General features: G+C 44.0%; 1 protein-coding gene across 4 annotated transcripts; it reads left to right on the top strand.

The window, feature by feature from the left end:
- Positions 1-19,680: 19,680 nt before the first annotated feature.
- On the top strand, positions 19,681-68,937 carry LOC144707464 (vacuolar protein sorting-associated protein, putative (DUF1162)). Of its 4 annotated transcripts, XM_078580574.1 has the most exons (36): positions 19,687-20,098; positions 20,206-20,293; positions 20,382-22,567; positions 25,380-25,497; positions 25,977-26,720; positions 28,102-28,375; positions 28,456-28,892; positions 28,978-29,104; positions 29,636-29,760; positions 34,484-35,124; positions 35,208-35,325; positions 35,399-35,512; positions 50,416-50,510; positions 52,590-52,741; positions 52,986-53,038; positions 53,122-53,326; positions 54,084-54,506; positions 54,601-54,869; positions 55,174-55,259; positions 55,327-55,413; positions 55,504-55,765; positions 55,978-56,406; positions 56,488-56,584; positions 59,013-59,332; positions 60,100-60,207; positions 60,307-60,474; positions 60,562-60,690; positions 61,066-61,155; positions 61,226-61,332; positions 61,410-61,558; positions 62,130-62,212; positions 62,289-62,384; positions 62,489-62,611; positions 66,501-66,584; positions 67,124-67,267; positions 68,482-68,937. In XM_078580574.1, the coding sequence occupies exons 1-36, from the start codon at positions 19,815-19,817 to the stop codon at positions 68,800-68,802; spliced, it is 9,336 nt and encodes a 3,111-aa protein (XP_078436700.1). In that variant the 5' UTR covers positions 19,687-19,814; the 3' UTR covers positions 68,803-68,937. The 4 variants fall into 4 exon arrangements, with proteins under 4 accessions (XP_078436701.1, XP_078436702.1, XP_078436703.1 ...); XM_078580575.1 differs by lacking the exons at positions 60,562-60,690; positions 61,066-61,155; positions 61,226-61,332; ... (5 more) ...; positions 67,124-67,267; positions 68,482-68,937 and having other exon boundaries at positions 19,681-20,098; positions 60,104-60,207; positions 60,307-60,445; XM_078580576.1 differs by lacking the exons at positions 60,307-60,474; positions 60,562-60,690; positions 61,066-61,155; ... (6 more) ...; positions 67,124-67,267; positions 68,482-68,937 and adding an exon at positions 59,407-59,520 and having other exon boundaries at positions 19,681-20,098.
- The last annotated feature ends 3,152 nt before the right edge of the window (positions 68,938-72,089 follow it).

Here is a 72,089-nt window from a genome sequence, read left to right as displayed (position 1 = left end):
TACAATGGGCGCATCTCTCTAATTCATTCGTCGTTTTAGAAAAAGCGCGTCTCTCGAAATGTCATTCTTGAATAACCGCATCTCTTTAATTTATTTGACATTCTAGCATAAGCGCAGCTCTCAAAGTTATTCGTCATTCTAGAATAATCGCATCTATCTAATCTTTTTGTCATTCTAGAACAAGCGTATATCTCACCCTATCACTGAAGAACACGCGGTAGATGAGAACGTTTGAAATTTCGCGTGACGTGTTAATGTCGTCTGACGTTCGCCGTCTCTCTCACTCTTTTCTCTCTGGATGATTCTCCGAAGCTCTCGCTCTCTCTTTAGCTCTCTCCGTCTCTCTTTCCATTTTCTCTCGCACTCTCTTTAGCTCTCTTTCTAGCTCCGGTTTCTCTCGGTCTCTCTTTCTCTGTCCTCTCCTCTCTCTCTTTAGCTCTCTCTTTCTTATAGCGCTCTCCCACCCTCTCCCTCTCCCTCTCTAGCGCCCTCTCTCTCTTTATCTCTCTGTCTTGGTGCTCTCTCTCTCTATCCCTTTGGCTCTGTCTCTCTCCCTTTTTCTCTGTAGCTCTACCTTTCTCTATATTTCTCTCTCTAGCTCTCGCTCTCTTTCGCTCTCTTTCGCTCTCTCCCTCTACCTCCACCTCTTTCGCTTCTCAACTCTATCTCCAAAGAGTAACAGTAAATCACATGTCAATAAACGTGTGAGGTTCTTATCTTCGCATGTGAGAAACTTATCTCGAATACCATGACGCCACTAGATCACAGCTCTCCACGTCGGATTCAGATAAGATTGGATTCGACCCATAATTCGAAAAACAACGCTCGAATTCCCTCACGCGAAACAATTTCAAATGCTCGAATATTTATCCTGAATTTCCAAAAAATCACGATAACTATTATATTATCCACAGAATCCAGAAAAAAACGTAGAAGCGGTATCCTCTTCCCGGGGGCGAGAACACAGTTTTCACCTTCATGAGTCTGCGCTATCTCTCCATCTCTCTCTCTAGATAAGCAAGGGAGCAGCATCAAAGAGAGACTGCGAGGAAGATAGAGAGAGAAAGAAAGAAGAGAAGGAGAGAGGGATAGGAGATATGTCGGCGGTGGTGGACATATGGATGGAGCAGATGATGAAGTTGAAGGCGAAGTGCCAGGAGCAAGAGAGTGAACGCGCCAAAGCTGAGAAGGAGATGAAAGAAGCGAGCGGCTCGCGGCTGCCAGAACAACAACAGCAGCAGACGACGGTCCGGCGGTCAACTCTCTCGGAAACCACCATTTGCATGCTCATGGACCGCTTCGTCCCCAACTGATGAACCAAACCCACCTCTTATTTGTTATTTTGAGATGAAAGGTGGGGAGTTTGGCTGACATATTGAGGGAAACGCTTGATCCGTGTAAATTATTTGTTTTGAATCTTGTATAGTTCCTCCGAACAACATTTTTTTTATTTTCTTGAAACGACTCTTTGAGAAGGGATTTTGTTTAGAAATGCAATTTCAGAGCTATATTTACACGAAGGTTGAGTTTTGATCTATTATAGTGTTTGGCTAGATCTTCTGTTTGTTGTATGGGCAGTTATGTAGACGCCTCTAAATTTGTACTTCATTCTATGAAGGCAAGCCGAGTGCAATTGGTACTCTCTCAAGTGGGATCTTTCTCGATTTCTTTCCTCTCTATTCTATGTTCTGAGTTAAACAGCAGGGACACCACTTGATCGTTCTCTGTGTGAGTCATGAATGGAGGGATAACTATTCCAACTCTGAAGTCTTTCTCATCGCATGAGGAGGTGACTTTGGGAAAAGGATCAAATAATCAGGTAAGCTTTGGCAGATGTGGTACCAGAGAGACCTTGTCTCTCTACGGTTGACTAACCAATCAGAGAAAGCCGTCCAATTCAGATCTGAAGAGCAACAGAGTTGAATGATCAGAAATGCGAGGACTAGGAGGATCTGTAATAGAATGGCGACTCTATGAAATACATAAGTAAAAAACTCATTGAAAATATTGGAAGACGCCTATGTGTAAGTACATCGGCTTTATAATAGCCTGACTAAATGTCTCAATGTTCCAAACTCTAATGCCACCCATAGAAATATAAGGTAACTGCTTCAAGAACTCGCGCCATATACATTCATTGCTGACACTTTAGAGCATGGATCACTTTAAGAAGAAGAGCTAATAATTATCATATGAATGATTAATAGGTTGCTCTGAAATGTATGTCCCAGAGTTGGTACTTGGTATGATCGTGAGAAGTTTGATGACTCATTCCACCACCTTGTCCCATACATCTTTTCACAGACTCCCCATAGGTAATATTAAATGATTGTAAGGATTTTACTAAAATATGTACCAGACAATACCACAACAAAAAGGAACATTGTTGGGTTCTGCCACGATCAACAATCCTGCATCTGATTCATGCACCAAATGAAATATCAATAAATCCAGAATCAAATCTGCAACCGGTTGGCTATCTACATGAATGTAATTTTATCCCATTTATACCTATGAAATTGCAATAGTGAATACCTATACCATTAAAGAGGCAAAATTTTAATAAGATGATATAGCTGCTTAACTCATGATGTTCATTGTTTACAAAAGATTTCCAAGAACTTATGTGCTAAGAATCTGGTATCTTATTTTCTTTATTTGAGCAACAGATATCTTCATGAGATTTTAGGTAGTCAAAGAATTCAGGAGGTTTCATGACCAAAATCAAACACATTTTGGTGCGCATGGCATGGCCAGAAAAGTTCCACATTTTGTGAATAAAGGCAAATTTAAGTATGGTACATAAATTTTCTATAACATGATCTAGAAAGGATGAGGGAGTGATGATCAATGAATTTATTCTGACCCTTAGATTCAAGGTTACCAAATCAAACAAGATATGGAGACTACATTTTAACTATCCAATTTGTATGAGATGTTTTTCGATTCTGACCCTAGTTGTGGTTAGCCAAGTGAAATAGTGAGTAGTAGGACTTACTCTTGCACATGTTTTTACAATAAGTGAAGTGGGAAAGAAGATTTGAGTTTCTTTGTAGCTAAGAAGCTTTGGCACGAACCTGTCAATGATTGGTGGTTATCGAGATCTATACACACTTGCTCAAAAAGTCAAAGGCTTAACCTATGCATTAGTTGTTTAGAAGTATCCTTCCCCCTAAAAAATACCTTTTAGTACCATCTTTTTGGTATACAGGCATCGATCCATCTCCACCAATGCCTGCCATCACCCACCTCACTCCATTGATGCCTATGGTATGCCCATATCTTGTATGATATGAGCAAATCTTAAAATATATCATGCCTGGGTCCAATGTGAACAGGAATTCAGATATAGATCTGTTATCATCCTGGTCTGACTATAATCTTTAGTTAGTATAACCTAAACTTTCAGCTCCACTGCTCCATAAATTAGAAATAAATATTTAGTCATCAAGTACTTGAGGATACATTTCACTACTGCCCAATGTTCCTCTCTTATTTCCGCCTGAAATCGGCAAATAACACTTAGAGAAAATGCAACATCTGGTCTATTATACAACATTTCATCCATGATGGAACTAGTGACCGAAGCATATGAAACTTTCTCTATCATCACTCTATATTTTGGAGTCTTAAATGAGTGCTCTTTAGATACTTGAAATCCATGTCTCATTGGTATGAGACTTCTCTTGGAGTTCTCCATGCCAAAACTAATGACAATAGAGTAAGATAATCCTAGCAACCTTCTTGATCTATTTGTATGGACACTTATTCCCAATATGTAGGTTTCTTCTCCTAAATTCTTTATGGAGAAGTTCTTGAAAAATTGTTCCTTTACTTATGAAAACATTGATACATTTTCCCCAATGAGCAGAATGCCATCCTCATATAAAATCAAGAAAGTGATTGTGCTCCCCCTAGTCTTGTTGTACACAAGTTGTTCATCTTCATTTTGAACGATGTCATTGTTGGGTTCTAGAGGCCTCGATGAGGATGAAGAAATCAAAACGATACGCAATGGAAGACTTTTGGGAAATTGAAATACATCAAAAATATCATTGAAATGAAGTACGTTTGTATGGATCGCATCCGTGATTTCTTGAGTACGGGAGAGAGACAAGTCAAGCTGCTCAAGTGTGCAGCCTCTAGATGTATCCACGCGGTCCTCGGCACTTTGGATCTTCTCCGTCTCTTGACGAGCCCCATTCTACCTCCATTGTCGGTGTTACATCACCCCAATCGCATTGGGAGCGAAGAAGGGAATGCAGGGAGAAGGGAGAAGAAGGGGAATGCCCCTTAACAGTTCTGGCTTGGGTAATTTTTGTTCAAGACCCTCCCATATTTTTACTAAGTGGGTATTTTTCATAAACCCTCAAAACTTAAGTATATCTTATGATGTCCAAAATACCATTTGCGTGTGACCCTCTAGGCCAATGTATGAGTCTAGTTAATGACTCTAACGCCCCAATAACTTTTATTGGCCTTACAAATTAATTAACTATATCATCATATAAATTTATTAATATCGCATCTATTTAACCCAATCGATAGGTAGAGTCTCCAACATGTGGGGCGCCAAGCTATACCTCGTACTCTAGAAGATACAAAGGAGTGTGTATTGACTCACTCTTGGAACTTGATTTATCGGTTATGGTGTACATGTAGTTCCTTATCCACTTGACGCTCCTTGGACACCTTTGGGTATAGTCAACCGTCAAACCGTAATCAGTTATCCGAGCTAGTACTAATGCGCTCAGAAATCATCGGAGAACTCTTCTGATATTTCAGTGCATTGGCCGATGACTTCATCACATCATTTTCCTTGAGCTATCACCTCTTATACCAAGGATAGACGAGCCCATCTTGACCACTCAATTGTCTTCGTAAACTTCTTGATGTACCCAAACTAAGATTATTTAAAATCCCAAGAGGTAGTGACATGTTGGCCATAGTTTAAGTACAAATGTCTGTCCACAAGACGTCTTTGGTGTCTCAGGTCTAAGGACTACTTATATAACCGTGACATGAATCAATCTGACTGACAGTTTGGTATAATATCATTCAGGGATCCATACGGATCAATTCAGCAAACTTTTTCCACTAAAGAGCACCCACTATCTATCCCTAGTGTCTCCACACTGATGGCGATGAGACCGGCCATCCTAATCATATGAGTGAGGCTAGATAGTGTTATTCTATCCAGATACTTCGATGTCCTTATTGTGTATCCTTCGAATAGGAATATTTAGAACACATGCTTAAAGACTAATGATGCCCCTATTACGATCTCATCATAATTCACTAAGTCTGATCATGTATTCATGAACTTCTTTGTATTAATGAACATGGAACGAGACATAGAATGTGTGATTGGCTTGTCGGCCACATATCTTTCCATCAATCTCCCACTTGACCAAAGCCAATCACTCTTAATGAACAAACGTTTCATTTTCGAGTGATACTCAAAATACATTAAGCTAATGGCTTTGTATATGGATATGTTATTATGTCGGTCAATGGAACACTTATATTATGTAATCACCTACTAAAGATGATCTCACTAATCTAAGTGAAGTGTCTTAAGAAGTTGTCTAACTTCCGATGAGACCTAGACTCTTTCACTTGTGCAATAGCACCATTGGTGTCACACAACAGTGGAATAGCGTTTCATGATCAAATATTAATCCTTGTTTGGTGATGAACACTTAAATCACTCTTTCTCCTTTGGAGACTTCAACTACACTAACGTACTCATTTTTGTGCTGTCAAGTTTCAAGTCGACGTACTTTGAAACTTTCCAAGAGGTTACACTTCCATACTGTAGAAGCAAACTTCAAATGTAGACTTTCTATCATTTAAACATCATTGAAAACTCAATTATATGTAACCCTAGAATTAAAATGTTTCCTTTTTTCTTCTCAGGACATCAAGAACATATCTAATATTGTTTTAATGCTCATAACAATTAGAGCTTTGGCCACTTTAGGCCTCACACATAGAATGATGTACATGATTAATCTAATTATCATGGCACAATGAACCTCTCTCAGAGTTCACAATACCAAAACTCCTTTTGGTGATGATATCTATGTTTATGGATTTGGAGAACAGTGATAACCTTCTTGACCTATCTGTATAGATCTATAGTCTCAATATGTATGTTACTTCTCCGAAATCCCTTCATGGATAAGATATTTAACAATCATTCTTTTATTGAGTATAACATTCCTACATCATTCTCACTGTTTAGAATGTAGTCAATATAAAGAATATGATAATTATGATAGTATTTGTGCTCCCACTAGACTTCATGTATACTCGCATGGCTCATTCTTCATTCTCAATGAAGACATGAGATTTGATCACTCTATCAAAACTCATATTGTAACTTAGGAATGCCTGTTTTAATCCATAATTGGATTCTGGAAGCTTACACACTTGGATGTATAGTTTTAGGTTGTATCAAATACACCTTCATCCATTTCTAGATTCCATAATCATAGGGTGCTTCTATGACAAGAACGATTCTGGTGAACTGTATCATGGTAGCTAGTGCGAACCCTTCCTCCATGAACTTTTCCTTTGAAGAATTTCAATTTGTCCATTAGCACCTAATCTTTATCAAAAGATTTACTTACTCATAATAGGTACCATACTCGAGTTTATCATCTCGCGTTGCAAGTCAAAGTTTTGATACATGGATTTTATGAGGTCTGATTGACGAAGCATGCACCATGTAAATATCTCCTATTTACATAGCTTTCAAGATTATGTAGTGGGAAAGTGTGTAGGTTGGCTTTCTTGGTCAACCCAGCGACTCAATCTATCATCTAAACTGAGGAGTATGTATGGTAGGTACATACGTACATGACATTCATGCTTTAAAATTCAAGAAATAATTATTTAAATAATTTCAAATGGTTTTTGGAATTTTATTGATGCCCAAAATAATCTAACTCATAATTTATTCCATTGACTAAATCAAAAAAAAAATTAACAATCTTATAAACCTCAAATATTTTTTATATTGCTCTGTGTGTTAATAAAACTATTGTAAACTTTCACAACTTTTTTACAAACCATTTTTCCCATAAAAAAATTTATTGGTAATTTTTTTATTTAATAAATTGTCTAAAGAAGTATTTGAGAGCAGTATATCTATATATACTTTATAAATAACAAGGGGTGACACACTAGTAGCCCCCTAATATGCAGACTATGGGGTACAAGCTCAAATTATGGCTCCATCATTTCAAATAAGAGATACCTTTTGTGGGTTCAATCGAATACAACCGGATCAGACTCGCTTGACCTGGGCTCAAACAGATAGGCCTTATCAATTGTAGATGTAGATGGACCTAAGTTGGACCTGATCGTATCGGGTCCACCAAGTTGTAGATGCCCCCACCCAATGTGGATCGAATTGGAGCTGATCTGGTGAGTGCCACTTAGTGGCAGCCAAATTGGATCGGTCTGACCAGGTCCGAGTGCACACACGTCCACCCTAAAGGCAGCCTCTCAGAGCTGCTGGAAATACCCAGAGGTTGTGAGTGGTCATCGCGGCAGCTAGGGGCTGTTATACTCTGAGCTGTCAATGGACACGCACTAGTGCACACGGCTCCATGAAGTCACTCCCAGCATTGATAGGATTTTGATTTAGATGATCATCTTAATTTAATTTAATTATTTTATTTTTTCATTTGGAAATAAAAAATTAAGATTAAAGTAGCTTTAGGCCTTAAAAATTGGGGACAAAATGATGCCTGGAATAAAATGATGCAATACAAATAAATAACAGATTTTTCATATATTGAATTGATCCCCCAAAAAAATTACCAAACTATCAATACAGTCCATTTAAACATACTTATGGCTTTGACATTTTTTGGCATGCTAAGTGTCTTCCAAATCTGTATTCACTATGACACAATAAAAATACATATGATTCTGATAATTACTAACGAAATTCTACTGATGCCTTCGCAATTGAGACCTCCTTTGTCATTAGACTTTCAAAATATGCTATTTTATTTTAAGTGTATAAAAATCTAGTATTGGATACACAAATTCACCATCTAAGAAACGATAATTTACTATCTTACATAAATATGTTCATAGTATAAAAATATAACTATCTTTAGCAATATAACTAAAATTAAGATCCACACATGAGTTATTCTACTTGTCTTTTTGACAGTATGTAACTACTAACAAAGCAAATTGAAGTTTACTTAGTGGACCCCAATACATTCCTATTAACATATTCATTTCGTAATTGTGCCTTCAATCATTTTTATTCTTTATGTAAGTACTCGCCATCGGGCCTCGCCGACAAGCCATTTCAAACCCATGACATTTAAGAAAGGAGTGTCGTCTTAGACAGATTTTATTGTGGTTTGCCTTTTATTATTTTTTTGATATCCATAAAACGTAAGACAACTTCAGATTATATGATTGAATGTCGGACATTTTTGGATATTTACCTAATACCGGAAATTGGGATGGATGCGGAAGGGGTCAGAATGATGATGGACGATGGTACTTGATCTAGATAATGAATCTCGACTATCGATTCCCAGGTCTTGGATATCACTATCGAATGACATATTTCAATATATAGATAGTGGAAACTGTCATCCCATATGGAAAAAGTTGAATTAAAATCTTGTCAGGAATGCACAATGAAATCTTGCACATAGACATGCTCTCCACTATTGTCATGGATAGTCAAAGTTGTCCCCTTTTGCATGTCCTCAGTCAATGGACTATATTGATAAATTAATACTATTGCTACATAGGCCATTTTAATTACACTAAGGTAACATTAGAAAAACTATTTGATGCAGGACGGACGTCGTCGACGTCTTTTGGGGGGAACGTGGTCCGTTCGTCCTTCTCTGAGGACAGTGATCTTGGACGGCACGTCCCGCTTTCACTGGGGGGGCGTCCCGGAATGGTCCTGCGTGGGTCCTCATTCCTTGGGGCCGAAGGGTGTCTCTATCTTCTTGTGGTCGACGCTCCACAGACAGTCGTCGAGGCGCTGGTGGGCCCGACTACCGGTGGGTGGGGCGGTCAACCGGCCGGATGGCGAGAACGGCGGCGAACAGAGTAGTGACGACGGCAACGGCGTCGGGAGCGTCGGCGGTGGTGGTGGCGGCGGCGGCGGCGGCAGCGGCAGCGGCAGCGGCAGCGGCAACGGCGACGGCGTTGGCGGTGGCGGCGGTGGCGACGGCGATGAGCGGCAGCGGCGGCGGCGGTAGCGGCGGCGGCGGCGGTACGGCAGCGGCAAGCGGGCGACGGCAGCGGTGGTGGCGACGACGACGAGCAGCGACAGCGGCGGCGGCGGGGCTGTAGTGGGCCACGGCTGGCCGTGACTGGAGCGGTGGTCTAGGCCGCGTGCTGGGCCGCGATATGGGCCGTAGGCTGGGCCGCGGCTTGGCTGTGGCTTGGGTGACCCGATCTGGGCCGCGGTCCTTTAGGAGCAGGCCTAGAGGCCTAGTGGGCTTTGTAAGGCCCATTGACCCAGCCCACTTAAGGGCTTAGGGCTGACGTGGCCACCTCGGGTTGCGTGCATGGGTGGATAGGGTAACCGGAGCCTCAGGGCGCGAATGTGCGGCGCCTCGGGCGCAAGGAACCAGGCTGGCGGGCCTGATGGGCCTGGCCGGCTGGAGCCGCCCCATTAGGCCGACTGGCCGATTGGGCCGATCGGCTAAGTGATAACATGCATTTTTAGTGCCTTATTTTATTATATTTATGCGTCTTTATGCATTAAATTACTCATATTTGCATGTTATCAAGCTTAAAATGATTAAATCTATTTTTAGAACAAATTTCTGAATTTTCTATATTTTTAGGATTTTACTAATAGTATATTCTAAAAGAATATAATTTTTTGAGAAAGAATATGATTTTTTTGGAATTTTTGGATATTAAATTTGGAAAGATATGATTTTTCTGATTAAAAATATATATTTATACGTATTTTTTGGGCTTTTATTTGATTTAATATGAAATTTTAAGTATTTTGGTTTTTTTATGGCATAGTGTGACGTGGCGTGCGGATGCGCCGCCACGTCAGCGTTGAGAAAGAGATTTTTTCTTTATTTTTTGTCCTTTTGACATGTACATGTGGCACGGAATATGAAAAGTCACGGAATGCGAAAAGCCACGGAATACGAAAAGCCATGGAATACGAAAAGCCACAGAATACGAAAAGCCACGGAATATGAAAAGCCACGGAATATGAAAAGCCACGGAATACGAAAAGCCATGGAATACGAAAAGCCATAGAATACCAAGTGCTTTGAGTTCTTAACTTCCAACAGCCATAACTTTTGATATTCCCTTCTTCTTTCTATCCATACCCTCTTATCTATAAATAGAGGCCTGGATCATTGGAAAAATCATCTTGAACTTGCTTCCCACTTTTGTGGGCTGATTGAAAGAGAGTGAGTTTTGAGATCCATCAAGAGTGTTCTTGGTGTCTTGGGTGTGTGGAAAGAGACAAAAGAGAAGAGGGGGAGCTTACCAGCACTTGCAAATCGCCGTGATCCTAGCGGAATGTATGGATCTAAGGTAAGTGTCTTCGCCTTACTTTGTTTTTCTCCCAACATCATCGTTATCATAGTTATAGTTTTTTTTTATCAACGTTTCATTTATCACTTCACTTACTTACGTCCCCACTCTCTCATCTCTCCATCCTTGCCATCATATCACTCCATATCCCACCACTATCCTCGTCTACTCCATCGCTCATCCTCATATCCATCACAATTACTTACTCTTTACTTTAAGTTAAATTAACTTATAATTACGTTTCTTTTATCTATATCACTAGCTCACGTCCTCAAATCTTGCTTTTGTCGATCCTCTCGTCCATCAGCACTAGTATAAGAAAGTAAATCCTTAATCATCGTTCCCTGTGGAGATGATTTGTACTCATCACTAACTAAGTATTTTTAAGTACGGTTAAATATATTTTTATTGAATAATCTCAATCACCAACGACAAATTTTAACCCTAAAATTGAGATTATCACTGAGCTGGGGCGCGCGGTGGCGCGGCCTGGCTCAGCTGGCGTAGCGGCGAGCGAGCGCGCAAGCCAACGCGCGGCGCGACGGCGCGCGCGCATGCGGCGCTGGTCGGCTGCGCGGGTGGCGTCAGCGCGGAAGGTGGCGGCGGCGTGGGGCGAGCGGGGCTGCGTGAGGCGGCGGAGCTGCGCGGGAAGCAGGCGGCGCGCGCGCGAGGCGGAGCGGCGCGAAGGGCGAGGCAGCGCGCCGCGCAGGGTGGCGCAGGTGTGCAGCGTGGCGGCGCGGGTGCGGCGTGGCAGCGCGGGTGCGGCGAGGCGGCGCGCGGCGCAGCGGCGAGGCGGAGCCAGCGAGGCGCGCGAGCCCGGCGAGGCGCGCGAGCCAGCGGCGCGAGCCAGCGGCGGCGCGAGCCCGGCGGCGCGGAGCCAGCGGCGAGGCGCGAGGCACGACCAGATGGCGCGAGGCACGGCGAGGCAGCGTGGGCGCGCGGCGGCGTGGGCGGCGCGAGGCGGCGTGGGCCGCGGCGAGGCGGCGTGGGCCACGGCCAGGCGGACGGGGGCACGCGGGCAGCCGAACGGTGCCGGCAGCGACGGAGCCGCCTTCTTCTAGGTCACTCGGACCTCTCTCTTTCTTTCCAAAAATTGGTTTCTCTCAAAGGGAAAATCTCTGTCTTTCTAGTTGTCACGCGGTCAAATCCTGAGCTAGGACTCTTCGCTCGAAATTGACGTGTGCCGGCCTCAGTGCTTGGGCAGAACACTGAGCAGCCTTGATCTCTTGCAGCGGAAGCTCTTGGGATTGCTTAAGATCGCATAGAAGGGGTTAGAGGAGTGGTTGGTGCTAGGCACCATCAGCGAATAGGGTCATTTCATTAATATCGTCAAGAATACATCATGGATTACATGGGGGAAGACGAGGGGCGTCACAAGGAACGAGACGGGGTACCTTGCGCCGAGGTAATGTCGCCGCACCGCCTCAAGGCCGCCACTCCGCGCGCGCGCCCGCTCTGCCATCCATCCGTGCGCCGGGCCAGGCGCTGCGCGCCCGTGGGCGTGGCGATCACACACACAACCCCTGCCTTGACGATCACACACGCCACCAGCACCCGTGTCTACACTCTAGCGCGCAATTTGTGCGACGCCGCCGCATTTGACGCCAAGAGCTGGGTGCTGTGTGCCCAGCATTACCCACAGGAGCGCCACGTGCCCGCTATGTCATCTCGGCGCTCTCTGTGCGCCACATGCCTTAGTCTCCTGGCGGGATGTCTCCCAGCCGCGCGCCCCCGCACGCGCAATGTGCGTGCCGTCTGCGCGGCCGCTACACGGTACCCGCTCAACTCCGCACGCTGCGCCCGTGGCATGCTGCCCGGCCTGCGCGTCTTGCACCCGCGCGCAGCGCTTGCCGCTCCCGCGCACAGCGCTCGGCGCTGGCGGGTGGCGTTGGCGCCCGCGCGTGGCGCTTGGCATTGGCGCGCGGCGCTTGCGTGCGCGCGCGCTTGTGACGTTCAGCCCGCGCGCTCAGCACGCACGGACCGTACCTGATCCATCGCGCCTTGGGCGTGGACGGGCACGTGCGCAGTCTGCCGTGAATCACCACCGACAGTGGCAATGGCCTAATAGATCAGGTATTTGGATATCGCTATCCATAATGACTCAGCCCTTAGAAATGTCGTGAGCCGAATACAAGGGCAATCCTTCCCAATAAGCACGCAGGCCTCTGGGCAAGGAATGCCGACTAGTTAGGGGCCTATCACTAGTACATAGGGGTTCCTTATATAGGACCCATGAGAAAAATAAGGGAAATCCTAACTTATGAAAGATGAAAATTTAAACTACCTAGGGAAAAAAAATGCAGATACGTTGAGGGCTTCGCCATCACTATTTGAACCCCTCTTGGAGAACTCGACTCCGTCGAGTTTGTGGAAGACGAAATACCTTTTGGCGTACTCGAAGAGGCCTATGTGGAGTGATGGCCTCGTGCAGTAGTGTCTACCTTTGTAGTTGTCGGCGGCTGCGCTTAGCAACACGGCAACGGCGGCATCGGATGAGGCGGCGGCGTCTCTCGCGGCGGCCTCAAACATGTGACGGGTTGCATTTCCTGGCAGCTTTGCCCGCGGGCGTTGTTAGCAGCAACGACTATGGCAAGCGGCTCATCCCCATCGGTGGCGGACTCGAAGGGCGACGAGCTTCGTCAACTTCTTCGTGCGTCGGTGAGCTCCCATAGTTGGCTTTGATACCAGATTTATGCAAGACGGACGTTGTCGACGTCCTGGGGGGCAGTGTGGTCTGTTCGTCCTTCTCCGAGGACAGTGATCTTGGACGGCACGTCCCGCTTTCGCTAGGGGGGCGCCCCGGAATGGTCCTGCGCGGGTCCTCAATTTTTTGGGGCCGAAGGGTGTCTCTGTCTTCACGTGGTCGACGCTCCACAGATAGTCGTCAAGGCGCTGGTGGGCCCGACTACCGGTGGGCGAGGGGGGCGGTCAATCGGGCGGATGGCAAGAACGGCGGCGAACAGAGTAGTGATGCCGGTGACGGCATCGACGAGCGACTGCGGCAGCGGCGTCGGCGGCGGCGACAAGTAGCGGCGAGCGACGGCGGCGGCGGCGGCAACGAGCGGCGGCGGCGACGGCCACTAGAGGCGGCCGTAGTGGGCCACGGCTGGCCATGACTGGAGCAGCGGTCTAGGCCGCGTGCTGGGCCGCGGTCTGGGCCGTGGCTTGGGCCGCGGGTGACCCAGTTTGGGCTGCGGTCCTTCAAGAGCAGGCCCAGAGGCCTCGTGGGCTTTGTAAGGCCCATTAACCCAGCCCACTTAAGGGCTTAGGGCTGATGTGGCCGCCTCGGGTTGCGTGCATGGGCGTTTAGGGTAACAGGCGCCTCGGGATGCGGATGTGCGGCGCCTCGGGGCGCGAATTAACGGTGCATCGGGCGCGGGGAACCAGGCTGACGGGCTTGATGGGCCTGGCCGGCTGGAGCCGGCCCATTAGGCCGACTGGCCCATTGGGCCGGTCGGTTGAGCCGGGGCGCGCGGTGGCACGGCCTGGCTCAGCGACTGGGCGCAGCGCGGGCGGCGCGCGAGGCGGTGCGCCAGCGCGGCGCGCGGCGCGCGGCCGCACGGGCGCGACAGGCGGTGCGGGCACGGCGGGGCGGTGCGGGGCACGCGGGCAGCCGGACGGTGCCGGCGGCGGCGGCGGAGCCGCCTTCTTCTAGGTCGCTCGGACCTCTCTCTTTCTTTCCAAAAATTGTTTTCTCTCAAAGGGAAAATCTCTGTCTTTCTAGTACATAGGGGTTCCTTATATAGGACCCATGAGAAAAATAAGGGAAACCCTAACTTATGAAAGATGAAAATTTAAACTACCTAGGGAAAAAAAATGCAGATACGTTGAGGGCTTCGCCATCACTATTTGAACCCCTCTTGGATAGATTCTGTAAAATCTTATATCTACAACCAATATCAGACATCCTGCCCCAACCCCTCAAGAGAAATCTACTGCCCAACTCGGAACAAATATCTATGCCAAAAATCAGTAGTGTAGCAACTAACATCCGATATCTTCGTCTGTTATCAGGATTGCGGTCTAGGCGGATCTCATATTCCAACATCCTGTTCAGCATCTATCATAATAGCGGCGTCCAATATCAGTTTCTGGACATCCTCACCCAACCCCTTAAATGAAAGCTAATGCCAATCTTGGAACAAGAATCTATTCTGGAGATCTGCAGCAACTAATATCCGATATCATGATCTTTGGCATCCTGTTGTTCACCACGTGTCGTCTCAGGATCCAGTATCAGTCTCGGGACAGGCCAACACTAAATAATAGGACCCAACGCACAGACTATGCACCCTCCTGTTATTACATGCCCTGGTGTGCCTTATGTGGGAAACGAGGGGAATATCCAGACTGAAAATAGGTTTATTCCCGCAGATATTCTGAATCTTTGGTGGAGGAAAATCTAAGTCAATGGTCAACCCAAAGGAACCCTCCCACCCTTTTCCTAGCTGGAAGTTTCCCATTGGAAAAGGGTCCTAACTCGCTCTTTTTCTCTCTCTTCCTCCCTACAAATACTCAGGAAATCCCCTCATTCCTCTCCGTGCAAGACTCCATCCCTCCAAGAGAGAGAGATAGAAAGAGGTAGAGAGAGAGATCCAGCCATGTCGAACATGGTAGACGCGTGGATGAACGGCGTGAAGAAACTTCAGGCCATCAATTGGGCGCAGGCAGCTGAAGGACAGCGAGTGCAGGCTCGTTCTGAGGAAACCCCATTGCAAAAGCAGGATCGTAAGCCTCTCCGCCGGTCCACCCTCTCCGAAGTCACCGTCTGCCTGCTCATGGATCGCTTCACCCCATGTTAGAGAGATAAATAACGAAACGTGTATATATGATCTCTCTCTCCCTCTCTTCCCCCGTTTTAGGGAGAGAGATAGAGGGACGTGTGCATAAGATCTCTGTGTGTAGATATGTAATGTACTTCTCTTTCTTCTGTGTAAAGTTTCTCCTTTCTCATCCTCGTCGCACCCATGAAGCCGTGTCCTCAAGAGAAAGGAACGTGTATGAATGATCACTATCTCTCTCTTTAACATGGGGAAAGAGTGGAAGGGATGGACAGTACATATTTACCTGGATATCTTATTATGTATACGTCCCTCTATCTCTCTCACTCCAGGCCACCGATAGGTCTGGAGAGAAAGGAACGTGTATGTCTAATCTCTATCTCTCTCTCTAACATGGGGAAAGAGTAGAAGGGATGGACATTACAAATTTACCTCTATCTCTCTCTCTAACATGGGGAAAGAGTAGAAGGGATGGACATTACAAATTTACCTCTATCTCTCTTACTCCACCGATCTGTCTGGAGAGAAAGGAATTAAGGAACTTGTATATATGATCTCTATCTCTCTCTCTGCATAGATATGTTGTCCATCCCATCCACTCTTTTCTCCCTGTCAGATAGACAGATAGAAGGACGTGTGCAAAATAAGGTATCTGGGTAAATATGTGATGTCCATCCCTTCATACTCTTTCCCGACGTTGGAGAGAGAGATAGAGAGACGTGCATAAGATCTCTCTGTGTAGGTAAAGATACATTACATCCATCCCATCTATTCTTTCCCCAAGTTAGAGAGAGAGAGATATAGAGGAAGGATTGCGTAAGATCTATCTGCGTAGATATGTAATGTCCATCCCATCCACTCTTTTTCCATGTTAGAGAGAGAGAGATAGAGGCACATGTGCGCAGGATCTCTCTGGTAGATAAGTAATCTCCATCACATCCACTCTTTTCCCATTTTAGAAAGAGAGATATAGGGACGTGTCTGTAAGAGCTCTCTGTGTAGTTATTTAATGTCCATCCCATCCACTATTTTTCCATGTTAGAGAGAGATATATAGGGACGTGTCTGTAAGATCTGTCTTAGTTATTTAATGTCCATCCCATCAACTCTTTTTCCATGTTAGAGAGAGAGAGAGATAGGGACGTGTCTGTGTAGATATTTAATGTCCATCCCATCCACTGTTTCCTCATGTTAGAGAGAGAGATAGAGGGATGTGCATAAGCTATGACATTCTCCGGACTTCAAAATAGTAATAAGAACGAAAAAAACTAGAAGAATTGAAAAAGAAGAAGAGAAGAGTAAAAACGCTCAAGACAAGAGCAGAGGAATATTCACTTACCGCTGTTAATCTAGTTAAAATCAGCCGAGTTGCTAACTATCGTGGGCCTCTATTTTGTCCATGTATGGTGCCACGTATCCGAGTCTATCTGCAACAATGGACGCATCCCCACGAAATATCTACTGAGAGATGGTGCCTGAATTATTATCATCTGATTCATCAAAGAAGACTTGCCAAATATTTATATTCATAATCAAATTAGTATTATTTATTATTTGATATATCTGTGTAGAGCTGAGTCAACCATCTTATCCCCCACCGTTATTGGATGCTTGATGACATGGTAAGGATGATACCATCTTATCCCCCACCATCCACAAACTCTATCCAGAAAAGAGGGTTAATTCGTAACTTAATTGGCAGAGGTTGTTTTCAGAGCTTTACCTATACCTATTTAAAAATCTATAGCTGTTGTTGGTGATCCAAGAGGTTTGGAGATGGGCTGGGTTGACCCTACTAACCCCTAAGTGAACCCTGCATAGGGTAGGGTTGGGTAAGATAACATAAGATGTATTAATAGAGACATTATGCTAATACATTTATGTTGAAATATAAGTTAGTTTCTGATTGCTGCAAGTTAGTCGGTTAATAATTACATCTAGTCAATCAATATATCATTCACTTGAATTATTTCTTCACATCTTTTTATCTTTTTACGGCTCGATTCGTATACAATTGATTTTATGATAACTATAAGCCATCAGAGTAATAGTTATATATCCATGTATCATCCCAATTACATGGATGCTACGTGCCTAATGGTGAATTTCTAGGGAGCCAACCCTGAGTAATCAATGGTTACCTGGTGTGTGCTGTGAGGAAGTAAATAAAAAAATAAACTTGAAATATTGGGAGAACATACATATGTAAAATCTAGTTCATCAAAAACGTATCAGGATCATATCATCGAGACACCCGAAAAATCTTATCTGAAACTATATTTGATCCTCTTGCTAATTATATTTTGGGCTGTGATAATTACTTTCTCTAGTCCAAATTAGAAGTTTTTCCCCAAAATGGAAAGAAGGGAATTTAATCTTTTCTTTCCGAAACATCAGACTGAACTTCTAAACGTCTTTATATGCACTATCATCCTGATTAGTAGGCACCAAGTCGTCTTGGCCATTCCCACTGTTCCCGACCACATAAACCCATGCCTTATCATGCCTGCTGCCCATTCTTTGTTTCTTTGTACTATAAGGTGATCCTACATTATTTTCAGTTATTGCCAAAATAATGTTTGATAATTTTTTCTATAATTTCTTAAACTTGTCTATAACCTAATATTTAGGCTGTCATTTGGAATCATGTGACCGTATATTAATTATCCTCACTAATAATCCTTCAAACCGTGGAATGATGTGATCATATATACTAAACTATACATCAAAACACCAAAAAAACATTTAAGTTGTGTCACAGTGGTGGCACGAGACAAGATTTGGTCAGCGTAAGAAATAAGAATACAAACAATGCTTTAAAATAAAACTGAAAAAATTCAGGGATCAACCCATATATGAAAATAGTTGAATCTGATGCTGTTTGGTTCCTTGAATGAGTCATTTCAATCTGGATGTGTGTCCAGCCTCCAGACGCCTCTACTCTATCCTCGCGACATTGAATCTCCTTGTCTATTCTTAATCAATGCTGCTAGTGATTTGAGAAGGTTTGGCTTGCTATTCTAACCACACCAAACCGGGAGAAACACTCATGAAGAAGTAAGAATTCACCCACCTCATCTAAATTATCAGTTGCATTTTGCAACTTTTACTTCCTTGGTCTGGCCTCTCACCTATATAATAGCATCATTATCTGCATCAATCGAAGTCCTACTGTCCAATACTTCATTAATAGCATCATTATCCACATCAATCCAAGTAAGAGGACATTATACTACAAGACTAGCCTTAATATGCTTATAATTTTAGTTTTTTTTACAGAAATCAAGGGAGAAGTGCAATACCAACATTTGGTTATTAAATCTTCAATCTAGTATGATCATACCACATTAATTGAGATATTATGCTGATAAGTGTAACAAAAATGAAATGTAATATGATAATTATTAATTGCATAAGGGAAACTCACTGTCGTATAAATTATCCTTGCAACACGTGTAAATTTTTATCATAAATTATTCCCTGTAACGTTTTAAAATATATATTGAAAGTAATTAGACATTGTTATATTTTTATTCATTTCATATTATTTATTATATTTTTATGGACTACTGGGTAACAAATTAGCTAATAATCCTTTGAAAAAGTTCTATATATATTTTAGACATCGATTACCTGGGTTGATATCAAAACATTCAACTGTGATCCTCTTTGTTGTTGCAATCCAATTTAGAACTTGGGTAAAATTGAACATACCACTTTTGTGATGTGCAGATAATTTTTTGATTCGATTTGTATGATTTCATTAACATTTATTACCACCTACATTTTTCTTTGGCCTTAATAATCTATGTTATATGCTTAAATGTCTCATATTAATATATTTAAATATTTTTTAATAAGATTAATTTCCTTCCTAAACATATTTAAATTAAAGAGGTAGTAAGCAAGCCCATATTGATCGTACTTCAGGCTTTGAGTATACCAGCATAAAAAGATTTAGTCAGCTTTGAAGATCAATGGGAGGCTAATTATGTAAATAGTTAAACGTTTTTATTACGATTAATTTCCTTCATAAACATATTTAAATTGAAGAGGTAAAGTAAGCAAGCCCATATTAGCCCTACTTAAAAGGCTTTGAATACACTGGCATAAAAATATTTCGTCAGCTGTGAATATCAACGAGAGGCTAACTCTGTAAATAATTATCTTTGAAGAACAAAATAAAATGCCGTGGCGAAAAAGTCTGCGGACGAGTACAAAAAAATGCGACACGTGGCGAGAAATGCGAGCAGGATAAAAAAGCCCCCAACGTTGCTACAATTCACGAAATTACCATCTTCACAGGAGTATTGATTGAAATTCGACTGTTCTTGAGGAATTCTGTTTGTGTCGTTCATCTTCGCGCGTGGATGGATTCAAGAATCAATGCAGGAACGGAACGAGATCGAATTTCGAGTAGAAAATGTGTAACAAATGGTGAGGAGTTTTGATTTTCCTCGATATGATGCGTTTTGAAGGAGCGGTAAGATCGCGAGTGGCTTCATGGCTGAGCCCGTGGCTGCGGGAGGAGGTCGATGGGGAGATCAAGCTAGGTCTTAGGAGATGCCACGGAACGTGGACGGATCTGGAGTTTGATACTTCCAAACTCGACTCTGTTATTGAGAATTCAACGAGACTGGCTGTTGCGCAAGTTCGCGTGGCGCAAATAAGAGTTTTATTTAATCCCTGGTCGTGGCCCAACTTGCTTGTTACGGTGTCAGGTTTCCATGTAGTTCTTGTTCCAAGGTCAGTGTAATGAGTAGTTCAATCAATTTTTTTTTTTTTGCAAACAAATTTGGCGTAGTTTGGATTTGCAATTTGCGCATTTTAAATGTAGTTCACATTTTTCTCAGGGAATTCAGCAAGGAAAATAGTCGACCGTTCAAATCCTCCGATGCGGAATCAAAATATGAAGTTACGGCTGACTCAATTGATCCCGAGGTATGTAGAGGGATATTCTTCTTTCCTCTTTCGTTGCATTCTTTCATTGTGGGTTGACGAAGAAATTACGTTTCTGTGATCAATCAAGGGCGCCTTCTTGCGTGAAGTTCTTGAAAATTCTCTCAAAACAGCTAATGGAAGCTGGATGAAGACTTGTTTGTCTGAAGCCTTGGCCTCTCGTTGTCAATTACAGTTCCTAGATACCTCTTTTCGAGTTTTATTCGATGGAGAAAGTAAATTATGTACTCTAAGATCAGGGGAAATTTCTCTTCAGCCTCGATTCCTCAATCACACAAGTAGGAGAACAGTATATACTAGCTTGTTATTTATGTGGCAGAAGAGAAGCTTATCCTTGTCGTGTAATTGTGATTCCCTAGAGCTTGCTATTAATGAGAATGATTCAGTAAAGGAAATTATCTCTTTAAAGGATCCTGCGGTCTCCATTATATTCAGAAAACTAAATCCCGTGGTATATGACCTAAGCTTTCCATCAATAGATTCTTTTCTTTCCCCTATGGATATCCCGGTCGTCTTTCTACTGTTGAGATTATTATCAGGGGAAGTTAAGTCATACAGAAGGGGCAGAGAATTGTGGAAAGTAGCGGCGAAGAGGATGTCTGAAATGAGTGGGCGTCGAAGATTTTCATGGGCTTGTATCGTCCGTGTGGTAATGTTATGGTTGGCATATGTTCATGTTTATGAATCCCTGCTATCAATTGTTGGGTATCCTGATGAGATTGCTATAACGAAGTCTTTATCAGCAGCATGCTGTGATTCAGAGTTTTCTAGGAGAATTCGATGCTTGTTGGAGGATTTTGACAAAATAGAAAAGAAATTGCCTATCGCCACAGTAATTAGAGCTCGGTGGATAGCACGTAAAAGAGTATGTCAGCAATTTGAGAGCCGTCCTTTTCGATCAGCTGGTCCCTTTGTTGCATTCAAGAGGAAAATATTCTTTGCACTATATTTTGCCTGGAAATTTATCTGCATTTTATTTCGTTCTGTCAGGGCTGTCATTCATACTGTTCTGAGAGCTATTAGGTTGCGTGAAGGAATCAATGAAGTGGAGTCGTCTCATTCAGGGTTATTTACTCATTTCTGTGAAAGGCGTATTAATGTCTTTGTTGGGAATTTCTCCTTTGGAATGAATCCAATGGGAGCTTCCCTCAAAACATCAACAGATAAAGGAAGTCCAGAAGGAAAGTCTCCTTTACAGAGCATGCCTTCTATTTCTCTTGGTTTGAAATCTTTTTTATGGCGTCATACAAGAAGTGTGGCTAAGAAAGACGTTTTTGTGGGTCTCAATAGCATTTCCGTTCATTTCTCATCCTCTGTGAATATTCCCCTGATGGAGGAAGAGCTGGATGCCAGGACTCAAACTAGTGGGTGTTACTCCCGAGTTGTTCTGAGGAGTGAACCTGCAAATTCACTTAAGTTTGATATTTCTCCTACAGATGATGGACCGAGTAAGGTGGACATCCATGAAATGATTATGGAAACCTCATTGGATGAACTTCGTTTACTTTGGAAACTAATATGTGAAGAGGAGAAATCTGAAATGGAACATCCTTTTTTCTTGTTTCAGTTAGAAAATAAATTTCTTGGTCCAAGTTCCCAGGAAGTCATCAAGGGCTTCATTCGATGCATCTCAGCCTTGGGAAAGTTAAGCATTGATCTGGACAGTCAGTCCATTGCATTTGTAATATGTTTGATGGAACAAATTCATGCTTCATTGAAATGGTCTAATCGACTATGTAAACCACATGCCATTCCAAATCAGCTTGTAGCCACAAAGGAAGACAAATTGAATCCAGCAGGAGAGTTACACTTGTTTGCCTCAAAGGTACAGATGTCACTGTTGGAGCTCATGCCGCTAGTACATATTTTAATAGGGGTCAAGGTTTCCGGATGCAACATCAAATTCTCATTTCGTGGTATCAGAGATATGGATGCTCATTCTCCACGGTCATTGCTTTCCACTGATCTCAAAGGCATTGAACTGTGTGCCTGGCCAGCCTCCATTGACAAATTATTGGAAATTTACCCTGGTTCTTCCATAAAAGCATACCATGGAGAGCATTTTTGGCTGAAGGAACCCTCTATACTTGAGATTCCAACAAATGATTTAGATGAAAGCCTTACTGTGCGAGGAAGGGTTTCTCATAATGCTTCTATAAATCTATCTGCTTCTGCGTCCTTTGAAAATATTGAAGACAGTTGTAAACCTCAAGCCATTGCTCGAATCTCGGTGAATTTTGATGCCTCATCAAGCAGGTACTCACTATACTCTTTTAATTTTTCTTGACACATTAGTGTCAAATATCAAATTTATCTAAGAGCTAGTCATGAGAACTTTGTCAATGATTTCAATTTATCTGTTCATTGTTCATTTGTGTTTAGATCCGATGAATTATAATGTTTACCCTAGTTAGGCTTGATGGCTGTAAAATATTTTTGGGGACATACCCGTTGAAATATTTTTCATAGTTAATTGAGATGTTTCCGCTGTCTTCAAACGCTCCAAGATTAAATAAACAAACACCTCGAAGAGTCTGCCTTGTATCCGCCCTATGTATGGGAAATATGGAATGTACTACAGTGAGTGGGCCCTTTTGAGAGTCTCATGATGGATCGCTTAAGGATCCTTGACAAAGCAGAGAAAAATAGAAGAATAAAAATTGAACGTAAGTAAAAGGAACTTGTTCTCTATTTGACAGCAAGAGAGAACAGAACTTGTCTTCGGGGATGATATTCTATTTTTCACTCCCTTTCATTAGACTTAAATAGGCAAAGGCATGTGTACTTTGTTACATGAAATTATCTAGGTCACCTCTCATTTCATTGACCACCCTCAAGCTGGCAAAAATCAAATATTCATTTGCAGATGGAAAGCTTTGTGATTCTCCATTACCTGAATTATCCTGATTGTGGCCCAGTTCGAGCTCTCAAGCAGGATGGATTGAGCGAAAAGATACTTATTGAGATCCACTCAACTCACCATTAACTCTTCTCTAGTTGCCCTCCCCCTTCTTTCACCCCCTCATTTATCCGAGGTTAATGGCTAAACATGGAGATGGTAAGGTTTCCAGCTGCATGGCACCCACTTGTTGCTCGAGTGTTGGAAACTTAACCATTGGACGTCCGAGTCCCATAAAACTCACAATTAGAGCCAAATTCTTGTCCAGGGAATGATATATATTTTTTTTTGAAGAAAATATGGAAGGCCACCCGGAACCGGTGGCCAACCCGCTATCATTAAAATGTAAATGTTTTGTACAAACAATGTACAAACCCGACCAAAAAAGGACTATCCTCCCCTTCCAACCCAAAAATACACGAGTGCCTCTACGGCATGAGTAACGTCCACTACTGAAGCTGCCTTTCCTTTAAACACCACTTCATTCCGATGTAGCCATATCGCCCAGAGCACTGCGAGTAGCTGCCCCCATTCCACTCCGCTTCTGTGTCTTCCTTCTATGACTGAAGTCCAAAAGGCCTCATCCGAGGAGACATTCACCTCCGGTACCTGTTGCGATGCCCAGACTCTCTGGGCGAAGTGACACGTGAAGAATAGGTGTGAGCAGTCCTCCTACCCCCTAGCGCACATAGGACACGTGAATGATATTAAGGCGTCAGAGGTATCCTGCTTCATTTCCTTCGTACCATTAATGATGGCACGCAACATCACGCAACATCATGCACGAAAAAATGCCCTTCCGGAGATTTTCTGAGACATTCTCAGTTTTGTGAGAGTAAGTCTGATTGACTTATCTCACCACGTACTCATAAACAAAATAATATTCTCACAAATGGAAAAAATGACATCTTATTCAATCGCCTTCTAAAAGGAGTGTAAATTAGCTTACTATGCTCAAGTTTATTTTCAGACAATCATTTGTTTTATTAGCAGATAATTTTCAACTGCCAATTGCCTGTTGTGATTCATTTTGAACACCCACTGCAAAAGTTCAGTATTTTCTCGTTTAATGTATTATACAGATTTTTTTTTAACATTGATCTTCTGAAATCAGATGAACCAAGAGAGTAGAATCCAAAACAGGCGCCTCAGTAGGTAACTGTTAACTTTGGGATGATCTGAGGAGAGAGAAGGCAGGGTGGCAGGAGCCCACCACCCTGGGATTGAGAGAATAAATCATTGACTATCAGTAGAATAGCACATTTTCATTCACATTATATCTGGCCTTGGATCAGCAGGTAGTCTATTACAGTGTTTCAGTGAACTCCCTAATAAAATAAGTAGTATGATTTTATCTCTGCAATCAAACCCATCCCTCTGTTTAAATAACGTCTGTCCAGAAATCTCTGCCGTCATCCTCACTATAAGATCAAGCTTTGCTCTGGCGGCACAATGCTCCTCTACCAGATTGAGACTCCTTTGCTTGACCTTCCAAATTCAGCCCCCATTGCTTGTCTCTCTTCCTCAACGGTATCAAACTTGTAGTTATTCATGGCGGCATATTGTTACGATCCAAACCGTCTAGTAAGCCCATTAGGGGCATTTTCGTCTTTTGCATTTCCTTTGCTTTCTCATTTATATATGTAGCCCTCCTCGTTTGAGGCCAGGACATGAGGTGTTGGTGTTATTTCTTCCAGTAGTCTCTCCTCTCTCGACGATGTCCACTCCGTTGAGCCCTGTTCCTCCGGCGATGTCCATTTCGTCGGTCTTCCACCGGCATTCGTCCCCCTTGACGTCGTCTATCCCGCCAGCGCCAGCCCTTCCTGATACGATCTCAGTTGGGACCATATCACATATTGCTTCTAAGTCAGCCTATTGTTTCTACTGTGGCCTGTGCTGCTGGTTTTCCCAAACTTACATCCTGAATTATCTAAGAGCATCTGCTGCTCTGCCTGTTGTGCTTTTCTCCCCATCTTTCTTTCATGAAATACCCCCTTGTATTTTATCATATTAATTTGAATTGATTGTTTTGTATTGTGTTGCAGGATTTGAATTTTTTTATTTTCTAAGTACCTTTAAGTGTATTTGAACTGTAGTCTATCATTTTTTAATCTGAATTCATGTTTTACGATTTTTTGAACTTTAATGAGTCTGACTTAATGAATTCAGACAGCATCTTCATTCATTCTATGCAAGTGAGGATGCTTGTTCGCTTTCCTTTGATGGACGGATTTTGAAGAGTGACCTAGTTATTAGCATGGAGGAACTGCAAGCTATATTTCATATGGTATTAAATTTTTTTGTCGTGGCAAGAAAGATCTCTGCCGTGTTCTTTTAGGTTATCTTTTAGGGTAATTTTCAAGATATTAATTTTCAAGCATCAATTTCTGAATAAAAGTCACTCTGCTTCTTAGATCAAAATGAGATATGATAGAGTTCTTTGAAATCCATTATTTACAAAGTCATATATGGTATTTTTCTGACGGGATTTTCCTTGGGCTGATTAAATGAGAACGGAGAACAAACAAGACCATGACAATGTGATCATTTTTATGACATGATACAAAAATTAGAGTTGGTGGGATGGTTTAATGATAAGCCTTTTTGAAGGATAGTAACTAAAACAGTTTATTTTGAAAGCCAGATGTGAAATATTCAGCTCCTATTCAAGATATTGCATCATAAGAGGATTATTATGATTTTTGGCCCTTCCTGATTTTTTTACCCGGTTTTAGACTAATTCTCACGTGAAAAAGTTCTTTCTAGGTTTCAGACGGAATAATTTCTACACGATCAAGAGTTTCCTTGGATTTTGATTCTGCGGTAATGTACAGTTCACGAGAATATGTTAGAATGTTATTATCTGCGACAAGTGATGGGGTGAGAGCCCAAGAGGTAGTTCAGTCAAACGATGAGGCATTGGGCCGTCCGAGTTTGCAATTTTCATTTGACTCTTCGATTGAGTTGTGTTCATTGAATCTAATTTTGAGTAGATCAATGAAAACAAACTCTATTGCTAAGGGAACGAGTGGTATAACAAGAAGCAACCAGTCTTCTCTTGGACAGGATTTTGTCAACTTACCCAGTACCAACTGGGGCCTTTTTGTGTCTAGGTTCTTAGTACAGACTTCTCTTGGACAAAGCAATGCAGAACTTTTAGTTAATATTTCAGATATTTGCTCACAGTTATATGTGCCAGAGTATAGTTTGGACATATCCGACAAGGCTTTGATGCATTGCCATTCTCATCAACATCCAGGATTGCTCTGTGATCTTCATCTTCCATATATCATACTTAAACTATCAGGTGGATGTGGTCAACATTCTCTGCTCTCAGACAATATCATGGTTCTAGGTTCAGTGTTTCAGTTTTTGGCTGAGATGGTGATTGGAAAAATGATTGTGGCTAATGGGAACCAGAAAATTTTATTCAGTGATCATCAGCGCGGTGGGCTTCATGTATGGGTATCAGGTACTCAAGGGCTTCAAGAATTCCAATTTGAAAGCAAGGTAGATTGTGTAGACCAGTTAATCATGGCGCTGGTGCTACCTAATTTGATCATTCTTTGCTGTTATGTCTGCTTGTTTGCCTGTTCTCTTTTGCCAAGTTGAGAAAATTAAATAATGCGGCCCAATTCCTCGGTCTTTTATTCACAATCGGATGCATGGCTGAAAGAACTAAAATCCCTAGTTATCATTGATTATCTGTGTGCATTTGATTTCTTGAAATCCTGAATAATATCACATAGAAGTGTTTACAAGTGATATAATTTTATTCCCTCCCATATTTCTACCAGCTTTAACTTTTCAGCATTTCTTTCAGTCATAATGGGTGAAGTAATTTGTTCTTTTGAGAGCTTGCCTCCAACTTTGTTATCTTACAGTTGGTGTTTTCTTTTAGCAAATATGTTATGTGTTTTTTGTGATTTGTAGAATCTTCTCTTCATAGATATTCTGATACTTCCAGTAGTGCTGAACCTCAGGATCTTCTCTTTGTAGATATGGTGGGTTGGGTTTGTTTCGATTCACGTTTATGTCACAATCCTAGATGTACAATAATTTTTGCTGCTTGTCATGGCTGGTTGGCCCATTTGGGTTTCGGGACTAAGTGATCTCATAGAAGCCGATTGGTCTGAGTTGAGGATTGAGAGAAAGTGATGTCAGTGACAGAGGAAGGGAGCAACACAATCTTCTCTTCACTGTTATTGATATCTAGGGAAACAGTACCAATATATTAAGAAAGTCAGAAGGCTGTAAACAGTGACCTGGGAAATCCCTTTACCGGGCCCGATACAGATAAGTAACCCGCTAATGAGCCACTTTAATTCGGTTTAGGGAAGAAAAACAAAGGCCCAGTACAAAAGTTCCCAAGAGGATTGATGTCCAGTCTTGGAAATTTCAAGGGCTCAAAGGTAGGAATCCAATTCCGCGAGATCATAAATATCTTGCTTTGCTCTGCTTTAGACCTGCATTTTCCATGTTATTCCCCATAGGGTTGTGACACAATTCAAACAACTTGAAAGTTGATATTTTGTGCTAATCATTGTTTTTTATCTTCTCGGGAGGGTGACCAACTTTGTGTGATCTTAACGATCTTTCATAAAAAAAATTTATTGCTTTTGTTCTTTTTTTTTCAGCGTTAAGCTTCATTTGGTCGCGTACCTTATTCTGAACTTTAAATTTTGTGTCTTGAGTTGTCTTACATGAAATTCAGTAGCTAATATTGTATTCAGTTTCTGTGCATACTTAATCCCTATTATTGAACCAAATGGCTCAAAAAGATGAATATTTTAAGCCATGTTTTTGATAACTTATTTTTGTGATAAATTGTTCATAGTGCATTAGATTCATTGGCTTGATCTCCTGTGCACTTTGCTACTACCTTGCGCAGGACGGTTACTTCCTCCTGGATACACAAAAGTTGGCAATGTTTATGCAGACAGCTAAAGACTACTCCCTTTGCCTGAAGAGTCTTATAAGGTTCCCCCCAGATACATTGGGAAAGCCTCAAAGAGAAAATAGTACTATAATGGCTAGCGATCAGGAACCGAAGAGAGCCATTCACCCGATGCGGTCATCAGAGTTATTCAAATGGTGCTGTTTCAATATATTTGTTCTGAACGTCTCCCAGTTTTGTCTCATTCTTGCCAACCCTGATGATTCTAGTAAGAGAATGTACCCTTATTCAGGGATGTCTTCTTTTCATATTCATGACGCTAATTGCTGTTTTTCCCTTGGGTGACAGGTCCAGTGCGCTACCTGACCATTCAAGTTGGTCTACATTTTAGATTTTCCAAAATAGAAGAAAAACTTTTATCCGAGATTTTGTATTTGACACTGTTCTCTGTGAATTCACCTGCGAATAGAGAAGATTTTGATGCAACACTATCCTCAAATATGCCTGTTGATCTTAGAAGTTTTTCTATGATGAATCATTGCTCAAGTACAGACCACACGGGATCTCTGACATCAAAGTCTGCGAGAGATAGTTCTTTTGATGGTGGTCCAGAATTTCCTTCAAATTTTCAACTTAGTTACATCTTGAAGAAATTATCTGCGTTGTTTGTCGTGGAAAAGAGAGCGTCAGATGGTGATTTTCCCTCTCGATACTTTGGAAGTGATTGGCTTGGGAGTGGTTCTGTCTTTGGTTTCACTTTTAATATCTCAATATCTGAGATTCAGGTAAGTAATTGTATGTCTCAAAATTTCTCTTATCCATAATAAATATCCATTTTCTTTTCTAAATTCCCTTTAAATTTTGATGCAGATGCTTATGGAAATATTGTTTCCCTTTTCTTCAATCTCAACGACCAAGTCTGAAGAAACATCAAAGCAGACTGTGGAGCTTCAGAACCACCGCTCAACGGATTCTTCAAAAATTGAAATTTCTGATGGTAATATTATTCTATTATGCTCCTGTTTTTCCAGCTAGTTTCAAGTTTTCAGAGCCGCTAGTATATTAATTGTGATTTTCAAGTGTCCACCATTAAGAAAATAATACCTGTTGTTGTTCACACTTCCCAATGACCACAGACTTGCACAGTTTGGGGATCAAGAGAAAAACGAGCAAAGAGAAAGTGGGGGGAAGAAGATATAAAAAGGTGCAGGGGATCGTTTGACCAAAAGAAGTTCATTCATTTGGTAGGGAGAGACCCCTTTTATAGATTACATAATGGGTTCAAATCTTAAAAACTGAACCCATTTACGACGATCAAAATTAAGAAACATTACCGGAGGGCATATAACGAAATATTGAGAGAAGAGGGTTGAAATATAAAAGGCCTTAAAACTATGGCTTAACGTCTGAGTTCTATAAATCTTTTAGGATCAAAAGTGCCTCTCATTTTCAGTTTTTTTTTTGATTCTACAATATGCTTGTCTTGCATATTTTTTTTGAAACAAAAGTTTATATAATTAATATGCAGGCGCTGTCGTGGCCATAAAGGATCTGCATCAACACCTGTATTTTGCCATCGAAAGTTCTAGAGGAACACACTGTTTAGTTGGCACGCTTCACTACTCTCTGGTGGGGGAAAGAGCACTATTTAGGGTATGCTCTATATTATCTTTCCCATCATTTTGCTTGAACTTAATTTATTTAACATATGTTTTGCAACATTCATGACTAAGGAAGTCGTGCGTTCATAAATATATTATATCCATTTTTTAATTATTCAACTGATTTTTTTCTGAAAAAATAGGGAAGATCACCTGAGAAAGGTGATCGGCCTGATGCTATTAAAATAAATGAGTGCTTAATACACATGATGGGAAATATGCCTCCTTCACTCTCTTCTAAACTTGTATGCAACAAAACTCTCCATATCACGAAGAACACTGTCCATTGAGGCCATCATCTCCAAAAAAACCACCTAATTATCGTGAAGTTATATTGTCCATAGTACTGCAAGGAGCCTTCAGTTCCGCCTTCCATCTGGATCTACTTTCCCTGATAGATCCACTTAAGGCTTCATTACAGGAGGCATCCACCTGTTGGATCTGCTGTGATGCTCATACAGCTTGGCAAACGGATATGCAAAGAAAAGGTAGGAACATTCTTCCTTGGCCTTGTGCACCTTGCGCATTCTGCGGAGGTTTTGTGTCACAAGTCACCACCTAGGCAACAACCATCCAAAAGTCTGCACCTTGACAGGAACCTTCAGCCTCCATATAAGGTGGCATGTGGTGGTGGTTGCGAGAGTCTTTTGTCAATCCCCTTCTGGTCGTCTTGTAGGCATCCTGGACCAAAAAGGAGATATCTTTCCACTCCTGGCCGTCTTATGCCTTGTTAAAAGGTCGGAGATGTAATATCAACAACTGCATGCCAATAAGCTCTTCCAACCTTTGATCTAATGGAGCACCCTCCATGATCAGATTCCATGTGCCATCCCCAGCATTCCCTGACAATGGCATGGGGGCTCCGTGCACGTGCAAAAAGGCATAGAAAAATCCTCCTATAGGGTACCTCTAGCCAACCAATAGTCCAACCAATTCTAAAAACATAGCCATCACCAAGTTTGGCACAAAAAAACCCCAATTGGGGGGAAGATCTGTCTCATGCTGCAGCAGAAAATAGATTTCTCTCGAACTATAACCACCCACATCTCCCAGTCCAGCCCAAGCCATATCTGTTCTTCACACTGCCCCTGTCTACTACCTGACAAAGCCACATATTCAGGTCATTTCATTGAACATTCTCTTTGAATTTACCATTGATGAATTTAAATCTTTTCGCTTGATGACCCTTGGATTTACGTATTTGATATACATTAACTATCTTGTTATTGATTAGCCATTTAAACTCTGTTATGCTACTTGTGTATTGAAATATTTCTCATTATTGCATAGTCTAAAGTCTGAAACGTATCGAGATGCTTTAGTCATATAAAGTTAGGCAGTTGTTTTAGTTAAATAATGAATTTGCTAGGAAATAAGACAAACAAACTGATGTATGATAGGATCCCGACTGGGATCGTATTGAGAACGGTTGGTCCTGGCGGAATTGACGACGCTGAGGGAATGGGGGCGAGCGGAAGAGCGGCAGAGTGGACGTCGCCGGAGGGACTGGGGCTCGATGGAGTGGGCGTTGTTGAGGAGAGGAGTAAGTGATAGAGGGGGATAACTACTTGCAAACTCATGTCCTAGCCTCCATGGAGGAGGGCTACATATAAAAGAGAACTGCAAAAAGGAATTCAAAAAGACGATAATGCCCCTAGTGGGCTTAGTAGATCATAACACTACTCCCCCCTTCAAGCACAGCTTGTCCTCAAGCTGGTGTGTCGTCATCGGTTGTCATGTTGATGGGTATGTCGTTGGCGTGGGGCTCGCTGTCTGGCATAACAATGTGGATGTTAAGCGTTTTATAACAGCGATGCCCTGTAGAGAACCTCTCGTTGCACCGATAACAGAAGGCTTGAGCTTTGTGAGCGAGAAATTCCTCTTCGGTCAGGTTCAGCCGGCGAGGCAGGTGGATGTGTTGCGGTTGAAACCTCTGAGGATTGCTTCCGCTTCGAATGCGCAGCCGATGAGGTCGTTGGTGGTCTGTGGGTAGTAGCGCTTAGCTTCTCCTCGGATTTTGGGCTACAAAGGAGCATGGAGGGTGTTCATAGCCATTTCTTCGGCGAGGTTCAGTAGGTAGCCAACAAGGCCCATGAACTCCGACATGAGCTCATCCACCATGCCGAATTTGCACCAGTTGAACAGGCGGCAGTAGGCATCCCAGGGCTTGAGTCCAAAACGCCGGTTGAGTTGGCGCTTTAAGTCATCCCAGCTTTGGAAGCCCATATGATCGTCGAGGTAGCAGAACCAGGAGGACACGGCCCTGTCCAAAAAGGATGATATCAAGTGGAGTCATTCTGCATCGTCCAGTGGGTATGCATTGAAATATTGTTCCACGCGTCGCAGCCAACGGTCGAGATCTCCCCCGGAGAAGGATGGGAGATCAGCTATACGGTGGCGGGTACCGGAGGTGGTTGACCAGTACGTCCCAACGGCCACGACCAAAGGTTCTTCGAGGTGGATGGGGATGTTTGTTGTCGTCCTCCCACGTTTGATGGGGTGTGTCAAGCCCGGTCGTGATGGGGTATGACTGGTGGGAGGCAAGCCCGTTGGTGGGGCCCTTTGTACGGAGGTGGGTCGTCGGTGAAATCGCCTTGATGTGGCTCGAGACGGAGTGCACGGGTTTCAGCTCAATCTGTCCGTCGGAGTGGTGACATGGGTCGCATCATGAACGGCTCCCCTATGAACAGTCCAAGCTCCCCTTCGCCCTGCTGAATGGGATCCCGGAGAGTGCGAATGAAGGCATCCCCTGGGAACGGGCTAGCAAGGGATCCAGTTGGGCCCATTTTGAGTCGAAAATCCTCAGCGAGTCTGTTCGTTGGGTTCCCTGCTGGATTTGGGCCCAAAAGGACCCAGGACGGGCCCGCTGTGGGGTAAAACCCCACATTGGGCCCATTTTCTGGGTGGCCCGCCTGAAATGGGCCCATTTGGTGGCGGGTTGGGTCAGCCGGCGATGGGAAACCAGCGTACGGCCCATTTCCCCTTTGTGCCGGCCCGCCAGCTTCATGTTGGCGTGCTTTATCGTGGCGGGATGGGCCAGCCCGGCCCTCCACGGCCCAACTCGCCCTAGGGCAGCCGCCCTGGTCGAGGGGCCCCCGGGGCGGCAGCCGTCGGGGCAGCGGCTGGTGGGCCGGCAGATCTTGGGGCCACTGCCATCGGAGCGGTGGCTGTCAGCTTGGCCACGGCCATCGGGGCTGCGACGGTTCCCCCGTGTCGCGCTTGGCGGCGGCGGTCAGGGTGGTGGCCATCGGGGTGGCGGCAGCTCCTCCCAAATCGCCCTTAGGGGCGGCCGTCACGTCAGGGATTTCAGAGAGGCAGGTGGACGGCGGCATGAAGGCGGCAGCGGATGGCGGCTGCTGAGCAGGGGGCAGAGAAGGGGGCTGCTGGTAGGAGGGTGTGGTGAGGCAATGCCTCATCGCCAGGGTAGGCTTCAGAGAAAAGCGGAGGCATAGGCTGTGGGGCTTCCGCCGGCAGGATTGGGGAGTGTGTGGCCACGGCAGATTCCAGCTGAGCGGAGCACCACGAGTTGGTGGGAGATGGCTGCTACCATAGCTCGGAGCTGCTCCAACAAGGCCTCCCGGTGGCACTCGAGGCCTGCCTTGAGGGCTTGCACGGTGGAGGCCTGAGCTACTTCAAGGGCCGCCATCTTGGCCACCAGGTCTTCCAAGGTAGGTGGTGCGGCTTCTCTGGATCAGATAGAGGCAGGGGCAGAAGCCGGAAGCGACGACATTCGGTTGGGGGTGGCAGCGCCGATGGGGTGACGGCGCGGTGCTATGGCTCTGATACCAATGATAGGATCCCGACCGGGATTGTATCAATAATGGTTGGTCCTGGCGGAATTGACAGCGCTGAGGGAACAGGGGTGAGCGGAAGAGCAGCAGAGTGGACGTCGCCAGAGGGGCGGGGGCTCGATGGAGTGGGCCATAATGCCCATTGCACCTAAAGTACCTGCCACCCGTGACTGAGGCCTAAAATGCCTCGTCGGAGCAGATAATCACCCCTGGTATCTGCTGCAATGCCCATAATCCTTGGGCGAACTGGCACGTGAAGAATAGGTGGGAGCAGTCTTTGTTGCCATGGGCGCACATGGACACTCGATTTAAGCCGTCGGGTTCCACGTCCTCCGAAAAACCAGTGTACTGAAGCTGACGCCAGAAGGGAGTAGGGAATGGCAAACATTATCTGTGAGCTCATTCATCACAGTGATGGATCCGTGACCGTGACAGATGACACTTTTTAGCCCTGTGACACGACGGATGACATGATGAAATACCCATGATGGGTGATGTGATTGTGACAGAGGGTTCCCAATGGCTGTCACGGATCGTTGGGAGGATGGTGACAGAACTTTTAAGGATGAAAATGGGAGAGGTATCGTTGGGAGGATTTGTCTAGAGAGATTTGATCAGAGGGTGTAGGGGTGCTTTGGGTCCTGTGTATTCATTGGGCATATTTATTGCACATTGGATGAATCACCGATCTAGGGTAATTTTCCTCTCTTTTTTCAGAAAAAAAGTGATTCCCTAGCTCCAAGGACTTCATTCGATGCTGCTTTATTTATTGTTGTTGCTTTGAATATGTCTTGTCATCTTATTACACGTATCATACTTTTTGATGATCTTCATTATTCAATCTATAAGAAATTCAAAGGAGAGTATGGAATAAAATATTCCTTTATTGTGTTTACTAATGTGATTACTTTTCGGGATTATCAGGTGAACTGGCACAAAGGAAAGCCAACGCTTCTAGTCTTGACTTCCTTGCATGCAAAGGATATAAATGGGGAGGCAGTTTGTTTGAATTTCTCTTCAGGATCAGGTATTGTTGAAGTTTCGAAGAGATGTGGACGACCATCTCTTTGGAAGCTTGTTCCTTACAATGTGGAAAATTGTTGGGATGCCAGTGATGTTGAATCTTTTGCTTCTCTATCGTCTTCCAGAAAAGCCTTCTACCTTGTTAATTACAAGAGTAATTGTGGAGTTGCTTTTGTTGATGGAGTTCCTGAGTGTGTCAAGAATCCCGGTAATCCAATTAAGCTGAAGGTATTCCATGAACTTACGCAAGTACACGATACTGTGGAGAGGAACCTGCCTATTTCTAACAGTCAGGGACAAGGCTATAGTGATGATAGGGGACAACATTTAAAGGGCACTATTCTGTTGCATGTGAACATCAAAATGGAAAGGATTTCTGTCACTGTTTTTGAGGAAGTATCTGGTGTAGAAGAGCAAATTCCTTTAGTCCGAGGATGCATAGATGATGTGAATGTCATCGGACAGATATTAGATTCCAAATTTAGACTTATGTGCACATATTTTGTTGGACTGGATTACTATAACTCGCAGATGAATCTCTGGTGTGTAATGTACTATCCTCTCATTTTATATTTCAGTCTCATAATATATATATTAAAATTTATTTCTTCAATTTTCTATGTAGGCGACAGGTGATTCCTCCTATTGATTCGTGCATGTTCGTTCATTCTAGAAATCAAGTGAAAAATTCGGATGACGCCTCACAAGGAACTCTTTTTCATTTCCATTTAAGAATAAAGCAGGTCAGAATCACTTTTGTCTAAAAAACTTTCTTCTAAAGCTAAAAATTAATAATTTGGTATAATTTCATGATAGGTAGTAATATCACTGAGTGAACTTTCGCTGGACATTCTTCTTTTCATTTCTGGGAAACTGGACATTACTGGACCCTATGTGCTGCGAAACTCCATCTTTCGCTATTGCTGCAAGGTCGGTTTCAATAAGCTTTGATAACATTTTGACTGTGACACTTAGCGTTTCATTTCCGCCTCATGTAAAAAAAACGAAATAAGATAGGCTTCATCTCAATTACTGGTTTAATTTGTATTATAATGTGGTAATCATCGAATTGTTGCACCCGAAAGTGTTGAAAAAATCTTGATGATGAAACATACAACTTGTTTTTAAAGAAAGATAGGAAAGATCACACAGTCAGTGACCCTCCCGATCAGATAAAAATATTATATTGTTAGATACATGTAGGGCCTAAAAGGCCAGCCGGGGCCTTAGCTCTGGGCTTTTATACCATGCAGCGGTAAAACCTGCGGCTTTTTATACCATAGCGTCCATTCATGTTTCTTGTTCATTGAAGATGACTTTGTTCTTCTGTAGGCATAGTGCCCGTAGCACTGCGAAGGGTCCAACCTGGCCCTCTCGTCCCCTGGGTGCTCCACTCTGTATAGGTCCCAAAAGGCCTCCTCTGATGGGACATCCACCCTCCTGATTGGCTCACAGGTCCACACCAATCTGGCAAAGGAATAGTAAAAAAAAGGTGAACACAATCCTCATCACTATCTGTGCACATAGCACACAGCGCCCAAGCTTCTGGGAGCCATCTCTTCCAGACAACCTTCATCACTAGTCTTCGTCAAAAGAGCAGCCAACATAAAATTTTCATCTTAAGGGGGAACTTTTATCGCCTTAAATTCCTGTCCGCGTCAGACCTTACCGGTGAACTGTTCCCCTGTGATGCTGTCCCTAGCTGCACTAGCTGCCGTTTCCCTCTTCCATCAGTGAAGATGCTTCTGGTGCCAGCTGCCCCCTTTTCTTCTGGGCGCTCGGACGCTTGTTAGCGCCATCTAATGACTCTGTCTCTGCCTGGGCTGGGTTTAATTGTAGGTGACGATTCTTCTGAAGCTCAGAGAGAGAGAGAGAGAGAGAGAGAGAGAGAGAGAGAAGAGAAAAAATAGTAAAATATTTTCAGTAGTAAAACAGTACAAAATCGCAACCCTTTTATAGGGTAATAACTAGCCGTTATCACTTACCCGATTTGTAATAACAAATCGGGTAATGGGCCATATGGACCCGATTGTACAAAATGGGTCTTTATTTTTGACCCGATACATTTTACACTATTTTTTGGGCTTATTATGCCTGTACATTCAACACTCCCCCTCAAGTGCAGAAATGTATATTTGCCATTCCAAGCTTGGATATCAAATGTTGTAAGCTCTTGGTAGGTAACCCCTTGGTGAAGATGTCTGCACATTGTTCTTCAGATTTGACATGTTCTGTCTTCAAAATTCCTTGCTCCAAATGATCTTGAATGTAGAACCGGTCAATGTTGACATGCTTCATCTTGTCGTGATCAACAGGATCATGTGCTATGCTGATAGCAGATTTGTTGTCGCAGCGGATGACAATTGGACTTATATAGTTAATCTTCAGATCATCTAGCACATGTTTAATCCACATTACTTTATCAATTCCTTTGGACATAGCTCGGAATTCAGCCTCCGTACTGGACTTGGAGACGACACTTAGCTTCTTGCTTCTCCAAGTCACGAAGTTTCCTCCAAGTATTGTACAATACCCAGTAGTTGACCTGTAGTCAAGACGAGACCCAGCATAGTCAGAATCAGTATATAAAGTAAGGTCAAGTTTACCTGTTTTCCGGTATGCGATGCCCAGTCCTGGAGTTCCCTTTAGGTACCTGAGAATTCTGTTAACAGCTTGAAAATGAGAGTTTCTGGGTGAGTGCACAAATTGACTTAAAACGTTGAGTGCATAACAAATATCTGGTCTGTTATGTGACAGATATAAGAGTTTCCCAACAATACTTTGATATGAATTAATATCTACCCTAGGTTCATCCTAATTGATAGTTAATTTATGATTAACTTCTATCGGTGTTTCATTTGTATGGCAATTTATATGCGTTGTTTCTTCTAGAAGTTCCAAGATATATTTTTGCTGTGTCATTAAAATTCCTTCACTTGAGCGTGCAAATTCTATTTCTAAGAAATACTTTAGAGGCCCCAATTGTTTGACTCGAAAATTCTTATCTAAGTGTTGTTCGAGATTATTTCCTGTAATTATGATATCATCTACATATACTATCAAAATTGTTATCAGTCCTTGAGACATTTCTTTAAAAAACATAGAAGTATTACATTACGATGTAATACTTCTGAGTTTTCCATTGTATCATCTGTTCTACTGGAGATGCCTAAGTCATCACTGGTGTTTTCATTTTCTTCTGTATCTAAATCGACCAAAGGAATAGGTATAGGTATAGGTATAGTATCTGGCCCATGTTCAGAAACATTATCTTCGGTAGTGAGATTATCATTCTCACTAGTTAGTGAATGAGATATCTCTTTATGACTCTCAGTACCTCTAGGTTTGTAGTAAAACAAGTTTTCATCAAATACTACATCCTTGGTGACCATATATTTTCGAGTAATAGGGTGATACATCTTGTATCCCTTTTGAGTAACAGAATATCCAACAAAGACACACTTCAGGCCTTTTGTAGACCATTTATTCTGTTTATATGTATGGTTGTATACATATCCAACACATCCAAACATTTTGACAGGTAACCAGTTTTCAATTTCACAGTTGGGTAGTGTGTTTCTAGCAATTCTAAAGGACTTTTGAATGCTAAAACTCTAGATGGTAGTCTATTTATAAGATGAGTGGCTGTCATTACTGCAAATCCCCATAGGTTTGCAGGGACGATTCCATGTATGAGGAGAGTTCTCCCCTTATCAACAATATCCCCTAATTTTCTTTCAGCAAGACCATTTTGTTGTGGTGTATAAGGATATGAGGTTTCATGTCTTATACCCTCAGATCTGAAGAATTCCATAAGCTCGTTGTTAAGGAAATCCTTGGCATTGTCAGTTCTAAATCCTTGGACTGGGTCACCAAATTGTCTTCTGATAAGATTACACAGTCCTTTCAGGTTCTTAGTAACTTCAGTCTTATTTTTGAGTAAGAATACCCAACTGTATTGACTGTAATCATCTGTACATACTAGGAAATATCGATGTCCTAGTATGTCTAGTTGAGGGGATGGTCCCCATACATCACAATGGATGTTTTGGAATGGTCTGGTCATTTTGGTGTTACTTGGTGGATAGGAAACCCTTTTGAATTTTCCTAATTGACAAGCTTCACAAATAATATGTTCCACCAAAATATCCTTAAACAGGTATGGGTACATGTGTTTCAGAAGATGAAAAGAAGGATGACCCATTCTTTGATGGATCTCCATAATAGAGGCTTGAGATGATATTGCCGCCACCTTGGGTTCATCGCTTATCAGGGTGCTAGGCAACGTCCAAGGTAGATAGTAGAGTCCTTGTTGAACTTTAGCTAGTCCAATCTTCCACCCGAGGTCCTTATGACATAAATAGGCATCCAAATTATCAAATAGTATATTATACTCCCTCATCTTTGCAAGCTGTTGTACTGAAACTAGGCTTACAAATAATTTTGGGACATGTAACACATTAGTTATTTCACCAATGGGTTGGATGTTCAGACTACCAATGCCAACTATTGAAAGTTTAGAAATCAGTGGGGAGGAGATAAAGAGAGGAAGAAGAGAGAGAAAGTAGAGAGGGAGTGAGAGAGTGGAGAGAGGGAGGAAAAACTACACACAAATTAGGGGCCAAAAAAGATCTCCCTTAGATCAGAAAAAGACCCCTTATTTATAGCTTTACAATGAAGAATCAAAGGGAGGGAGGTGACCATACTAGGGAGGTGACCAGACCCCTTCTAACGGCCATATATTTTTTTAAAAATATGGCTGTTAGAAGGGCCTGTCCAACGGCTATAAATTTATAGCCGTTGGACAGGATGGATTTATTGGGTCATTTAATGACCCAATATCCACCTTTAGTGGGTTTAATATTGGGCCCATAGGGACCCAATATTAAACCCTAATCGGGCCCACTATTGGGCCCTTAGTGGGCCTTACGTGGACCCTTAATGGGATTTGGGCCTGCCCTTTTCCTGCATTTATCTTGGTCTTTTTTATATGATTACAATGGCCTTAGGCCCACTTAGTTAGTTGTTTCATCTTGCTTCTTGGGCTCATGATCTAACAAAAGTAGTGTGCCATCTGCAGTTTGAACATGTTTGCCAGGAGCAATCTTCTCATATGTTATAAAGATTTCTCTTCTTGATGACATATGGTCTGTTGCTCCTGAGTCTAGGATCCAGGCTTTTCGTGGATTCCTAGTAAAAAAAGTAATATGAGTAAGTATTTCTCCTTTACCAGTATTAGCCATGGATGTTGATCCATTGACAGCACCACCAGAGATGATTGACTTCAAAGTCTGGAATTCCTGGATCACCTTATGGAGGTCCTGGGCTGAAGGAAGATTATCTGAATTGGTTGGTCCTTGTTGGGCTAGGTGGGCTCTGGCAATGTGTGGAGGCTTTCCATGGAGCTTCCAGCATTTATCTTTGATATGGCCCTTTTTCTTGCAGTAGTTGCACACCAAGTCATCTCGGTTGACTTTTTCAGTAACAGTAGTGCCAGCAGAATGCTGGTTTTTTGTAACATAGGCTGTATTCTCAATGACTCCATGAGTTGCATTCAGAAGACTCTCTTCTTGCATGGCCTTGGACACTGCCTGGTCAAACGTGGGCTCTTCCTCCCTGTTGTATAATTGACTCCTGATTATCTCAAACTCAGGTTTGAGCCCTTGTAAAAACTGGCACAGTCAATTTGTAGCTTCATGGGCTCTGGCAACTGGGTCTGAAGATGGTGGTCTGCAATGATCCAACTCATTATGGATATCCCTCAGCTTGTTTGAGTATGTTAGGACATCCATATCTCCTTGCTTGAGAGTGTAGGCTTTTACAATAAGCTCTATGATCTTTGTCTTGTCATTCAGTTTAGAATGGCTTCGATGGATTGCTTCCCACAATGACTTTGCTAAAGAGAGACTGGTTAACTGCTCGGATGCTATAGAATCTAGCATCCATGCAAAAATAAACTCCTCTGTTATCCATTTTGGATAACTTGGATGAGTCTCACACGGACGATCTTCTGAGAGATGATGAGTGAGTTTCCTGGGCTTCAAGACTGCCTGGATATTCCTCTCCCATAACAGGAGATTGTTTCCGTTGAATATATTGCATTTGTCAATCACTGGAAATTGAGTGAGCCATCTATCGGTGAACAGAATCTGATGGCCTGATGACACCACCTGAGAAGAAATCTTTGCAGCTTTGTCTGCCATAAAACCAGCAAAAAAACTTCTTATAATGTGGACTTTAGCTCCAACAATCTAGAAGAAGATCCTCCCGTGCGATGAGTTTCTCCTTAGTAGCGGCCTTTGAACTTCAGTTTCCAACAATCACGAGCGATCACAAAGCCTGCTCTGATACCATGACGATTCTTCTGAAGCTCAGAGAGAGAGAGAGAAGAGAAAAAATAGTAAAATATTTTCAGTAGTAAAACAGTACAAAATCGCAACCCTTTTATAGGGTAATAACTAGCTGTTAGTAACGGCTAGTTATAACTGCTAGTTTTTAACTAGCCGTTATCACTTACCCGATTTGTAATAACAAATCAGGTAATGGGCCATATGGACCCGATAGTACAAAATGGGTCTTTATTTTAGGCCCGATACATTTTACACTATTTTTTGGGCTTATTATGCCCGTACATTCAACAGTAAGATTCCTTGCTTTGAGTCGATCTGTACTTTTCCTTTTTCTCCTTTAGTGGTGGACGTTTGCCCGCCTAAAACCTCTACTTGTGCTACCTCCTCTTTTACAGCAAACCTGAGTCTTTGCCCGACTGTTAACACCACCATTAACACCATGGTGGGGTCTCCGGAGACTAATCCTGCTGAAATGATGCCACACAAACGGCCAAATGTCTGAACAGTGGTCTTCATCATCTCCCATGTTCGGTACCCCATCTGGCTCCGCCATGCCTCTATTATGAGAGGCCTATTATCTCCCCCCCAAGCTCCATCTTCAGAAAGAGCTCAATGCCACTGCACCGTTGCATCCTCATTAAGTTTTTGTACACAGCCACACACCCTGCAATGTATGCAACCAGGGATGTCCCCCTCATGAAGAGGACCCAGAGTCTAGATTCCAGATTTCTGCGCTCTTCGTTGTGGGAAACTGCTGCCATAGGTCTTGTTGGACCTCCGCTAGTCCAGGGGATCCTTTGACCACTTCTCCAATCAGACAATCCTGTAGTTGTATGCAGCTTGGCTCTTCTCCCGTCACCACAGTTGGATAGTCCCTCGAGCCTTGATCGAGCAGTGATTATATCTTCCTATGTTGTGTTCTCAATGTATCTTGTCTCCTATCTGCCTTTTGGGGGCACTAGAATTAACAGTGCCCCGCTCCTTGACACCCTCGGCAAATCACCGGCTCTCGACACTCTCCGGCGTAGTGCCCCCACGGCGAAAATCGGAAGCATCTTTGCTCCCCTTCAAAGGGTAGTCCAATTCAGTCCTTCCTTGCACGCAGTACCCTCTGCTTCTCTAGTTTCATTGACATCCATCCATCCTCAGCATCCGTAGTTCCCTTATGGTCATCGCCGTTGTCCCCGACTATCACTGTGGTCCCTGGCTCTCCCTATCCCTGGCTTATGTAGCCACCGTCTCTAGTTGGGCTCTCCCCATCTTGGCTCACGCCACCGCCGTCCCTGGCTCACGCCACCGCAGTCCCTGGCTCATGCTGCCGTCGTCCCCTTCTTCCCCTGTTCGCCGCTGCTCTTCTGTCCCTCAAAATCTCTTTATTCGCTTAACTAATATCCTAAAGACATTGGTCTCCTGAAATTCATACGTCAAGAAGGTGCCAAAGACGAGCCAAGAAAAGCGGCAGGTCCACGTCAGTACATAGAGAGTAAAAAAGGCACATGAGCCTATAAATAAGGACAGGGCAAGAGCCCAGGCATTCATTCAAGAAGCTTTTAGTTCCCTGATACGACCCCAAAAATATCTTGGGTCTCTTTCGCCATTTTTCCCAATAGGGGCATTTAGGTTATTTGGACCTTTTTGTAATCCCTTTAAATAGAGCAGCCCTCCCTTGAGGAGGGTAGCCAAGAAGTATCACAAGAATGCGTTTGGCTCCCTCCGGCGACGTCCATTCCGCCTGCCCTCCTCATGCCGTAGTCCATCCCGGCGACTTCTCCTCCCCCTTCTCGTCTTCTCACCGATACAAACCAGCAGGTTCGTATCATTTGGTATCAGAGCGGTTCGCATCCTCCCACCATGGAAGACCGTCTCCAACGTGTCGAAATGCAACTAGAGCGTCTTGTGCATCTCATCGAACGTCAAGCGTCGCCGGCATCCTTCCCTCGTCAGAAGGGCGAGGATGTCTCACCGCGCCACGCCTTCGCAACGGAGCCATCGCCCAGCAGGAGCTATTGCGAGGTCCGCCGCCGCCCTTGCTGCGAGATCCGCCACTGCCGCTTCCTCAAGAGCCACCTCCAGTGGTGCCTCCTCCACCGTCCGATCCACCACCGCCGCTACCTCAAGAACTACTTCTGGTGGCGCCTCCACCGTCCGATCCACCACCGCCGCTCCCTCAGCAGCCACCTCCTGTGGCGCCAATGGTGGTCCCCTCAGCCGCCATTTCGACAGCAACCGCCCCGACAAATGCAGTCCCCATGGCAGTCGCACGGATAACCGCGGTCTCGATGACAACTACGCCGACGGCTGTGACCAGGACGGCCACAACCCGAAGGCTGCGGTCCTAACGGATGCAGTCTTGATGGCCTCCGGCTCGAGCGTCTCCACCCTGGGTCCGCCCTGGGGACCCTTCGACCCGGGGGAAGCAGCGATCGCCACGGTCGGAGCCGTCGCCACCCCGACGACCGCCGTCCGGGACGTCGGGGGCGGAACCACCACCATCCAGCCAGGCGCAGCCCAGGGGCTGCCCTGGGGGCCACTCGACCAAGAGGGAGCCATCGCCACCTCGTCGACCGCCACCCTGGGCGTCGGAGGCGACGCCGCCACAGCGCCGCCGGGCGTCGCCCTGGGCGCTCCCTTGGGGGCCATCAACCAGGGCGTCTGCCTTAGGGCGAGACGGGCCCTTGGGGAGGGCCATTCTGGCCCGTTCCATGGCGAGAAGGCCGCCAACAGGAAGCTAGCGGGCCTGCTCAACAGGGAAACGGGCCTGGCGTGGGTTTTCCACCCCCGGCCGGCCCGCCCCGCTATCAGGCGGGGTCCTTTCGGGTGGGCGACCCAGAAAACGGGCCCAATAGTGGGATTTTCCCCACTACAGGCCCACCTTGGGTCCCCTTGGGCACAAACCAACCAGGGGACCCGGTGAACGGGCCGGCCATGGGTTTCCTACCCAAGACCAGCCCAACCGGAGCCCTGGTCGACTGTTTCCCCACTGTCCAGGGAACCGTCGTGCGCTGCCGATGGACGGCCGCAAGCTGGCCATGGTCCCGCCTCGATCCGCCAGCAGACCTGTCGTGCACCAGGCGCAAAACCGCCACGTGCCACCAGTGGACTGCCGCGAGCTGCCCACGGTCCCGCCACAATCTGCCAGCAGACCCGTCGTGCACCGGCCGGGGAGCCACTGCGTATCGTCTGCGACTCCGCCGCTAGCTGCCCATGGACCCGCCGCGCGCCAACCCGCGAGCTGCCCGGGGACCTGCCACAAGCCACTGGTGGACACACCGCAAGTTTCAGCACCAGCTTGAGGACAAGCTGTGTTTCAGGGGGAGGAAGTATTGATACGACCCCAACATATATAGGGTCTTTTTCATCATTTAGCCCAATAGGGGCATTTAGGTCATTTGGACCTTTTGTTATCCCTTTAAGTGGAACAGCCCTCCATTTAGGAGGGCAGCCAAGAAGTATCACAAGAATGTGTCTGGCTCCCTCTGGCGATGTCCATTCCGCCGGACCCCTCTCGTAGGCGACATCCATTCCGCCTGCCCTCCTGCCGTAGTCCATCCCGGCACGCCGACAACCATCCCGGCGACTTCTCCTCCCCCTTCTCGTCTTCTCACCGATACAAACCAGCAGGTTCATATCATTCCCGTTAAAGCAATGGGGCAAAGGCTGGAGAGCAGGAGGAGCTCTCATCTACACAGAAGGATTTCTTGATCCTTAGGTTCTGGTATCTCTTGAATTTTTTAAGACTTGTGTTCATCTCTTCCATCTGACTCCTCTCTCTCCCCCGTGCTAGTTCAAGAAGCGTATTTGTCAAGAGAGGAAGGAAGAAGATAATGACATAACTCAATAGAGTACATGGCTGGGTATACATATACCCTAGGAGAGAGAGAATGATAAGAGGGCTAATGGGCTTATAGAATAGGGCCCATTTGCCCATAAGGCTGACTATCTCACTAACACTCCCCCGCAAGCGAAGTGTGGATGTCATCCATGCCGAGCTTGGACACTGCACGTTGCAGGAGAGGTCGAGATAGTCCTTTGGTAAGGACATCAGCAGCTTGATCAGCGGATGGAACAAATTCCAAGTCAAAGATGCCCTCGTCCACGCGCTCCTTGAAGAAGTAGCGGTGGAGTTCCATATGCTTGATCCGTCCCTGTTGGCCAGGGTTCTTTGCCAAGGCGATTGCCGACTTGTTGTCGCAGTAGAAGTGGATCGGGCCGGAATACTCCCTCACGAAGGTCATGGAGAATTCCGTATATCCACTGGCCTTCAGAGGCCCCATCGGCAAGTGCCTGGTATTCGGCTTCAGCACTGGAGCGGGACACTTTGTCCTGCTTGCTGCTCTTCCAACTGACAAGACTGCCGAAGACAAAAGTGCAGTACCCCGTGGTGGAACGACAGTCCACAACTGAGCCGGCAAAGTCCGCATCAGTATACACCTTCACAGTCCGCTCCATACTCCGAGGAAAGAACAAGCCCTTCCCGGGGCAGCCCTTTAGGTACGCAAGTACCCGGTTGGCCGCCTGACGATGGATCTCCCGCGGAGAGTGCATGAACTGACTGAGGAGGTTGACGGCGAAACTGATGTCGGGGTGGGTGTGGGTCAAGTACAGGAGTTTCCCCACCACCTGCTGGTACTGATATGCGTTCACCGGTGCTGAGTCCTCCCCCTTACCCAACTTGACGTTAGGGTCGATGGGAGTAGTAACCGGTGCACACTCAGTCATTCCGGTCAAGGCCAGTAGGTCAACGGCATACTTCTGCTGTGACACAAAGATCCCCCGGGGGGAGTAGGCCACCTCAAGGCCGAGGAAGTAGCGAAGAGGCCCGAGGGCCTTGATTTCGAACTCCTTAGCCAACGCAGAGCTGAGGCAGCCGGCCTCTGCAGAATCGGACCCCGTGATGAGGATGTCGTCGACGTACACGGCCAAGATGGAGACACCCGCGGAACTGTGACGGAAGAATAGGGAGGCATCCCCATTGCTCTGAGTGTAGCCCTCGGTCTTCATGACCGAAGAGAACCGACCGAACCACATCCGCGGCGACTGTTTCAGTCCATAGAGAGACTTCCGCAGCCGGCAAACGGTGCCCGGAGGGCCAAGGGTATACCCGGGAGGTGGCTGCATGTACACCTCCTCCGTCAAGTCACCGTGGAGAAAAGCATTCTTCACATCGAACTGTCGTATCGGCCAGTCGGAATGAGCCGCAAGCGCCAAGAGGAAATGGACTGTTTCCATCTTCGCTACAGGAGAGAAGGTCTCGAAGTAGTCCACGCCATACGACTGAGTAAACCCCCGAGCCACAAGTCGAGACTTGAGGCGCTCGAGAGTACCATCAGCATGATGCTTCTTGGCATGAATCCACTTGCAATCCACCGCCCTCTTGCCAGGAGGAAGTGGGACGACTTCCCAAGTGTGGTTCTTGAGCAAGGACTGCATCTCCTCATCCATCGCCGCTTTCCAATGAGGAGAAGCAAGAGCATCGGATAGGCGACGAGGGAGGGGATGCGACTCGATGTGAGAAAGAAAGGACCGGTAGGAAGGGCTTAGCCGATCAAAAGATAGATAGTGGGATAAGGGGTAGAGGTGTGCTAGCGCACTGACGAACCCCTTTCCGGAGGGTCATAGGCCATCCCAACTGAGCATCATCATCAGTAGACGAGGGTGACGCATCATCCGACGGAGGAGCGGAAGCAAAGGAGGGAGAAGAAGATAGCTCCCCGGGGGTAGGGGGAGGCTCCCCGGGGGAAGGTGGTGCACTAGGAGAAGGATACGGTGCACCGAGGGTAGGAGGTAGCTCCCGGGTGAGAGATGGACTTCCCGGGGGTAGGAGGTGCCCTAGGGGGAGGATACAGTGCACCGGGAGGTGAGACGGTAGGAGGCAAGGGAGAGAAGGTGGCTGGGGACGGCGACGGTGGAGGAATGGGTCCCACAAACGGAAAGGGTTCCAAGGAAGGAGTCGAAGACGCCTCAGCCAGCGGAAGGCGTGGCGAGGTAGAATCACCGAAGTAAGACTCATGCTCGGCAAAGGTGACGTTTGCCGAGATGAAAAATCTCCGAGACGGAGGGTGGTAGCAACGGTAACCTTTCTGGAGAGAAGCGTACCCGACGACGACGCACCGGAGAGCTCGAGCATAGAGCTTCGAGAGGAGCCGGATCGTGGGACGTCGCGTGCACCGAAGATACGAGGGAGGAGTCCAGTCCGCAGTGAGAGATGGGGGAACGCCGTGGAGAGACGATCCAGTGGGCTGACAAACCCGAGGGGCTGGGAGGGGAGACGGTTTACGAGATGGGTACTCGTTAAGACCGCCTCACCCCAATACGCCCACGGAACAGAATAGTTCAGCAGAAGGGTACGGGCGGTTGACGTGACATACCCGATCCGACGTTCTGCCATACCGTTCTGTTCCGGGGTGGCCACACAAGAGGACTCGTGGAGAATCCCATGGTCAGCAAAGTACGTGGCCCGCTCGGTGTTGACGAAGTCCCGGCGTTATCGGAGGAAGCGCTGAATACCTCGCCAAACTAAGTACGAACCATGGTGCAGAAGTGACGGACCGGAGCAACCTCAGATTTGGCGGTCAACAAGTAGACCCATGTGTAGCGGGTGGCCTCGTCAACAAAGATCTGAAAGTATCGGTGGCCCTTTAGGCTAGCCTGCGGGGCGGGTCCCCAAACATCACTATGGATGCGAAATAATGGAGTGGAGGAGTGCGAGGTGGACGGAGAGAAAGATGAACGACGGTGCTTTGCCAGTTGACATGCATCACACACGATAGTCTGAAGGTCCAATCCAGTACACCTCGAAGGAAAGAGACGCTGTAAAAATGAAAATGGCGGGTGACCCAGCCGTTGGTGAGCCAACTGGAGACGTCCCATACGCTGCACATCCGCCGGTCGGAGTTGGCGGTGAAGCAGGAAGCACCGAGAGCGTCCCCCATCATCCAACAACAGCAACCCGTTCTCCCGCCTAATCGGTGTAGTCCGACCCACCTTGTCAGACAGAAACATCCCGTCAGGCTGGAGGTGAAAAGAACAGGACAAACTGTCAACCAAACGCTGAGGAGACATAAGTATAGCTCGCAGGGCGGGGACATGAAGAACATTGCTGACCACTACGAGGCCGTCTACAAAAACTGCCCCAATTCCAGCAACACGCAACCGTCCACCACCGGCTGTAAGAACTGTACGGTCCCCACTATGCCTTTCGTAGGATACAAACCGGTCATTGAACGGGGTCATGTGTTCGGTTGCCCCCGAATCAAGAACCCAGCTCGTATCCGATACGAGAGGCGAGTAAGAAGCCGTACCACAATACCACTGTTCAGACTGAGGGAGAGGGAATGCACCAAATCCACCAAAATGTGCCGTTGACTGAGTCGGAGTCTGCATAGTAGCCACTTGGTCACGGAGACGGGCCAAGTCGGCTTGGAGCTGTTCAATAGTCGCCGGGCTGGTAGAAGAGGTAGAGGAGGAGGCAACCATAGCTTTCCCTTCGGTAGCCTCCTTCTTTTTCCGGTTGTCGTACTGACGCTTCTTGCACCACTTGCGAAGATGTCCAGGCTTGATGCAGTAGTAGCAAATCAGTCCGGAGGGGGCCGCCTCCGCGGGGGGAGCAGGAGCGGGCGAGGGAGGCCGGGTGAGGAGGGCAGTCGAGTCACGAGTTGTCTCCGAGGAGAGAGTGCCAATGACATGAAAATGACTCTCCTCTTCCTGGAGTTCCTTCACCAAGTCATCAATGGAAGGAAGGCCTTCCTTGCGATGGAGGGCACGGCGCCGAGTGTCGTCATACTCCTTGTTTAGGCCATAAAGAAACCCCAAGAGGCGTAGGCAAAGAGTGTTCTGGAATGACTTGCACGTCGGATCATCCGTCGGCAAGTAGTAGTCCACCTCATCCCACAGCTTCTTGTGTTCCAGCGCATAGTCCGAGATGGACAGTGCGCCTTGGCGAAAGTTGCTGGCTTTGGCAACGAGCATAAAGAGGCACCAGTTGTCCCCTTCGCGGCCGCAAAATTTGTTGGCCTGGTCCCAAAAACCCTTCACGGTGGAGCAGCGAGGGAACCTTTCACGGAACGAGGGTGCCAGGGAGGTCGTGTAGAGCCATCCAAGGACGAAGTGTTCCTCGGCTTCCCACGCCGCATAGTGTGGATGGGTCGATGGAAGCGGGGCTTGTGTGCACTGCTTGAACAGCTGGCGAGCCTTGAGAGGAGTTTCGACAAAGTGATGCTACTGTAACAAATTCGGGCCCTGGAGACACGTCGTGTCGGGACCCGCCGGCAGAGAATGAGCATCCTTGTGTGACAAGGGTTCTCGTTGAAAGTCTGCATCGGTGAAGCCATCATCTGGGACGGCCGGTTGACGCGTCTGGCCCGTGGAGTAAAGTTCCTCCGACATCAGAGCCATGGTCTCTACGGAGGCGGCTGTTGTGACTGAGGTTGTGGCCCGTGGCGCGGCTGCGCTGCAAGCTGCGGCTGCGGCGGTGGCTGCGGTTGCTGGCAGTGGCTGCGCTGCTGCTTCGGGCGCGGCTGCGGCTGTTGGCTGTGGCTGCTTCGGCGGCGGCGCGCGCGGCTGCGGCTGGCGGTTGCCGCGGCTGCTGCGCTTCTGCTGCTGCCGCGGCGGCTGAGGCAGCTGGCTGCGGCTGCGCGCGGCCGCTGGCGCGCGCTGCCGCGCTGCGGCTGCGCGCGCTGTGGTTGGCGCGGTTGCGCTGCGGCTGCCGCGCGGCTGTGGCTGGCGCGCGGCTGCGCTGGCGCGTTGCGTGGCTGCAGCTGGCGGCGCGCTGCGGCTGCGCGCGGCTGCGCGCTGGCACTGCTGCCGCGGCTAGGGCAGCGGCTGCGGCTGCAGCTAGGGTTTTGGCTGCGGCTGGTTCTCCGGAAGCTCCGCGGGCTGGCTACAGCTCGCGCTGTGGCTGATCCGTCAGTCATGCTCCGGGTTCGCTAGACAGCGAGAGGGTGATGTCAAACCCTAGATGGAAGAGCTCTGGAGCTCTGATACCATGTCAAGAGAGGAAGGAAGAAGATAATGACATAACTCAATAGAGTACATGGCTGGGTATACATATACCCTAGGAGAGAGAGAATGATAAGAGGGCTAATGGGCTTATAGAATAGGGCCCATTAGCCCATAAGGCTGACTATCTCACTAACAGTATTGATTTGGTCTTTAATTCTCTCAAGAAGATCGTACATGGAAGAATTGATTATCTCAATACCAAGACTGTATCATCTATGGAATACATAAACTTTGTATCTTTAGTAGTGTTTGAAGAATTTTCGCTCTTTTCTTTTTATACTGTTGTGATTCTACTATCATGGGTGAGAACATCTTCGGAAAGTGAGAATCAACTGATAGTGAGGATGACTCGAAGGATGGTGCTCTCTACATAAAGATAATACCTTATTATTATGTCATGCAAGTTGCATTATCTTTCTCCATTAGATTATATCATCAAAGAAAATTATGCCTCGGTACAGATTCCTAATGTTCCTTTTTCAGATTGAAAACTTGTCAAGTTTAAACCTGATTTGTCATTTTGGCAATGGTCATGATGTTATGGTTGCGGGGCAGAAAACAAACACTGTTTTCTTAAGGTACATAAGAATGAAATTTCTTTTTTCTAGAAAGACAACTTTTAACCATGGATTGTCTAAATTTCAGTGTAGTTGTAGCAGGTTAATATCTTCAATGTTTTTACATCTATCTTTATTATTTTAAGGATCATGCAAAAGAATAAAGTTTGGTCTTCTAGTTTTCCTAGTCTCATTTTTTTTACTGCAGAGATCAATAGAATATGGATTTAAATTTCTTCCAAAAAAAATGGATTTGAAATTTTCCACTAGTATCTGTAAGAATTTATGGTTTCCTAGTTGTTTTATTACACTGCTTGTTTCCTTGTTATAGTTATGCCCTTGTAATAGCTATTACTATGAATGTTGTTTGTATTCGGGTTTCAGATCTGAGGATCCAAACTAACTAATGTAATTTAAATTGAGCTTTTGTCCGAATGTATAATGTAGAGAACTCTTGGTCTTGCTTCGCATTGATCCTCTCTCGATTGTAACACCTAAATGCTCTTGATGCAAGACTCTCTCCCGTTGCCGCTGATGCTAATTCGTTTCCAATCACCCGTCCGTATCAGTATATTTTTGTTGATAATCTCTGGTGGGTCAATCTGAATTTACCTGATCCTGACCTAAATCAGGTGAAATTTCTCGCCATCGCAAAGTGAATGGAAATTAGACATATATAAACTAATGGCTTGGATCCAATGATTAAGGTGTGATTCTGCCTGTCAGAATTAGTTTTACCCATGCCCCGAGTGGCTTTTAGGCATGAGGAAAAGATCCTGGTGTTTTGTTTTTCACCAATTACATTGACCCTATGGTTTAATAACGTTAAAATTCGATCATGTTGTTCTTGTGTGGCTGAAAAAAAGGTGATTCATGTTATTCTGTACACATGAGATGCTTATCCAATCATAAATAATAATATAAATCATTGTGAGTAAGCCTAAAGGCCTAAGCCGGTGAGCCTAGCTATATTTTGATACGACCCCAACATATCTAGGGTCTTTTTCGCCATTTAGCCAAATAGGGGCATTTAGGTCATTTGGACCTTTTGTAATCCCTTTAAATAGAACAGCCCTCCCTTGAGGAGGGCAGCCAAGAAGTATCACAAGAATGTGTCTGGCTCCCTCTGGTGACGTCCATTCCACCGGACCCCTCTCGTAGGTGACGTCCATTCCGCCTGCCCTCATCCTGCCGTAGTCCATCCCGGCACGCCGACGACCATCCGGCATCTTCTCCCTCGCCCTTCTCGTCTTCTCACCGATACAAACCAGCAGGTTCGTATCATCTTTTTATCTCTATCTCCAAGTCTCCTATTGTCCCTACCGTATTCCCATGTATTGGGTTTTAGTAATCTTATTCCCTGTGTATTACATCCCTATTCCCTACCTGGGTTGGCCTTGAGTTACTTTTCAGCAAAAATCTCAAATGTATGTTTTGCTCTTCTTGGGTTTCCCAGTCTTATGTCACAATCACACGTTGGTGACGTTTTTATGGATCTATCCTGAAATTTAACATACTGACCTCTTGACAATTCCTCAAGATTATATGAGTTGGGCTCGTTCAGCCTCAATCAAACGCTGGGAGAGAAAAAGTGCCAAACTCAGCATTCTTCTGAAGGATGATTTCTGTCGGGATGATCCTCCCAGCTTCCTATGTCATCATTTAGTAGTTTATTCTTCTTCTTAATTCTTCTAGCATGCCATGATTAAGGTGTGATTTGATGCAAAAGCCTCGCATAAGAACTGCCCATCCCTGATGCTTGCTATAAACCCCGTTTTACTGATATTTGTTCTGTATCGCACACAAAAACAGAATGTACATTCCACTATTACAGAGTAAGAAAAATGTCAAAGATACATGGAAGTATCCAGCATTTTTGTATCAAGTATGCAGATGGCCCAAGTATACTGTTGTTTTCTGAGATTGCCCAACTTCGTACTCACACGAAACATTATGTACATGTTTTGAAATTCCTCTATCATCTTGTTTTTTTTCTGCAGAATCAACTCTTGGTACATTGTTTTATACTTTCTGATCCCTTTGAATGGGAAGCTAACATGGGAGAAATTTCATTTTTTATGATATTTTTTTTGTCTGAAGGCATGCGAAAACAACAGACCAGTTTCAAGATATCACGAGTTCTATGTCTGTTCGTGCTTGCAAATCTGATGGCCTTTTGACGCTTCCTCTTGATATCTCTCTTCAAGAAAACAGATCTTTTGCTTGGAGAACTCGCTTTCTCTTTCAGGAAGGTTGTTGCGTTCTTACTTTCTTAATTGTCATTATTGTGGCAGTAGTTAATTTCAGTTTCGCTTTCTTCCCTAGACATAATATACATTTAATGATAACTCTCTTTTTTCATTTTTTGAAGGGTGAATGTTCTTTTTTTATTATATCAAAACGGAGTATTCTGAACATAGAAAACTTCAACGAAATACAAATGGCCGTTTGCATTCAAATACTAATCAATTTTCCATTATGAATGATTATCAACAGATTTTCCCTCTCCAGGGCCTTGTTTGGCAGTAAAGGTGTCCACAAAAACAGAGGTATCCATTAAACTCTTTTCATGTTTTCAAGGTCACTCATTTTCCTGAGTTCTTCATCTTCGTGTCTCTCTCTCTTTCCCAAGGATGGATTATTCCTCTCTGTTTCCCCATTGCTAAGAATTCACAACACATCTGGATTATCATTGGAATTGCGCATTATTGCACTAGAGGGAGGACTGACTGCTATTATTCCTCTGGGAATTGGAGATTCTATGGATGATTTGAAATTGACTGATGAGTTAACTGATTCTCGAGAAACCAAAAAGCTCCTGCCATTTCCGGGTGACGGTGAGCTGGATGCCCTTGTTTACTCTTTCATAAATCTAGCATGGAAAGTAGCTGTTTGTACGCTACAACTTTTATATTTTAATTTCCATAGATCTATGAAGTGTGATATCTAAGTGAATAAGTAACAAATGATATTTTTGATAGGCTACTGTCAGTCTCAGTTTAATGCTGTTTCTTCGTGGATCCTGTATAATATAACCTTCGATTATTTGAAATGAAGCTTTTTAATTCCAACGTCGCTTAATTTACTTCAAAATTTTTAATTTCTCTTTGGACGAAACATGGACAAATACAATGTTAATGCCCAAGCAAAAGTTGAGTTTTTCCCGCGATCAGCATAATTTATGAGTTAAGTTTTTAATGCTGGACTTTTATCATCCAGCCATATCTAAGCCCATCTGTTCTGTTCTGTTGAAATCCAATTTGGAAAAACTTTATTCATATTGGCAAGCAAGAGCTTTCGGGCTTAATGGTCCTCTCATCTTATTTATAACTAGGGGATATGAGACCATCGAAAGAGAGCCATTTCATGTTTTTTTGCCCTGCCTGCTTCAATAGAATTTGTGCACTGTAGTCAGTCCTTCGCGGGCTCAAATAAATATGAAAGTTTAATTCACTCAAATTAGATTAAAGTAAGATCAAGAGGATGCTTCAATGGTCATATTTCTTTTTTTTGTTGTATTTTTGTGCTAAATCATTTTTTATCTTTTTTATTTAACCTTCATTGAGCTCCTTCCTAATCCTTTGGTTCTCTTAGTGTCTGGGAATTTCTTGTTATGTCTCAAGCCTGATATCTCATGCATCTCCAAGAACTCTGGGAAGGTTTTTGTCGAGTGGTCAGAGGACATGCCATGTGGACAGGCGGTTCCTTTGGCTGACGGACTACTTGATAAACTGTATCAGCGATTTGGAGAGTCCTTCGGTGCCCCCTATGTGAAATCCTCTCTCACTACCATTTGCTGTCCCCTCGTCAGTGATGGTTTACCTTTATCGTACTTGCATTTCCTCATCCAGATAAGTGGAAGAGATTTGCCAGTACTGGAATATCCTAGTGAAGGGGCCTCGGCTTATCACAACTCAATGTATTTGCCTCAGAAGGAAATATTTATCTCTCCAACTGTACAGGTTTTTAACCTTCTGCAGACTGAAATACTTGTAAATCTAGCAGAGACTTATGCAGGTAAAATTTCATATTTCAATTATGTGACAACTTGTCACCCTGTGTGATCTGAAAACTTCTAAGACGGTGACATATTTACTGTATGATTTGGCAGATGCATCTAACGAAGATAATGGTATTGGAAAGCAGGCTACCGTATCTTGTGGCTCAAGTGCTTACTTTTATGCGAATCCAATGTCTCTATATTTTAGTGTTACCTTGTGTGCATTGGATTCTAAATGCAAACCTGTTGATACTAGCAAATCTGTAAAGAAGCTGCAGAAGAAAAGTTTAGCTCATTATTTTGATATTGAGTTGGAATTTCATCGAGGAAAGCAGTCTGCTTATTTAAGGCTTTTCTGTGGAGAAAGAGGCGTTTTGGAGGTTATGCATTTTTATTTTCAAATATTTCTGTTCTTTTCTTTTGAAGAGTATTTTCAAATATTTGTTGGTTGAAATTTTAAGATTCCTTTGTAGCTGTTTTTTCTATTTCGCTCAATTATCTAAAGTAATAGTTGAAAGTTGTTGCAAAAACTTCCATATATCCTGAATTTTTTAACATAATAAGATAGTGGCTTTAATTTCAACCTTTTTCCAAATTTATGGGTTTAAAAAAAATGTAATTCATGCACAATTCATGTAATTAATAAGTGTGCTAATTAGATGAAACCTGATTTCCTTTGGGCAGGCAACCGTTTTCTCTTCATTCACCCTGCAAAATGAGACAGAGCTTCCTTTGTTTTGCTTTGGGTCAAGCCAGAAGGCCCTCACTCCGTAAGTGAACTAGTGTTTCGAATATAATTCTTACCCTCGATCTTTCTTTCTCACACTATTTTTTTAGGGAGAAAAAACATAGTTATTCATCAAATTTTCCTTCAGAACTTGGACTATTCTTGCCTCCAAACAGCTCAAGTTCGTGGTTATCAAAGTAAGAAATGGTGTCCATTTCTAGTTGAATTTTCTAATTAATCTTTTTATGGCATAGAAAATTTAGTTATGTCTAATTTGTGACTAACAGGTCAAAAAGAATCTACATCACATTGAATGAGGGAAACTCTTCTGAATCATTGCTTGACCTGGATGCTTTATCTGGATTTGCGGAACTTAAATTTGAATTATCCGATCAAGCTGGTTTCAGTCGTATGGTGAGAGTTGGTGTTTCACTGAAGGCATTGAGGCCTAAAGATTTCTCGTCCGCACAGCTGATTACTATTTCTGCAAGATATATTATCTCAAATGAATCCATGTCTCCAATATGTTATCGTTTCTGTGATTCAGAGGTTTCTTCTTAGCCCTTCATTATCTTTCTTACTCTTAGCTTGTCTTCCTCCCCCCAACGCCTGTTATTTATTCATCCATCTATTTAGCTATTCATTATCTTAGTCTATCTTCTGTTATATCTTCTGGTAACCTCCTCTCTCCTCTACTCTTTCCTTCCATCTATTGGAGCCCCACATTTGATAACTCATTAATCCTTATTTTCTCCTCACAGAATGGTGTTGATAGAATCACACTAGTTGAGACTAAAACAAAGGCGACCCTTTACATGCATCCTTCCACAGGGAAAACGAAGACACCCTTATTTGATAGTCTGTTCTGTAAGCACACTCCTACCGAAGAGAATTCATCAGTTTTCATTCAGTTTGGTGTGGATAGGAATGGATACTCTTGGTCAGGGCCGATATGCATTTCGTCCTTAGGTCGGTTCTTCATGAAATTCAAGAGAGAGAAATTAATGAATTCTGTCAGTGGACCAGATACTGCAAACCTAGTTAAGGGGAGAATGGCAAAATTTGCGTATGTTCACATTGTGGAGGAGAGTTCCACGCTGGTACTATACTTTCACATGCCACCTGATTTAGTCGTTCCTTACCGTATTGAAAATCACTTGCGTGGGTCATCGATAACTCTATACCAAAAGGTGATTATGAAATCCGTTATACTTGATACCAAAAAGAAATATGTAAAGCCTTCTTCTAAAGATATTTATATACATATTTAGGAGGCAGGAGATCCGGAGATCCTGGGGCCTGGGGCTTCTATGGATTACGTTTGGGATGATCAAAAAAAGTCTCACAAGCTTGTTGTACAGATTTCAGGTAATATGCATGATCAATAAACAAGCTACATCTTTCTTTGTATGCACTGGTAACTTGTAAACTGTCCGTTCTGAGTTTGTAGATATTTTGGTGTCCAAAGAGCTTTTTTAAATGTTATGCTCGGTGCCTTAGTATTTTCTGGGGTCCCGGGAGAAGACTCTTAAAAGGGAAATAATCAAGTGATTTTATTTTATTTTTCAAAATGCAGAGAATGACCTATACTTTGTTTGTGTACTTATCAAGTTGAACTGTGGTTCATTTTCGTCAGATCTGAGCCATTACAACTTTATGATGCAAAATATGAATATGGACAAATTTTCATGAAAAGTTGTTCAGGTGGTCCTGTATTTTCCATGAATATCCTTGCAAGCTACCTGCTTCTGATCGAGTAATATAATTTCTTTGCTGCCAGCTGATCTCATCTGAGGTGGGATGAATGCTACTCTTTGGGCCTGGATGCTGCAGTTACCCCTGTTTCTGGAAAATACCTCCTTTGAGAGTGCAATGTTAATATCTCCTGTGAGATCAGATGAATGCTACACCTCAGGCTATTATTCTTAGATCAACCACCTTTATCTATTGCACATTTGTGCCCTAAGATAGACTTAATTCCTTGTTACCTGCCTCTTACTCTGTATGTATCTTGTGTCCTCACTTGAGATATTTCTTCTCTGATAAGTCTTTTTGACCTTATCAATACTCCCTTGTTGCGAGATCATGGCTCTATTGACTCATAGACCACCCAGAATTTTATTCCACCACCCTGGCCACTGACCTACAACTGGCAGTTGACCCCTCCCTCAGCTGCTAGGTCACAGTTGAAAATGGATTACTTCCTCTCTCCATAGGCCCAGATTATATGGTCTTTACATCTAAGCCCCTTTAATCTTCTGTAAGATTTCAATAAACCCTCTTCTCTCTCTATTTGTAACCCGTCCTTATGTAGGCCGATCATCTAAGCGCAGTTACTGGATCTGGTGAAATCATATGGTAGCCTGTAGATATACAGGCCCTCAATAACTAATAGAATGACTTTCCTTTTGCAACTTTCTGCAACTTCAGGAAGAAGAACATATGACATACTTCATTTTGGGACTTCATTGGCTGTGTACGCATCGCAAAGTTCAGGTTTGGCACAAACAAGGACAGCATCCAAGGTGCCACCCAGGATCCTTGCACCTGGACTGCCCAGAAATCTGTGTTGAAAGGTGACTAAACAGCCTTTTGAGGATATGTCGCTTATTAAGCACAAAGAATTATTATCAGAGAAAATGAATCAAGTTTCTTTCAGCAAAAAAAGATTCTCCCCCTGTAATCTGTGGTTACTGTGCTTAGAATAACAGAACTCGAGTTGGGCCTCGTGGAAAATAAATTTTTAGGTGCTGTCTCGGCATTTGATACGTAGAGGCAGAGGCAAATCTCAGAATAAATTTCTGGAGAAATCGATCATTTTCAGTCGCAGAATTTTCTGTGCATTGTCAGAATGTACACATTTGAGTGCTCCAAAGTGGTGTGAAATCATGTTGACTGTGGCACATGCATCTCTCCTGTTTCTTAAAAGATATAACCACGTGATGAAGATTGGAATTGGGTACGTTCTTTTCAAGAAACCTCCGACGAAGTAACAGAGTATGGAAATGGGCCACACATATGGGATCGGTGGGAAAAGACAGATTGTTTTCAAGCAGTATGTTCTCCTGATCGGCAACTATGGCTGAAGGCTGGAGCTCAGGAAAGGCCTGCAACCATAAGACAGAAGAATTGATCCACGATTAGGCAGTGGGACCTAATCAATTGTAATTCTAACCTGTATTGGGTTCCATGTTAGACATTTGAGGCTTGATACACAAATTGCAATAGGATTTTCTCACGAAGATGAATCTTGAACGATTTATTTAAGTGTTTTTCCCTAATGAAGAGGAACAATGTCTACTTTCAGTTGCAATGCTGGTCGTTGTAATGTGAACACAAACAGAAAAGCTGATAGAAGTTGGAAGAGGATCAATCCCCAATGGATTTCCCTCCTCCAACTGTGGTCATCCACTGCTCCGGTCTCTGATCTCTCTTGCAGTCCACGATTGTGAAAGAATAAATTGATACCTCATTCCTGCACTGTTGACCCTTTTAAAGGGGCTGTCACGTGCAGGCCCCACACCTGCCTCCAGCTGCTCCCTTCTGTCACTTGAGCGTTTTTTGCCACGTTCATATGAAGAACATAGTTTCCCAGCCTTTCTAGATCACCTCCTCAAGATCTGGGAGTTTTTCTCTGTTGAGTATTTGACTGTAAGAAAAGTAATCATCCATTATTTAATATGGTCATAACTGAGAAAATTTCATATTGGGATAACTATCCATCATTTTTTGTGTTTTATCTTTTTATAATGAGTTGCTTAGGGATATTTCTAACAGTAAACTTTCTTCGATGCAGGTTTACAGTTGTTGCGTGAGATCAACATTGACAAGATTTCTCCCTGGAAACCTTTCTTCAAATCCTGGCCGAGTAAACTCCTTACCTTGCAGTTTGATGCAAATAGGACATCAAGTATCCAAAATAATGATTATTATGCGTCGCAAAGACGGGAGCTGAGGCGGGTGGGTTATGAAGTGTGCGTGGATGGCTTCACCAGAGTCCTTCGAATCTGTGAAATGGCAGAAAGTTCAAAAAGGGATGCAAAACTTCAGCCAAATTCAAGTTTCGGTTTGAGAATGGAAAGCTTTTCTATTAATTTACATGAGAGTGCGATACAGGTTAGTAATTATATATAGCATGACCCCATCACCGTTCTTCCATAAGGAGTTTACATGGTTTTATGCTTTTTTAGATACAGCAGAGGGGCAAACTGGAAAAACTTTCTAAAAGGAGCTTTAGTGATCTGTTAAACTATGGGAGAACATAGAACCCAGAATCAACCCATCTATATGATTCACAAAATAAGGTATCAAGTAGGAGGAAAACTTTGCCCCTCTGCTGAAATCTCCAGAGCTTCCTGCAGATGCTGAGTCCAGTATCGGTGATACACCGATTGCGTAACTTGCCTGTATGATTTTATGAAGCTATCATCAGGCACCTTATATTTCTGCTTTTTTGTCTTCCGTCGTTTTCATTTCTTTGTTAGTGTGGGCCAAGAATGTGAGAGTCCCTATTCCCTGTTAGCACGTGCAACCCATTAGGTAGCTTATGTGCATGTGGGTCCGGCCCATCCTTTATCGATGGTATTTATATTATCATTGAAATGTAGGGTATATCTTACAGGTGTCTATGTAAAGGTAGTTAATTTTGCGCATGTGGTTCACAGAAACACATGATAGAAAAAAGTGTACCTTTTTCCATTTAAGTTTGGTCATTGTTCTAATTCTTAAGTGTCTCATCATCCTTCATAAGAGTCACTCATTGTGTATTTATTTGTACCATAAAAATAGCCTTATTTTCTGATTATAAGCTTTACTGGATCTTTTTCTCAAACAGATTTCCTGTACACATTGTCATTCAACCTATGTTTCCTTTTGTGCTTAAGGAAGAAGAGACAAGTTCATCCCAGCAGTTTGTCTCCATCAGGGTTATTAAACCCGTATTACAATTACTGTCCACAGATGCCGCAACATATTTCTACTCTAAGGTTGAGGTATGTGGTTTATGGTTCGAATCAAGATTTTCTTGTTTTTTACCTATGGTTAATTGAGACGCATTAGATCACTCATCACTTGTTGCTGCTTGAAAACAGACAATAAATGTGGAGAACAAGTGGAAGGGAGCCCCTTTCGCATCAATGATGAGGAGGTCTCATTTGTATGATTCCCCATTCAACGAGGACATGCTTCATTGCATCTGCATATTTCATACTGGAAATCCCAATTTGAAGGAAATAAAACACTTATCTCTTCTAGTACAGGTAAGAAATAGTCATCAAGTTCTCTGTAGAAGATTTCTTTGAAACAAGCCAAAGAAATTAACTAGACTATGATTGTTTCATTGGCAGCCATTTGACTTGAATCTTGACGAGGAGACACTCATGAAGCTTGCTTCGTTTTGGAGAACATCTCTAAGTGAATCAAAGAGTCAGAGTCAAATCTACTATTTCAAACAATTTGAAATTCACCCGCTGAAGGTCAGTCCCTGCCTTTGGCGCTCTCATTCCAAATCACATCCTTATTAACCTTTATTTCCTGAAGAGACTAATTTTTCTATTTGATATCGTTAGATATCCGGATTAGAATGAAATCTGTAGTTGATTGTCTTTAATAAAGCTTTTTTTCCTAATATGTAATCACGTGTCTATCTGTTAGGCAGATAGGATGCAATCAAACTGTGAGAAATTCTCCGCTCGAAATTGTGTCCTATGGCATGGGAAGACACTCCCTGCCCGCCTTTTTCACTAATTAATCTCCCATCAATTTCTCAAAGTTTATCTAATATGTTATCAAAATTTTACTTCTACTTTCATATCATATCTGAGGTGAAGTTCTCATGATACTGAATGCAGATTAGAACATGCTTTCTCCCTGGGAATCCACATGCAAGTTATAACTCAGCGCAAGAAACCCTACGGTCACTATTGCACACCATAATAAAGGTGATTCATCAGTCTTCATTTTACATTCTCAGGTAACACTTTAGAAATATTGACATGATTTCTTGTTCAGGTACCTGCAGTGAAAGATATTATCATCGAGTTGAATGGTGTTCTTCTTAATCATGCATTGTTGACAAAAAGAGAACTGAAGGTGAAATGTGCACAACATTACTCTTGGTAGGTTACTCTCCGTTCATTGAACTACTTCGTCTCCGCCTGTGAATAGTCCTGAACGTTAATGGTCAATTTTGCAGGTATATTGTGCGTGCTGTGTACATTGCAAAGGGGAGCCCGTTACTTCCTCCTGCCTTTGCTTCAATATTTGATGATGCTGCTTCTTCCGCTCTTGATGTTTTCTTCGACCCCTCCAGTGGTTCAATTGATCTTCCAGGGTTCACTTTAGGTTGGTGTTAATCCAAAATATCTTGATTTCTCGTGCGTAGTAGAATTTTCTTTGCATGATCTAGCTGACCCTGAAACCTTGAAAGTACCTCTGTTCTCATATATTTTTTATATTATTTTATCTGTGTAGAACTTAATAAGGAAAGGGTAAGAGCAGGACAAAGCGTGAATAAGTTAAAAGTGAGACAATATGTGAGAGATAGGGAAAGGATCAGGGAGTAGGGAGAAAGGGTGAGATAGTTTTCAAAGACGGGAATCGAATCGTTAGAAGGATGACAATAAATTCAAAACGCTATTTACTTGATTCCCTAATCTTGAATCAAGGGAATCCAAGGGCAAAAAATTAATGAAATAAAAACCCTTCTTTCCCTAGTGAATTCATACAAGTCTAATAAATTACATTTTCTCTAGTTTGAATGTAATGTTATATTTGTATTTGCATGCATAAACGTCATGAAAAATAATCCTGCCCATAAACTCTCATCATTGGATTTTCTCGAAATAAAATTTTACATATGGCCTCAGGTATTTTACTCAAAGATAATCTCTGCATATTTTCTCTGATATCACAGGTGTGTTCAAGTTTGTCAACAAGTACGTAAGCGCCAAAGGATTTTCTGGCACCAAGAGATATCTTGGAGATCTTAGTGTTACCGTAAGTCCCGGCTATTGTAGTTTAACTCTTCTCTTGGAATAATCATTTTATTGCTTACCGAGTCCTAAACCTTCAGATAAAGAAAGCAGGCTCCAGCGTCCTCTTTGCTGCCATCACTGAGATTTCTGACAGCATTCTCAGAGGAGCAGAAACCGATGGTTTCAATGGTTTGGTAGAACTCTGCTCTGTTCTTTTGAGTTTTTGATGGAAGAACCTTTGTTTATTTACCCAAAAACTAATGTCTACATTGAGGATGAGCTCTTTTTATTCTCGCAGATTAAGGGGTTTCATCAAGGTTTAATGAGGTTGGCAATGGAGCCCTCTCTATTAGGTGCGGCCGTCATGCATGGTGGCCCTGATAGAAAAATCTTGCTCGATCAAAGTCCTGGGCCAGATGAGGTTCTTCCTCATTGCCTTTTCCAACTTTTTATTCTCTTTGAATACAGTTTTTTTTAAAAAAATTTTAGAAAACAATTTCCCTTTATTATTACAAAAAAGCCGTGGCGGATGCATTTGTAATTTTGATGCGTTAAATGCTAAGGTTCGCTCTCTCTATTGATCCTTTTCAGATATAAGGCCCTGAGAAAAACCTAGCTTTGTTGATGCCCATTGCCCAGATGTCTTGATTAACTTTTAGACAGAGTTACTTTTAGTTTTTTCTTTTCTTATTGAAATTTATCTTAGAAAAACCTTATTAGATGCATTTATAACTTTTAAGCGTTATATTAGGGTGGGGAGTCACCAGGTCTTCGGGCAAGATCACACAGACTGGGGGACATCTTGGGTTCTGCATCCCTGGGCTTGACAGCCCCAAGGGCTGCATCCTAGTAGCAGGATAGGACGCGAAAATGCTCGCCTGGCTTTAATTCCTAGCTGGTGATATAAACAGAAGTTCTCTCTCTCTCATTCTGTCTGATTCTGCCTCATATTTTACTCTCTCTCTCTCTCTAAATACCTCCCTATCTATCTAAAACTCTCTATCTGAATTTTGATGGGTACGGGATGCAGACTCACCCCATGCCCAAGGAAGATTTTGCCTCAGGGCCGCAACCTCTGGGCCTGCGGGCACCGCATCCTATATTATTGTTGAACTCCATGCTAGGGCTTGGAGGAAGGAGAGGAAATGAAATCCTTAACTAGAATGTACATGAGGAGGGGTATATATACCCTAGGAGAGAGAGAGGAGAGAATATGAGTTAGTGATAAGTGACTCACTAACAGGATGTCATCCATGCTGCTTGGAGTAGGTAGCACACAAAAGAGGACTCCATGTGCTTGATGACCCTGCTGCCCGGGCTTTTTGAGCCAAAGCAGCCGATTTGTTGTCACAATAAAAGTGGATCGGGCGGGTGTACTTGATTGCGTTGAATCCATTGAGCCTCAGAGGTCCCATCCGCAAGTGCCGGGGTATTATCTTGCACTGGAGACAGACACGACCTTGCTTGCCGCTTTCCAGCTCACAAGCAGCCCAAGAAGATGCAAAGAGCAAAGACGCCGGGTGGTAGACCGGTGAGCCACGCCGTGGCTGCTGACAGTCACCTTGGTATACTTTCCTGCCCGGGCTGAGCTAACTCCGAGGTAGACCTTCCGGCCCGCCGAGCACCGAGCGTGAGGCCTGAGCGATGAATCTGGCGGCGGAGCGATGATGAATCTGAGGAGAAACTGCGAACATAGCTGATGTCGGAAGCTGCTGTGGGTCTGATGAGTTGGCCAGTCTTAGTGCTGATATTGATGACCCGGCGGGCCGTGACGGAAGAAAGAAGAGGCTTTTCCGCAGCGGCGAGCAGTCCCCCGGAGGCCCGGAGGGTAGCCCGGAGGATGATGCATGTAGACTTCTCGTAAGATCGCCATGAGCAAGCGCGCGCATCAAGGCGCCGCTCTCATCCATCGCCGCTTCCAATGGGGACATGTTGTAGCATCGGTTAAAGCGCGTGGAACGAAGAAGTGCGCGATCGAAAAAAAAAACAGCAGGGAGAGTACTCAACCGCGGAAGGAGCGAGATGAGAGAGGGGGGGGGGAGCGGTGCACACTGGTTGGTGCGGCGATAGGCGCAAGTCAGGGTCAGGCAAGGATCAGCGTCAGAAGAAGAGAAAAGAACGGAAATGGGATGGCTAAGGAAGGGAGGAGAGGGACTCGGCAGAGAGAGGGGGCGAGGAAGAGGCAGGAGGGAGAGGGGATGGGAGAAGATAGAAGGCGAGGGGAGGGGTGAGTGGGAGGGAGAAGAAGAGGAGGAGAGAAGAAGAGAGGAGAACGGAAGGAGGAGGAGAGGGAGGTGGGAGAGGTGCAGAGGAAGAGGGCAGAGGCGCTCCAGAGGAGAACGGAGGAGGGAGAGGAGGGAAGAGGGAAGAGAGAGAGGAAGAAAAGGTGACATTGGCGGAGGCGAAAACCATTTAAGAGGGATGACAACCGGTCAGCGGAGAGGGCTGAAATGGAGAGGTGGGGGCAGCCGGCACGGACGTGGTAGTCCAGCAGGAGAGGTCGCAGGAGCGGCGCACATATCCCCAATACGCGGGGCGGTCTTATCAGCAAGGCCCCGCAAACGCGGCCGTGGGAGAATCAATGGGCGGTGAAATGGTCCACGTGTAACGGGTGGCGCTATGAATGCGATATAAGGGAACATCACTGTGAGAAGTCGACGGGAGGAAGGAGCCGGCGATGCTTCGCCAGTGTGCATGCATCACAAACACAAGAAGAGAGGTCCACCAGTACACAAACATGGAAAGGCGGATGCCCGAGCCGCTGGAGTAGTAGTAGACGCTGCTGCCGCGCGTGTCGACCGTCAACAAGCACCGCTGCACTGTCTTCCCTACGCCTGTCACAAAGATCAGTAGTGACTCCGAGCGCCAGCGCCCGCAGTCTTCCTCACGAAGTCGCCAATAAGGTCAGATAAGGGGTCTGAAGGGACGAGAGGGACGTTGTGAATGATACCAAGGCCATCCACATGATCAGACCCGATACCAACATCGAAGAAAGTCGCCCCCACCGCAGGGACAGCTCGACTCAATGGAAGCCGGTCAGAGACGGTCATATGCTCTGTAGCCCTATCCTTGGGAAGGAAGAGCGCACGAAATGAGCCACGGGTAGGCTCGAGAAGACCCGTCTGAGTCAGCTGGTCATTAGTCATGGCTGGATGGCTGGCAAGATGGGCTCTGGCTTTGCGGGACGGCAGACGAGGCAGGAGCTGATGACAGATGATTCGGCTTGCGCAGAGTGCAAACCACCGGTGCCGAGCCCAAAGCGTAGGGCGGGGACAGGAGGGCACACTCTCTCGGGGGGACTCAGGCAGGTCCAGCAGCGGACGTTGACGAGGCTGCTTGCTTGAGAGCATGGCGGCGGTCGACGCACGGATCCCCACATAATGGACATGGTGCCATGTGAAATCTGCTTGCTGACGCTGGGCGGTGGATGCGCAGCGTAGCGAACGGCAAATCCGCACGTCCAAGACGGAGACAGTTGCTTGCGGCGGTCGCGGTCGCGCTGGGCGCTGCTCGCTGGCGCTCTCGCGCGCTGGCGCTGGCGGCGCGCCGAGGCGGCGCTCGCGCGCGCGACGCGGCGCGCGCTTCGGCGCGCTGCTGGCGGCGGGTCGGCGGCGGCTGCGAGCGCTGCTCGTGCGGCGTGTTGCTGCGGGCGGCTGCGCTGCGGGCGGCGCTGCCGCTGCTGCGGCGGCGGCGCGGCTCGCGCGCTCGGCGCGGGCGCGAGAAGATTGAGAGGGTGATGGTGAAGAAGAAGAAGAAGAAGAAGAAGAAGAAGAAGAAGAAGAAGAAGAAGAAGAAGAAGAAGCCGGCTTAGGGCTAGAGATGGGGATCAAGAGCTTGGCTCTGATACCATGTTGAACTCCATGCTAGGGCTTGGAGGAAGGAGAGGAAATGAAATCCTTAACTAGAATGTACATGAGGAGGGGTATATATACCCTAGGAGAGAGAGAGGAGAGAATATGAGTTAGTGATAAGTGAGGGAGCCTAGTGGGTTTATAGAACATGACCCACTAGGAGAGTCCTCTCACTAACAATTATATTCTGATGTTCTTTCTAACTCTATATGCTGGAAAGGTGTAGGGATCTGACTTACTCTGTTGTGTACTTTTTCAGATATGGGATAAACATGATGTTTCATTAGTTTTAAACAAACTTTAATGTGCTTTAAGGTTTTATGGTATTCACTGAAATTTATTTATCTTAAATAAGAGATTCAACCAATTTCTGTTCTATGGAACCATGAAGACAGAAAAAAAATGTTCTGATACTGTCTGCGGCAGCTGTATGTTGATTTTTTCTCCTGTATTCTGCAGCTATATATTGAGGGGTACCTACAGGCCATGCTGCATGTGACCTACAACCAGGAGTATCTCCAAGTGAAGGTTATAGATAACCTGGTAAGTATTTTTCTCCTCTGCAGGTCGAATTTCATTTTTTCGTTGTCATTTAAAAAAAAAGCTTTCTGGTTGTCTTCTTTTGAAAATTAAGAGGATCAACTGACTCTTGGATGTGCGTGGCGCTTCTCTCCAAGTGTCTGCCCCTCTATCTTTCACCTCATCGGTGTCTCATTTTATCTTATTTTCATGTTTCATGTTGTGTGATTCTCATTTTTAATCTCCCCATCTATATTTTCCCTTGTGTCATGATCCCTCTTTAAGTCCGATTAATCCCTCTCTTTCTCTCCCATGTCTCTCTCTCTCTACATAGGTATATATATGCACATCATCTGTAATTTACGTATATGTTTTGTAACCATATCTCGCCATCCAGTCATATCTCATTTCATTATCCTTTTTAAATTTATTTTACATTCATCTCTGAAAATTCTTGAGACAAACCTAATTACAAAAATAAGAAACATTCGCAGGGTTCTCTTCCCCATGTAATTTTGTGCAGACTTCTCTTTGGACGACTAATAAAGCCCTTTGTTATGTAGGTTCACCTGAAGAATCTACCGCCAAACAGCACACTGATAGATGAGATTATAGACAACGTGAAGAGCTTCCTTGAATCTCAGGGGCTTCTCAAAGGAGATGGCTCTGTCTCCCGCCGCCCTCTTCGCCGTTTCCGTGGAGAAAGGGTCAGAAATCTTGATCATCTATATTTACTTTGTGTTATTGTCACTGTCCGGAGAAGAATGATCGAACAATAGTAGAAGCAGATAGAAGAATGATACGATCCTGGATCTAGGCTCGTATCGGAGGGACGGTAGAGGACGAGGCGAGGTAGAAATTCCCGGGGTAGAGAGGTGAAACGGGAAGGTTGGAGAGGAGGCCGAGCAGAGGGGGTAGGGATTGGCCGAGGTCGAGCCGCCTGAAGATGCGGTGAGGTAGAGACGATCACAAGGACAGGGATTGTAGAGTGAGAGAGGGAGGACAGACTTAGACGTGGAGAGGGGAGACAAGAGTACTTCTTTCTTCTAACTTCTTGGCCGCCCTCCTAAAGGGAGGGCATCCCTATTTGAAGGAAATACATAATAGCCAAATGACTAAAATGCCCCTGTGGGCTAACATGACGAAACTACCCCTATATAGGTTGAGGATCCTCTCAAGGATCCGATCAAAGAAAAACCAAAACAATAGAACAACCAGGGTTGTAGCCGATCCTCAACACATGTCCAAACGCACATCAAAACCCGACAATCACTTGGAACCCAAATTGGCAACTCTCCAGCCCGGGGGGGTATCACCTATGCCAGCATGAAAAACATGCGTTGACCCTACTCCCAATCCCCACTTAAGGGTAAGGCTAATATCTAATCATGTGCGTCCTTACAACAGACATGCTGGCTTTTTACGTCGGAGGTAAGTAATCAGGCCCATGACAGTTTTCAGTTGCACTTACTGCATAAAGTTACCCAACTATGCTAAAAAAATCATAATATTATCTCTCTCTTTTCTAATCTGACGTTCATATCATATTGATTTGGAGTTTGGAACTTACATAAAATAGGACGTTTTGAAAATAGTTTGTTATTCAACGACAAGACTTTTCCATGCCATTGAATGTGCTTCTGGGAAAATGTTATATCTCTCTCTCTCTTTTCTAATCTGGCGTTCATATCATATTGACTTGGAGATAGGAACTTACATAAAATAGGACGTTTTGAAAATAGTTTATTATTCAACAACAAGACTTTTCCATGCCATTGAATGTGCTTCTGGGAAAATATTATATCTCTCTCTCTTTTCTTATCTGACGTTCATATCATATTGACTTGGAGAAAGGAACTTACACAAAATAGGACGTTTTGAAAATAGTTTGTTACTGAGAGATGAAGTGTTTGATCTGCAGGAATGGAGTGTGGGCCCCATGGTGTTGACTCTCTGCGAGCATCTCTTTGTGAGTTTTACGATTCGCCTCTTGAGGGCCAGGGCAGATGAGCTTCTTGGCAGCCTTCGAGACGGAATGAAGAAGGCCGAGAGGTCTTCGAATTCCTCTCTGCCGTCTCTTGTTCGACGTCAGAGCAGAATCTGGGCTGTTGGTGGTTTCATCCTCTCTGGGATTTTCGCTTATGTCGACGGCTGGCTGTGTCGTCGCATCCCCAATCCCATCGTAAGACGGATAGTCAGCGGCTTCTTGTTGACTTTTCTTGAGCGTAAGGACAAAGGTTAGTTGACTTTTGGACTCTTTGATTATGTTTCATGTATATCTCTTGTCCCTAAGTGGTGGAGCAGATCATTGTTGTTGATGGATAAAGTGTACTCCGAGACCAACTTTCTTATGTGCCCAAGTGTTAGAACTTTCTTATCTCTCAATCTATATATCTCCCTACCAACGTAATTATCCATCCATTCATATGCACGCCAAATTATTTGTCTATATACCAATTTTCTCAATTATGGTTAAGGGAAGGAAAGATTATAATAAGGATTAGCTCATCCCATTTGTGAGGGTACTTCACAGTTATCCATGTCTGTTGTTGTCCCTGCAATGAAATATAGTACGTTTGAATATCAAAAACTGACATAAAATATTAGATATATTCAAAACGTAGTTATCATTATTGGGATTATAAATATGAAGATTTATTGAAAAAAATAAAGAATGTATTTTATTTTATTTTAGTACCTTAATATTGAATCATTCTATCTGAATGAGTGTGGATATTACGTTGACCTTTAATTGGTAAATGATTTCAAAATTTTAATATATTACTCATTTCTTTTTTATAAAATGAAGTAGAATTAAAATATTATACGAGAAGGCAAGTCCATATTTCTGTTCGAAGGGGCTACATAATCACTCAACCATTTTCTAATACATAATTCAACCTTTTCCCTCTAAAAATGGTCAAAACCACATGAAAATATTTATGAAGAGATCAGTGTAGACATCACAATTTAGCCATTATCACTCAGACACAAAAGCCACGAGCATCCAATCCATGAGTTGATGGCCTTCTTCATTTTGACAGGATTTTAGGAGTTTAATATTACAAGTAACTTTTTCTGATTTAGAGTTAGAAAATAAAAACAGTTTAAGAATTCTTATATCCTGCATAAATATTACAGTTATCGTGCATATATAATCCTTCGTATGGATGACTTAGGGTATATGGTAAACAATGAAACTCTATATGGTTAATCCTAGTTAGTATAGATGAACTTAGAAATCATCGTAGAACTACTCTGATATTTCCATCCCCCTGGCCAAGAACTTCATAGCATCCATTGTATTCCATGAGTGATGTTCTCTTATGCCAACGGCAGACAATCACATTTGAAAGAGAACTTACACAACTAAGTTGTGACGATATCTAAGTTGAGATGTTCGGAATCCCTTCGGAATTCATATGTACGCAATCAAAAGGTAACCATCAAAGAAAGGCTTAAAGATGGAGTTATCTGAATGCTCTACAATCCAATCCTCATAATATTCCTACATATTCACAAAACACATGGTATGAGAACAATGTTCAAGCTCTAAGGCAAGCTAAGGATGAAGGGTCATCATAATTTGTTTTAGGAGGTGTGTGATATGATCCCCGCCCGCGTTTATGAATGCCAGTGGCCCATGAAGCCGAAACAGCCCAATGGCCCACCAGAAGCCCTAATTTAAGGATGAGAAGACAAGGGAGAAGTTAGGCCATCTCTGCATAAGTGCACCTCCCTATTCACCTCTTCGCCCTGGCTCACCCTCCTCATCGTGCAGACGTTCTTCCCAGTAGAGGAGTCTCCCGGCTCTCAGTTTACTTCCTTTCTCCTTCTTTCCTTTTTCTATACTGAACCTCCTGGTTTCTTTCCCTAAACGCTAAATGTGAACCTCACCTCAAAGGCATTGACTTACCCGTATATTAGTAGTGGGTTCTTATCAGAGTTTCTAGAAAAAAGATTCTATAATTATGGTATATCAATAATTTTTAAAAGTTTCAGGTTCCCCCATTGATTCATAGGACTAGAATTTAATAGTGTATAGATATACCTTTTTTGAGGCATCTTGAATGCTTCATAAAACAAACTTGCTAAACAGGCTCTCCATCTTGTAATATATGCATTTTGCTTTGGATCCCAAACTTATCAAATTCAATAATCGCATTACTGAACGACAAATGGATGATGAATGGAGGAGGTATGACAGATGATGTGACAGTGACATATAACATTTTAGAATGTCCTGACGATGATAGTCTACTGATAACATGCAAATTACTGGGTTATTCCTATGCAATAGGTGCACTTTCATGGATTAGAATATATATGTGTTATCATGCATAAAATAATTAAACCTATTTAGAGAGAAATTCTCATTTTTGTAGATTAAACGGTATTTTGAAGGATTTTTTCCACACCAAATTCATTAATAAATTGATTTTATAATTTGTATATATTTTTTTGAATTTTTTGACACTATAGTCTTGGAGATACAATTTTGTAACACATATTTATTGTACTTTTATGATGGGGGAAACAATTAATATATTTAAGGTGTTAAAATCATATCGTTATGATTGATTGGTCGATTAAGTGGCACCCAATCAAGAGTTTCAGTAATGATGCGCACAATTATGAAATGTATTCATAAATCCTTGTAAATTGCAATGCCATAATGCCCCAATCATTGACGGACAATTTTTTATTTTTTATTTTTAGGGGTGACCTGGACCAATTGAAAAAAAGGAATATTTAGATTGCAATAAATATGATTGGAATATCAAGAAAATGACAAAAAAAATCAGATGCAAAAATCAAAAGTTGTGACGGTAATAGTACAAATGATGTTGTACGTCATCATGTCCTGCAATCATTGGGATTTATCTTTATCTTTTTTTAGAACAATGACACGTGTGAATGTTCGTTTAATAAGGAGAAAAATAAAAAGCAGTGATGTGGTGTAAAACAACGCACAGCCACGTCACAATGATTAAATAATATAAAATTTTTAAAATCTTTTTCTTTAGTGACACGTGGCATTCTGCGAGCAGCCAATTACAAAATAATTCAAACCATGTCACTAATTAAATGAATGATGATTAAATATTCTAAATGTTGGGTTCTAGTGGCCTAGATCTTGATGAGTAAGTCAATATGATTCACAGCAAAAGACTTAATATGAATCAAAACAACATCAATAAAACTATTGAAACAAAGTACCTATACACGGATCACATCCGTGATTCTTTTGATCCTCGAATGAGTCGCATGGAGCTGCTCATGTGTGCAGCCTCTAGAATTATCCACGTGGTCCTCAGCACATAGGATTTCTTCCTCATTGACGAGCCCCGCTTAATCTCCTTCGCCATTATTAACCCGTCCCAATCGCATCGGGCATGGAGAGGAAGTGTGGGAAGAAAGGAGGAGGGGAAAGCCTTGAAAAATTATGGCCTAAGTGAATTTCGTTCAAGGCCTACCCTTATTTATACTAAATAGGTATTTTTCATAAAAACCCCTATAACTTAAGTA

Source organism: Wolffia australiana, chromosome 9 (assembly GCF_029677425.1).
Source record: "Wolffia australiana isolate 7733 chromosome 9, ASM2967742v1".
Taxonomy (NCBI): Eukaryota; Viridiplantae; Streptophyta; class Magnoliopsida; order Alismatales; family Araceae; genus Wolffia; species Wolffia australiana.
The sequence above is the reverse complement of the archived record's forward strand: the minus strand, read 5'-3'. Positions and strand labels throughout refer to the sequence as shown.

Excerpts from the sequence above, each read along its gene's own strand:
- LOC144707464 (XM_078580574.1), top strand. The coding sequence starts at position 19,815 with ATGATGCGTTTTGAAGGAGCGGTAAGATCGCGAGTGGCTTCATGGCTG. Across the intron at positions 35,125-35,207 it reads AACTCGCAGATGAATCTCTG|GCGACAGGTGATTCCTCCTA; the intron begins GTGTGTAATGTA and ends TTTTCTATGTAG. Across the intron at positions 54,507-54,600 it reads TCTAGCAGAGACTTATGCAG|ATGCATCTAACGAAGATAAT; the intron begins GTAAAATTTCAT and ends ATGATTTGGCAG.